At 42.2% G+C, this 72089-nt stretch overlaps 5 protein-coding genes and 1 long non-coding RNA gene across 11 annotated transcripts in view; 1 reads left to right on the top strand and 5 right to left on the bottom strand.

Moving 5' to 3' along the window:
* The window catches only part of LOC311036894 (alkaline phosphatase-like), a gene marked incomplete at its 3' end in the record, with an annotated part of 15217 nt that extends 9108 nt beyond the window's left edge, over positions 1–6109 (bottom strand). Inside the window, exons 1-3 of the mRNA XM_084045904.1 lie at positions 6002–6109; positions 4607–4723; positions 216–331 (exon numbers count right to left, since the gene is read on the bottom strand). Of these exons, the coding sequence (XP_083902030.1) occupies positions 216–331; positions 4607–4723; positions 6002–6071 (303 nt within the window). The 5' untranslated portion in view covers positions 6072–6109. The remainder of the gene's footprint in view (positions 1–215; positions 332–4606; positions 4724–6001) is intronic.
* Positions 6110–13524: 7415 nt separating this feature from the next.
* LOC311036893 (protein O-mannose kinase-like) lies at positions 13525–14427 on the bottom strand (the record flags this gene model as incomplete). The annotated part of the gene is made up of 1 exon (XM_084045903.1): positions 13525–14427. The coding sequence occupies one exon, from the start codon at positions 14425–14427 to the stop codon at positions 13525–13527; it is 903 nt and encodes a 300-aa protein (XP_083902029.1).
* Positions 14428–24281: 9854 nt separating this feature from the next.
* Positions 24282–25202, bottom strand: LOC311036892 (CMP-sialic acid transporter-like; the record flags this gene model as incomplete). Its single annotated transcript, XM_084045902.1, has 1 exon — positions 24282–25202. The coding sequence occupies one exon, from the start codon at positions 25200–25202 to the stop codon at positions 24282–24284; it is 921 nt and encodes a 306-aa protein (XP_083902028.1).
* A 1220-nt stretch (positions 25203–26422) lies between these two features.
* On the top strand, positions 26423–37989 carry LOC311036634. Its single transcript, XR_014599867.1, has 2 exons — positions 26423–27010; positions 37674–37989. It is a non-coding gene; the product is annotated as an uncharacterized lncRNA (long non-coding RNA).
* On the bottom strand, positions 26759–37361 carry LOC311036631 (galectin-3-like). Of its 6 annotated transcripts, none has more exons than XM_084045461.1 (8): positions 37307–37361; positions 33534–33568; positions 33043–33157; positions 31404–31499; positions 31156–31325; positions 30797–30885; positions 29948–30119; positions 26759–29148 (listed from the first exon to the last, which is right to left on the bottom strand). In XM_084045461.1, exons 1-8 carry the CDS (start codon positions 37344–37346, stop codon positions 28990–28992), a joined length of 876 nt encoding a protein of 291 aa, XP_083901587.1. In that variant the 5' UTR covers positions 37347–37361; the 3' UTR covers positions 26759–28989. The 6 variants fall into 6 exon arrangements, with proteins under 6 accessions (XP_083901587.1, XP_083901586.1, XP_083901588.1 ...); XM_084045460.1 differs by having other exon boundaries at positions 31156–31403; positions 31470–31499; XM_084045462.1 differs by having other exon boundaries at positions 31156–31358; positions 31470–31499.
* On the bottom strand, positions 37460–45171 carry LOC311036633 (galectin-3-like). The gene is made up of 7 exons (XM_084045465.1): positions 45116–45171; positions 44486–44508; positions 43733–43847; positions 42521–42810; positions 42272–42360; positions 41743–41914; positions 37460–38231 (listed from the first exon to the last, which is right to left on the bottom strand). The coding sequence occupies exons 2-7, from the start codon at positions 44489–44491 to the stop codon at positions 38073–38075; spliced, it is 831 nt and encodes a 276-aa protein (XP_083901591.1). The 5' UTR covers positions 44492–44508; positions 45116–45171; the 3' UTR covers positions 37460–38072.
* Positions 45172–72089: the final 26918 nt, after the last annotated feature.

Below are 72089 nucleotides of genomic sequence, written 5' to 3'. Positions count from 1 at the left end.
CTGTGTGTTATGCATATGGGAGATTGGTCATACATGTGTGTACATTTGTTCAATTGTGTTTGTGCATGATGAGCAGATCTTTGTTCATTCATAGTGTGTGTGTGTGTGTGTGTGTGTGTGTGTGTGTGTGTGTGTGTGTGTGTGTGTGTGTGTGTGTGTGTGTGTGTGTGTGTGTGTGTGTGTGTGTGTGTGTGTGTGTGTGTGTGTGTGTCTACCTTCGCTAAGCCCACATGTGGGAAGGTGTCCATGGTCATAACGGTTTCCTCTCCGGGCTGATTCTCCAGTTGTCCCTTGAGGATACGAGCTGCTGTGTGGGTGGTAAGACCCATACCTGACGCACGCACGCACGCACGCACGCACGCACACACACACGCACACGCACACGCACACGCACACACACACACACTTTATTCCAATATTCTCTAAGGTGTATTCATAACTTTCATAGTCACAACTTTCATTTAATAAACATTTTCAATGTTAGGTTGTGCTTTCAGCAGCTGTCACAGGTTCCCCTATAGGGGAGACCAATTTCAACCTTTTGAAATGTGTTACTAGACACCTTTACAAATTGGTGAATTAATATTTTAAATCTTAAAGGAGGACTCATGATAATGTGGTATCATTTGTGTCTACTCTCTCTGTGTCTCAGAGGAGGGCTGTGGACAAACCTACCAGTGACATCATCGATGGGGAATCCAAGCTAATAGAAACAGATTTGTACCCAGCTGTTATTGTGTGTGTTATGCATATGGTTTATGCATAACATAAAGGAAATCTGGCAGAAAAAGACTTGCTCACTGCATACAAATTTAGGAAAACCTTAGACAGACTTAAGAAAATATACTTTATTTTATATAATGCTCATAGTGTGCTCGGTGCTCATAGTGATTTAAAAAAAAAAAACGTTTCAGTCCTAGGACCTTTGTCAGTACTACTGTATAAGGGTGGCCCACAGACAAATACACTGCTTTTATAGGGTACTAGATCAGCTCAGCTCAGGTGCTGAGGATCACTACTCTACTCAGGGTCATTGGTTACGGTGGGGCATGGACAGATCATTGCAGACAACAAAACCAGGGTTATACAGTGTTGCATTTGTGTTACATTTGAATCATGAAGTTCACCATACGAACAGTTTGCACATAGAGCCATGTCAGCATTCTCTTAATAAATATTTTTGAAAAACATTTGAAAGAAATGTTACAAAATAGTACAAAAACTCTGACTCTAAATTAAACAACCAGAACCAGGTTGTGCAGACCAAAAAGAAACATTCATGTGCCTGCATCACCACTTACAATCCATTGCGCAATGATGTACGTAGTATGATAGAGAAACACTGAAGGTGCCAAACTGTTCACTGACCCTCCTCTCTTCTCCCACTATAGATCTCGAAGCATCAGGGACTATATGGTGAAAGCAGACTGCTACATACTCCCCAGCAACACATGGGGCGGCTTGATGGAGTCACCGGCTTCCAACCTTGTCTACACTGTGTAGCATGTAAATATTCCAAGAAAATTAACATATTTAAAAGTGCAGTCACTAACAAACAATACACCATCAGACAATTTGTCAACGGTAGTTCTGCATGATTTCCTGTAAATGTAATCTCCAGTATGTAGGCAAAACATCCAGACCAGTCCGCACACGCATTATAGAACACATGAGTGCCATCAGACGCAAGGATATTAAATCTCCAATTGCCAGACACTTTATGGAAGCCGGTCACTCCGTAGCAGATCTGTCATTCATAGTGATAGAACAAGTTAAGAAATCTAGAAGAGGTGGTGATTTAGACACCAAACTCCTACAAACTGAATCCAGATGGATTTTTCACTTACAGTCTGTTAACCCGGATGGCATGAATGAAGACCTTTCCTTCCAGTGATACCTATAGGAACCCTGTATTTCTTTTTTTGTACTAATTTGAAAAACATGTTTTTCAAAAATGTTTATTAAGTGAATGCTGACATGGCTCTATGTGCAAACTGTTTGTATGTTGAACTTCATGATTCAAATGTAACACAAATGCAACACTGTATAACCTATTATGGAAATATTAATATCCAGTCATGGTGAAGTATTGGTCATTTATTTAGGAAGATTCCAGAGCAATGGCCTGACCAACAGCCCCACGGGGCAGCAGCCTCCTGAACACCAATCTAAGACAGTTCTTATAGTCCACACTGTACCAGAGATGCTATGAATAATGGTCATATAAAGGTATGGACTAAAGGGCGACACACACAGGTACACAAATACAGATTTGCTGACAGAGTGAGAGTAGCATGGGGGGGGGTCAGCTCAGCTGACTTAGATTGACAGCTGTAGTTGTAGCACATTCATGTAAAAGCTTGCTGTTTAGACATTCATTTTTTTGGAATTGAATGGAAGGCCAACAAATACACAATACATATACTTGGCAACCTATACATTTCTGCCACCATAAACCCTGGTTTTGTTGTCTGCAATGATCCAATGATCTGTCCACGCCCCACCGTAACCAATAACCATGGTAATGACCCCGAGTAGTGATCCTCAGCACCTGAGCTGATCTGGTACCCTATAAAAGCAGTGTATTTATCTGTATGCCAACCTTATAGCACTGACAAAGGTCCTAGGACTGAAACGTTTGCTTTTTAGCGGTGCCAACCGCTCTAAGCTTGACTTTGTCCGTATGTCTGTCCGTCCGTCCGTCCGTCCGTCCGTCCGTGTGTCCGGATGAGCACGGCAAAGAAGCAAACAGCTATAACTTCAGTTTGCTGCATGCCACCAAGTCCAAATTTGGTATGTGGACTTAGACCACCAATAGGGACGAGCATGAATTGATGACGTTATCAAAGACGTTATCAAAGAGGGGTCCAGGGACCCCCAGCGCCCGTATGAGCACGGGATGAGCACGGGATTTTAAACAGCTATAACTCCAGTTTGCAGCATGCCACCAAGTCCACATTTGGTATGTGGACTTAGAGCACCAATAGGCACGAGCATGAATTGATGAAGTTATCAAAGAGGGGTCCAGGGACCCCCAGCGCCCGTATGAGCACGGGATGAGCACGGGATTTTAAACAGCTATAACTCCAGTTTGCAGAATGCCACCAAGTCCACATTTGGTATGTGGACTTAGACCACCAATAGGGACCAGCATGAATTGCTGAAGCCCCGCCCCCTCTGTCTTCCCATTGGCTGGCCTTCAAACAGCCATAACTGAAGTTCGCAGCATGCTATGGAGTACAAATTTTGTACATGGACTAAAGGCAGCAATAGGGACTAACTGTCATTACTTAAGCCCCGCCCCCTCTGTCTGCCCATTGGCTGGGCTTTAAACAGCCATCATTCCAGTTTGCAGCATGCTACCAAGTACAAATTTGGTACGTGGACTCAGACCACCAATAGGGACGAACTGAAATGAGTTAAGGGCCGCCCCAAAGGCACCGCTTCCTTCACACAGGGTGTGATTTTTTAAATCACTACGAGCACCGAGCACACTATGGACATGCCCCTATAATTCTACAAAGCTCTGTCGTGGACGGTGGACGGTGTTGAGGCCAAAATTTGTTCTGCCCGTTTCTCCTCAGTGGCTGGAGCAATTGATTGGAATTTCCACACAGCCATTGACTATTTACCAAATGCACGGAACAGCGAAGCCTGTTTTTCGATTTCACCAAATCTCAGCTGTTTATTAGCGTTTTTGTGTCAAAGAATGTCGCCATGGTTACAGCTGCCCAGTGGGATGGCCCTGCGAGCTATGGGACGAATTGCCTCCCGGGTTGCCAGATCATGTGCGCATCTCCCCCCACGGGTATGGACTAGTTATATAAAATAAAGTATATTTTCTTAAGTCTGTCTATGGAGTTTATGCAGTGAGCAAGTCTTTTTCTGCCAGTTGTCCTTTATGTTTTTGAGACCACCGCACCTGCAGTCAACCTTAACCAAAGGACAAAGAAGGGCGCAACAGTTTTCCCTGTTCTTATGCATAACATAAACATAATAACATAGCATAATGGTTTCTGAAGTGTCCACAGACTCTAGAATGCGTAGAAAAACATTGTACCATTTGAGCATTAGTGAGGACCAATTATATGAAGGGTCTGTTTATTTCAGGGTGCTGATGGAAAATGGGTCAGACATTAACCTTGCGTCACCAGTCTTTCCACCTCGGAGGAAAGCCTGGTATTCGTTATTAAAGACCTGTGTGATCCGCTCTAGGTCGCGCCAACTGAAAAAAGAAAATAATTCTCTTTCCGGATTTTGCCCATCCGGTTTTGCGGAGCCGCTTTGTTTTGGTTCCCCAATCCCTATTTAAATGGAACAGAATTTCCCCGTGGGATAATAAAGGTACACAGACGCTAAATAGTCTCCGGAAGTACACTCACATTTCTATTTAAAAAATAAGCTAAACTACGCCGCATCAAGGATTTTATTAGGTAGGCCCGCGGACAGACCTATTTTGGGGTGAAGTCTTTCCGGATCTAAATGAAGGAACCATCTAGTCAACAAATCAAGGTCCTTCATTATCATCATCATCATCCTCCTCCTCCTTCTCCTCCTCCTCATTATAATTAACATCATTGTCATTTCCGTTTGTCAAATGACTCACCATCTCCCAGGAAGAACAGGATGTTCTTGGCCACGTTGGTGTTCAGCTTCCTGTCGAGGGCTGTCTGCAGGGTCTTCCGGGCCTGGGACCTCCAGAACTCTGGGTTCTCCTCCTCAACTGTGGGAGCAGTTGAAGGTGAAAGGTCAGGATTATAGGATCATCCAGTCCAGAACCCCAAAATTGATGTATATATTAAATAATACAAATTTTGTCCACAGACACTCATCTGAAAATATGTGGGCCAGGGACCCACATAAGAGAAGATTTGTGTTTTTATTTTTTTAAATGACTCAAAATATTTCTAAATTTTTCTTTTTGAAAATATCTCATCTACAAGCTCACAACGCATTGCACCACGACGTGTTGTGAACTTGTAGATCAGCTATTTTTGAATAGCTAAAGTATATAGTATACTGAAAATACAGTATACATGGTTAAAGTGATTTTTATGCTAGATCACGCTTATCCAAGTTAACAAACATTTCCATCATGTTTTTATCATCTTAGGAGTATACCCAGGATCTGATCAATCTTGAGATATAAACACAACAAAACCATCTTATAAGCTTTTTATTTCTTCATGTCGTGAGTATTGCGATGGTGTTTTAAATGGCAAGACCACTTTAGTAGAGGTTTGAGTTGTGTATTTACCTTTACCTTTACGACATAAACGAACACAAAGAAAGTTGATTCAGACAATATAGAACATCACCACCACCAAACCCAGTAGCCTACCCGGATATAGTCCGGGTTTTCTTCTTCATAAAAATAGCATTATCAACAGGAAGTTAACATTTTATTAAAAAACAAAACAAACAAATGCTCTATATTGTCTGAATCAACTTTGTTTGCGTTTCGTTAGTGCTAAAAGAGTGACATTGAGAGCTGTTTTACCATATGTAAGTCAACGAGGAGCATATTTTGAATGATCAATTTAATCAATGGAGCATTTGTTTTGATTTATTTTCCAGCTTTGGCGTTACATCATGGCAAGGTATATACAACCCCAACCCAAACTCTACTACTCCTTAATACACAGATTGCCTATCTGCTTTAGGATTGATTATTAAGGCACTTTATGGCCTGGCTGCTAATTACATTTTTGAATTATTAACCCCTAGGAACCTGCTGGTTGTTCCTGAGTCGAGGCTGAAGACAAAGACCCTTTGCTGTCAGGGCTGCTCAACACTGGAACGACCTGCCTGAATCTTATAAGCAGGGGTCCGTGTATGTATGGACATATTGCTGATAAGCCACTAGATGCTGCCAAAGGCTGTTTTGCCTGAACATTAACATTCGTAAGGTAGTTCTTGCCGCTCAACTTAAGCACCCACATCTCCTTCCAGTGGAAAACAAAAGTTGTCAGATCAAAGTTACACCGTGTTATGTTCTCACCTTTGGCATTGGCGGACCCTAAAGCCACCAGTAGACACAAGCACAAGATCACCACTCTTCCAGGATCCATGGTTGAACCTTGGTGAGAGAAGCACTCCTCCTCTCTTAGCCTGGTTGTCAGCTTGAAGATGCGTGCCGTGGGGCAGTGAGTCCACTCAGAGAGTGGGCGGGGTCTATGGTTTGAAAGCAGGCTAACTCCTCTCTCCTTTCCTCTGACTAAATACTGGACGGAAATAAGGGTCTTGTTCTCACGTTTACACCACCTGGCCATGAAAATAAATCCGTATTATATTGTCAAACATCATAGCAACAATATGAACTATAGTCTTAACAGAGTGACAATGACATATCACATGAGTCATTGTGAAACAATTATGATTCATGGTCACACACTATTTCAGTAATATAAATAAATTGATGATATCTTATGTATTTATTTCATTTTATCTGAATGCACGGTCATTAAAATGAGTCAATATACAAACATATGTGTTGAATTAACTGTGGAAAAAGTCATTGGTTTTCCATGAAAAAAAAATGCCATGGTAGCTAAGGTAGGATTGCTTAAATTTTCTTTCGTGAAACCGATTCATGGTTAATCCTGGATAAATTAAGCCAGGATAGCTGTTAAAACCAGGCTTAACCCCTAATTCTGCTTTCGTGAAACAGGCCCCTGGTATGCTAGGATGGAATGGGTTAGACCAGAGTTTGAGGCATTGAGTATTTGTATCACACTTTTTTTTCTCTCAAAAATTATTATAATTATTCTTTGTTAGCATGATTATATTTGGGTTAATGTGGTTGTAATATTTTTACAAATGTTTTCTATGTTTATATTTTGGGTATTTTGCTGCTAGTTGCTAGTTGCTAGTTTGCTAGTTTGCTGCTCGGTCCCTATGGGACCTCGTTTTGGAGGGTGTCACAGCCCCTGTAGCCAGTGCTTGTGTTCAGTGTGTTGTCTTGACTGTTGTGTACCCTGTCCTTTGTGTTATATGTATGTGGACCTCAGGAAGAATAGCTCTTGCCAGGATCCTAAATAAATCCTAAATACATTATCATAGTTGCACAATATGACACTTTAGAGAAAATGATATCCCACTTCTCTTAACAAATGTTTTACTCCTTTCCTCTCTGTTCTCATTTTCCTACATGTTTCCTCAGTTGGAGGGCCTAGCATGCAAGATGTGTGCAAGTGTAGAAAATGAGGATTTATTATAAGGACCTGAGATGCACTGAGAAATAGACGGTGCATCGTGAAGAGACACATTTTTTTATATTACTTGTACAGACTTTCTGTACTCATGTTATCAAGATGGATCGGTTCGATTTACCATATTCCATCCTGATTGAACACTTCTTGCGTTTGGGTTGTCACCACACAAGTATGTAACACATCTCACTGACTGTATATTAAGAAGACCAGAGAGTATGTTGGCACTGACAAATGAATACAGTGGTTCCCAAACCTTTTTTCCTTCTTACTACTGTATAAAGCTGAGACACCCCACATGCGCACACACGCACGCACGCACGCACGCACGCACGCACACACACACACACACACACACACACACACACACACACACACACACACACACACACACACACACACACACACACAAACAAACCACTTAAACCCTACATCTTTCTTGATGAATAGCAAAGATAACCGATCTACAACCTTGTAGATCACTATATCTGACATCTTTGAGCCTTTTTGAAACATTTTGTCTATTTTTGTCTGTTTTTGAGCAAAAATGAAAGTTATGGTTTTGTGCAAAATGTAAAAATAATTTGGACTACCTCCAAACTGACATGGCCTCATTCCTTGTGTTGTGTGTGTGTGTGTGTGTGTGTGTGTGTGTGTGTGTGTGTGTGTGTGTGTGTGTGTGTCTGTGTGTGTGTGTGTGTGTGTGTGTGTGTGTGTGTGTGTGTGTGTGTGTGTGTGTGTGTGTGTGTGTGTGTGCACATGTGTCCCAAATCAACACTATCACTCTGCAAATGTGTGTGGGGAAATTTGGTATTTGGCAGAGAGAGAGAGAGAGAGAGAGAGAGAGAGTGAGAGTGAGAGAGTGAGAGAGAGAAAACATTGCTGTGTGAGCATCTGTGTTTTGTTGGCTTCAATGGCTTGGGTTTCACACAAACAAACAGGAGAAGGCCGGGCGCACACCAGTATTGCTGAGGTGCTGCTGACCTTCTTCTTGGTGCAGAAGTGAAGAGAAGGCTACAATCATAGCCACGATGCAGGATAATCTATTGAAAACCAACGTTTCGACCTGGAATTGTCTTCTTCAGGGATTGTGGTCTGGGTTTCACACCAGATGCGTACCGTACCCAAGTACCCATAAAGTGTACTCAAGTCCACCTTTCCCAAGTGGACCAGGTAGTACGGGTACGGATGTTGATCTGGGTACGGTACACGTGTTCACACTAATCAACACTTCTGGCAAGTACACTCGGGTCCCTGTGTGCATCGATTAGCACAATTCACACACCTAGCTCTGAGTCCAATTAAGTTTGCTGCTTAAATCAGCTATTCTCCATCCCACAGACAGAAAAACAAAACCTGAATCTGAACTCAATATGAGAGGAATGTCCCAGGGAAGCAGTCATGGCGGCAGAGAATGGCTATCAAAAAGCTACTTAAAGTTGAATTTGTTCTCTGTTCCTGGATCTAGTTATTAAAAATGTCTTCTGAAGGTGTTGACATTTGATATTTAGTTAATCAACTATCATCAGTCATACTCCTGTCTGAACAAGAGTTCTTTCATGATTCAAGGTCTCTTAGAACATAGAGAAACAGTGTATTGTTTAAGGCATGTGAAACACAGTTTTGGTTTGTTTTTCTTTGTTTTAATGTGAGAATTTTCATCCAGAAAGACTTAAGAGATTGCTGGCAGTAAGTATTGGCAACATTGCAGCATTACACGTTCCTCTGTGACCTTCCCGAATAGGAGCGTCCCCTATGGGACATCCAGGACAGTGTGTGTGTGTGTGTGTGTGTGTGTGTGTGTGTGTGTGTGTGTGTGTGTGTGTGTGTGTGTGTATGTGTGTGTGTGTGTGTGTGTGTGTGTGTGTGTGTGTGTGTGTGTGTGTGTGTGTGTGTGTGTGTGTGTGTGTGTGTGTGTGTGTGTATGTGTTACTTGTGAGGGTCAAATGTCCCCACACGTATAGTAGTAGTAATAGAATTTGAGAAATAGAAAAAATAATTAGACAATTAGAAAATAGACAGAGAAATTGTTGTTTTATGGTTAAAAAAAGATTTGGGGAGAGGTATGCATCACCCTTTAGGCTTACAATTAGGAAAAGATTCAGGCTGGGTTTGGGTTTAAGGGTTAATTTAAATAATACAAGAAGAGCACACTCTGCTCCTTTGAACAACCACTCTCTCATTGTGCATCAGATTGGATAAACAAACAAACCACCACATGTTCTCTTCAGGAGACAACTGTCATCTATATTCTTTTGTTAATCCTCGTAGGCTACTTGAAACGAGACTGGTAGACCTTCCCGGATTTCACATTTAATTTGATTTCAGCTGCTGAAATCAAATGCACTTTGGCTTGAAACTGCACTCGCTTCCACGGGGCGCTGTCCAGGGTGCTGAACACCAGCATGTGAGCTGTGTGCAACACAATGTCAGAGGGGAATATATAGATATAGATAGATAGATAGATAGATAGATAGATAGATAGATAGATAGATAGATAGATAGATAGATAGACTTAAAGACAGACAGACAGGGTTGAAAACAATCTCCCCCTTGCCCTTTGCGCGGAAAAATGTATATGTTCCAAAATATTTACTCTGTAATACAACCTCGAGTTGAAAAACAGTTTTGTTCTCTTTGCTTTGTATTTTCCCATTTATGCAGAAGGTTTTGCTGAATCATCCACTCAACAATCAATCAATGTCCTGAAACTGTGGCAGTCTTTCTTGAAGCCCAGCCGGTGCATTGTGATGTGTTTTGAGCTTGTAGTTCTGCTATTTTCAACATTTCAACAACACAAATCTTGTATAGGGGGGTCCCTGGTGCAAAATGTTGTCAGATGAGATTCCGCAGTCAAATACAGATTATTAATTTGGGGGTCCTTGACATGAAAAGGTTTGAGAACTACTGTGATTAACGGTACTGTACGAGCCAATGGCGAGTCAATGACGGCTGGGATATACAGTAGCACTAGTATGGGGGAAACAACCAGAGGGGACTGGACTGTGTTGTATAATACAGGCGCCCATTCAGCGCCCATTAGTTGCTGTTGCGTGTTTGGACAAAAATCCTCTCCCTCCACCCACTACCTTTGAAAAAAACATTCAGTTGCCCCGTATTGATATTTAATGTATTCAATTCTTATTCTAAACTTGGTCAGAGGTCTTAGTAAAAAGGAACATCTCAGGTGCAGTATAGTGACTGGGCAACATTTATTTTATTCATATCTTTCCCAAAACTGGGTATTTTTTCTTATGTTTAGCTAACTCAGCATGGCAGTATGTATCAAGTTGGTTCTCCAACACTTCAGTGGCACTAAAAACAAAGCTTCAGACCTCCCAAAACAACCTGATTCGACTACTACTCGGCCTAAACCCCATGACCCGACTAAATTCAGCACTCTTTGCTAGTTTGGGATGGCTCAGGGTAGATGACAGGATTAAGCAAAGATCAATAGGATTAATAGATACTCAAGGAGACAGTGCCCTCATATCTACTTAGTGACACTTAGTGAAGCGTTAGTGACACCCAGATGGCAGACAGCCACCGTAGGCGAAAAGAATTTAAACGGGGTGTGAGTGATAATTATTATTACTTATTTGCAGTGGTGGAAAGTAACGAAGTATATTTAATTAAGTGCTGTACTTAAGTACAATTTTGAGGTCTTTGTACTTTACTTGAGTATTTACAATTTCCAATACTTTTGCTTCTACTCCACTACATCTCAGAGGCAAATATTATACTTTTACTACAATTATTTGAAAACTTTCGTTACTAGTTACTTTTCAGATATGAATTATGATATTATGAAACATTCATTAACCCCGCGATGCGACGCATTGTAGATCGTCTACTTTCAAATATTTTAGTACTTTTACTTTTGGTACTTTAAGTAGATTTTGATGCCAATACTTTTGTGCTTTTACTCAAGTACATTTTGAATTCTGGACTTTTACTTGTAACAGAGTATTTCTATATTGCAGTATTGGTACTTTCACTTAAGTAAAGAATTTGAGTACTTTTTCCACCACTGCATGAGATACACATTTTCCCCCCTTTAATCCCCGAGGTGCAGTATTATATATATAGCATATAGTATATAGTATATAGCAGTATTGGTACTTCTACTTAAGAATTGAATTTGAGTACTTTTCCACCATTGCTTCATGGTGACATAATAATGGAGGACAAAGTCGCTTTCAAAAATGAATTGATTTTATTTTCCTTTTTTTTATGCAGAGATTTCAAACTCTTTTTGTCTTTTTTTTCATAAGTGCATGAATCAAAAGTCACTGAAGGACAAAAAATGAACAAACAGAACGAAACAAAACACAACAAAACACAACAGGCTACATGGGTTCGGGGAGACAGGGATTGAATCTCTGCAGGCTCTTTCAAATGAGAGTGTTAGATTGACCGAGCGGTCATGACCTGAAGTGAGGAGGCAGAGGCAGGAAATATATTTAATGCCACTTGGTGGGCCTTTATTCCAAAAAAAGGTTACAGTGTCCATAGTATACATCCTAACAATAAAAGCATGTGCTCTGGGCACATGTTGCTCTGACAAGCCTTCATTACAGACTGGCATAGAAAGCAGCCTTTTATACCCCCCACCCTCAGGTGCTACCAACTACAGGGTTGCTCTATCATAATAATTTCCCATAAAACCCCCCCGCATACCAAACCCAGCAATATACCTACTATGAAAACCACAATATGACATCACTTAATTGATCTAAATGAACTACCATCCCCAAACCCCACAATAACCCACAAACATAACTATATAACATTTTCCCCACCCCTGGCACAATTCTATCTGATGGAACCCTCCCGGAACTATAAAAAAAAATAAAAAAAATAAAATAAAAGCAGCTGTAGTTTCCCCCGGGACCCTTTTAATCCTGCACCCTGGGAGTAGGAGACAGGAAAGGACAGGTAAGTTGAGAGAAACATAGCAATAACATTAATATTCTTAGAGCCCATAGCCATAGCCCTAACTCTGCTGTTTGTCTTTCACAGGTGACCCCTCCCCCGATGTCTGGAACACACATACACGCAAACAGACAACAAAGACCACACTCTACAATCCATTACTTGTCTCCTACTTATTTGTCATGTGCAATATATACCATGTGTAACTGTGTGTCTCCTGACATATACATGAACATATCACAAAGTCCTGTAACGTAACGGAGATTAAGAGGACCTCCGTTACAGAGAGCAACCAGCCCCCATGACAGTCAGGGCAGAATGAGCTTTTGTAGGTGAGCTTCAGATAACAGCCAACCCTGGCTGGGGCGGAGACAAAGGGACGACGAATGAGAGCAGGAGAACAGGGCCAGAGGCTGGACCTGTCAATCTGGACAGCTGGAAGTCAATCACTCACTCACTCATACCAGCACCACACCCAGACTCAAGTCAGGTGCAGTGGGTGCACCATTCACCTGGGTTCCCACAGTATAAAAAAAGTCATTTATCCTTTTTTAAAAGTGAGTCATGTTGTGATGACCACACACCGCCCACTTCACACTGGGTGTGATTTTTAGCGGTGCCAACCGCTCTATACGTGGCTTTGTCCGTATGTCCGTCCGTCAGTATGAGCCTGACGGCAAAGAAGAAACACACACACACACACACACACACGGCCTTGGACATTGCCTATGCCATCTCTCCTCTCTTTGGCCACACGTGCCACTCCAGGGACCCCCCCCGTTTCAGCACGGGATGTCCGTTTCAGCACGGGATGAGCACAGGATTTTAAACAGCTATAACTCCAGTTTGCAGCATGCCACCAAGTCCACATTTGGTATGTGGACTTAGACCACCAATAGGCACGAGCATGCATTGATGAAGTTTTCAAAGAGGGGTCCAGGGACCCCCAGCGCCCGTATGAGCACGGGATGAGCACGGGATTTTAAACAGCTATAACTCCAGTTTGCTGCATGCCACCAAGTCCACATTTGATATGTGGACTTAGACCACCAATAGGGACCAGCATGAATTGCTGAAGCCCCGCCCCCTCTGTCTTCCCATTGGCTGGCCTTCAAACAGCCATAACTCAAGTTCGCAGCATGCTATGGAGTACAAATTTTGTACATGGACTACCGCCCCAAAGGCACCGCTTCCTTCACACAGGGTGTGATTTTTTCTCTCCATTGGAGTATGAAAAGGTGTTTTTTCAAATCACTTCACGGGCCGCCATGGACCCTTCCGAGGGCCGCCAAATGCCCGCGGGCCGCCACTTTGACACCCGTGGTTTAAGATATAAGGCGAGGGAGCAGAGAAGAACGCGTCTACTCCTCACTCTGCATTACTGGAAGTCCCTCTCTAGCAACATGTTGTAGACCAGCTTGTAGACCTGCAGCACCTCCTGAGCGGTGGGCCGCAGCGCGGGGTCTGTCCTCTTACACTTCGCGTGGACCTGTGACAGGTGGAAGAGGGCCACGTCGCCCCCGGCCACGCTCCCCATCAGGTGGCGTGTCACCTCCGGGATCTTCCAGATATCCGACTTCTCGTCGTAGCCGGGCATGAGCTCGTTGGAAAAGGCCAGGCCCTCGTCGCCGAATGGCCAGAGCTGCTCCGGCGCCACAAAGTCCCCGGTCACCTCCCAGCCGCCGCATTTGGCCAGCAGGCCCCCGGCAGCGTCCACCTCCGGCAGAAAGTCCAGGTCATTGACCACCAGACGGAAGTTGCTGCTCACCAGGAACTGGCTGAGGAGGTGGTCCAGACTTTCGACGTCACACATAACGCGGCAGCCCACTGGGCTGTCGTGGAGGTAGCTGAGGACATACACGTAGTCCACGGCCAACCTCAGGCGTATCTGCCAGGTGTCGTGACGCCGGTGTCTCTCCTGTGCCAGCACAGTGTCCAGGTTTTTCAGGGAGCCCAGTGGGTGGAACTCAGTGAGTACTATGTTCTCCTCTGGGCAAGCACCCACCAGCTGCACCACGTGGGGGTCTTGCAGGGCTTGCAGCATGGATACATCGTGGGCGACCACTGCCCGCTGCCACTCCAAGTCTGGAGAGATCGGTTTGGACAACACCACCTCCTGACCTCTCCACTCTGAGAGGAACACCTGCTTCCTGTTTCCCTGGCCGATCAGTTTCAACGTGCGCACTTCTGCACGGATTTCCGGACATTGCAGCCAGGGCGAGCACATTTCCATGCCATTTAATTTGAAGTGACCGTGAGGACAGACAGGAGGAGGAGACATCTCTGATGCATGGCTCAACATCACTTGGGCGAACAGCACACAGAGCCACGGAAACACAGACATTTTGTGCATGACCTTGTAAAATACTTTATTTTTCAGGAGCACAAAGGTGACTCAAAGCTCAGCCTATCCGTGAAGCCAATGGGATAGATAATATAAAATGCAGCAGTATTCACTCCACTTTTCAACTATCTCTAAAGACAAGTGGTGTTTGCTTGGCTATATAAAGGGTATACATCTCACTGATGTCACAATAAGTTGGCTATCTCCATGTATAGAGATAGTGGCTGGATGCTCCTGACATCTTACTGATGTCACGATAAGTTAGCCACTCCGTCGGCCAGACATCACCATTTAGATCAACCAACACACCTCTTTTCCGATTATAAAAAAGACCTGCCATTTCGAATATTAATAATATATTATTATTATTATTATTTGGTCCCTGAGTCCCGATGAGACGTCATACGCCAAACATTATTGATCCTGCCAAGAGGTCGAAGGACATCATACATGATGCTGTGGCAATGTCCTTCTTGGCAGGATCAATTTAATGATGCCACCTGAACAGGCAGGTTAGAATACCACAATATAAACATACACTGTTACTTACAACTAAGATGCCCGTGTTCAAAATGTTACTTGAATAAAAGTACAAAAGTATTGGCATCAAAATTAACTTAAAGTACCCAAATTAAAAGTACTAAAATAGTTGAAAATAGCAGATACACACACACACACACACACACACACACACACACACACACACACACACACACACACACACACACACACACACACACACACACACACACACACACACACACACACACACACACACTCATCATGGGTGGGTATGTGGGTGTGTCTTAGGTTGACAGACAGGAACACAGAGGGAGGGGTGCGTTCGGATCGGTTCCGATATAACTAAGGCACCGAGACCACTGGTCCAATACGTGAGTCAACCCTATCCTCCAAAGAGGAAGTAGTGGTGCCCCTTTGAGATGGTTTGTTTTGATCTGTCTGAGCAGCAGGTGCTCAAGATAAACCCCTTCATTGCTGTGTCCCACAACCCGGGAATTTTCTTAAGCTGTCATACCAAGTGTAGCCAGTCAGAGTTGAGCCCCAGGGGCCACCGTAGGTCAGCTGCACTGGCACTTCCTCATTGCCAATCAGTGCGAGTATTTCTCTCATGTTGTGTGTTTTATTATTTTCCTGCCTGGGTGAGTAACACCATCCATGTATGTTTTGATCTTTGCACTGAAAATGCTATTTTAGTATTTTAATCATTATGTTGTTACTACCCTGGTTGGGGTCATGTGTCTCGAGTCCTGAAGTAACGAGTCCATGTGCCGAGAGAATAATGTGAAAGAACACAGACAATCCAAGGTATACAAACAAATTGTTATGTTTATTTAATTTATTTGAATTATTTGTATGGTGTACTAAATGTTGTTTCCATTCCCTGTAGTTTTCACCACTGCTGTTTTGTTTAGCCTGAGTTTTATTATTTGCTACCATCTGGAGTCAACCGGAGCCGGGTGGTATAGCCGACCGGCTACAGGGGGTCACATAGGTGCACGTTAGTCCACGACCATATCAAGGTTTGATGTTGTGTGAATGAGCGCACCTCTTTACACGGTGTCGCTCTGTCCTTTTCTTACATGTAGTGTGATTTAGTTGCTGTGTGTTTAATAAATGGGGGGGGGGGGGGTCTGTGGACAAACGCATAGTAATGTGGGGGTCCATGAACATGTTTGAGCACTCAAACGACGTTTTCCTATCGCCGGCTGTGTTGTTGACGGACAACGGATGCACGCTTAAACAGTAAATGTACTTAGTTACTTTACACCTCCTCTGTGTTGTAGGTACAAAAGATTGACGGCCGCTGGTATTTATGTGACCAGGCCACTGAGGCCCGGAAACAGGATACCAGACTACGCCACCCTGGGAGTTTCACCCAGAGAATACTGTATAATGCACAATATACATTGAATACCAATCCACAGGTTGATAATAATAAGGAGGAGCAGAGACGTGTATTACCAGTTTAAAAGTAATATTTGTTTTATTCATAATTGAAGGCAGAATAGGCAACTATCAATACTTCAAACTAGACGGTCAAGGTCAGGAGGTTTAGGCAATATATTTATTTAGCAATTTCAACTAATTAAAATGTAGTACAATATATCAAAGGTATCAAAAAAGGTTAAAAGGAGCAAGAGCCTAAGATACCAGTAGCAGGGAGGTATATGTGTCCTTAGCACACAGGGGGAGGCGGGGAGTGAGGGAGTGAGGAGAGAGCACCGCCACCAAAAGCGCACACAATTGGCACACACGCACTTCACTCACTGCAAGACACAGGAGAAAAATGTTAAAACACACGCAACGCTAGGTTATTCAAAGTACTGAGCATACAAGCAGGATATCATGCACTAAAGATAAAACCAAACTCCAATACTACAGCCTATCACCAGTGACCACCCACCTGTCGGGACCACAACTATGACCACCCGTATATTACTGGTATGGCCGGAGCCAAATATACCTCAGTTTACCTTCAATATTACTTAGTAATAGAGGGAACAGAGAACAGAGAAACAGTTAGTTTGCACAACACAACAAAAATAAACCTAAATCAAATAACTAAATCAAATAATAAGGACAAAAACAGCAGAGGCAAACAAAGCTTCTCCTAACAAAACAAAAAGGACATAATTAATAACCTGATCAATGACCTAAAACAAACCACAATGTGCGCAGCGCGACTACCTTACCTCTATAACTAGTTAGAGCAGCACAGAGTAGTTAGCTTACATGGGTAGATCATTAATGCATGAAATCTGTTATTTTGTGGGTTCCAGGTAGTGTGGGAGCGGCCAGTTTCAGGAGAGCTTTGTTTTGTTTTGTCATGTTTGTTTTGTCCTGTTTCGTATAGTATGCATGGATGTACTTTTTGTACTGTTTTGTCTATTGTACTGTTTGTATTTTTGTCATAAGGACCCTCTCGAAAACAAGATGATTCATCTCAAGGGGTTGATCCTTCTAATAAAGGTACTATATATGATGTCATTGTATTATGACCCTACTATAACACTACTAACACTATCAATACTCAATACCAGCAACACTCTTAGCGATCCCACACTGTTTCTTCAGGAACAGTACTTACTAGTTATTATTGTCTCCCCGCCAGGCCGAAGGCATGGTGAGAGAGTATGTTTGCCAGACCCAAGGGGTCCCAAGGGGTCTGGCTTACATGAGGCTCTGTACCTGTTTTCTTCATACATGGGCATGCCCCCTTTGTCCTTAGGTCCCAGCCAGAAAAGTCTGTCCCCCTTTCGTCCATACATGGGCATGTTTTGTACCCGTTTTCTCCATACATGGGCAAAAAACAGGTTTTGTCCCCTTTGTCCTTAGGTCCCAGCCTGAAAAGTCTGTACCCCTTTCGTCCATACATGGGCATAGACACAGGCTGACACGTCATGTGAAGTCCGGCTTAGCCTGCGTCTGGCAGAACCAGGTCTCCTGGTCTTGTTTACCCTCCGTCCGTCCGTGTGTCCGTGTGTGTGTGTGTGTGTGTGTGTGTGTGTGTGTGTGTGTGTGTGTGTGTGTGTGTGTGTGTGTGTGTGTGTGTGTGTGTGTGTGTTGTGTGTGTGTGTGTGTGTGTGTGTGTGTGTGTGTGTGTGTGTGTGTCCTGTCCGTGTGTTAGCAGCTAATCTCCGGCACCGTTGGCCCGGTCGCTGCGAAACTGTGCACACACACTCCCTGGATGCCAATTCAGAACCTCTGCCTCAATTTTTTCACATGGGCCTATTATAGCGCCACCTGGAGGCCGATTTGTGCAAAACCCATTTCTTTACATTACTCCAACAGATTTTGTCCAAACGTCATGCAAATCGGTACACAGTATCTCTATAGTCATGTGATCAACACAGATCTGTCCGATTTCCCATATTCCATCCTCATTGGCTAAGGTTTGCTTCCAAAATTTGCAGGATTGGTCCGTTTTGAACAAAATGCCTCAAATCATGAACGCAGCTTGCGATTTCCGTGAAATTTCACAAACACATTCCCACTAGGCCAAGGAAGAAATGCCACCCTTTTTCACATTGGCCTGTTATAGCACCACAAGCAGGTCTAATTTAGCAAAACACATTTTTGGAACAAAATGCCTCAAATCATGAATGCAGTGTCCGATTGCCGTGAACGACCTAAGAATAAATGGCACCCTTTTCACATTGGCCTATTATAGCGCCACCAGGAGGCCACAATAACGTAGGTACCTGACCTGGCGGAGACCTGTGCTCCGAGGAGCACTTTTTCTAGTTATTATTATTGTTATCTTCACTAATTATTATTATATTATTATTATTATTATTATTGTTGTCTCCGCCAGGCCGAAGGCATGGTGGAGAGTATGTTTTTGTTTGATTTTCGTTGGTTCCACCAAGCTAACATTGGTCAAGCTTCACGTGACAATATGTTGAAAGGGTGTGCTTTGATTGGCTAGCGAGACGCATGACGAAATACATACCGGAACAGTCAGGAACAGCACTTTCCAGTACAAACTGAGATTACAGCTGAGATCACAGCTGAGATCACACAATGCAGCTAACTCTCATTACGCAAACTGAAGAAGCAGGAAATGATCGTCTGAAACCTCATGAAGAAGCAAAGGCGCAATGCCGACAGCAGAAAGCCAATGCTAAGAAACAGAGACAAAGACCACTTGAATCCCGTCTTCAAGAATCCCTCTTGAAGACGAGCCACAAATGCTGACAACCACAAATGCTGACAACATGACACAGCCAAGATTGCTACATTCTCTGGAAGAAAAAGTACAAGAGTCTGTAAAGAACATCGAAAGGAAAAGAAGGCACTGGTCACAGTATTCAATAGATGAAAGACAACATCAACGAGCAGATTACACCAATAAGAAGAGATGCTACAGATCACCTAAAGAACAAGAAGACGTTCAAGCTGATGAAGCTGGTGCCGCATTCTTAAAGAAGATGTCAGAAAGTGGACCCAATTATGTCTGTTTCTCCTGTGAACGAATGGTCTACAGAGAAACAGTGATAAAGTTAAAACCTGCAAAGTACACAGCAACAATAGATACTGTAAGTCTCCTGGACAAAGACCCAACTGCAATCAAGCAAAACAAGACTTGAATATGTCACACATGTCATCGCTCCATTAAAATGGGGAAACTCCCTCCACAGGCTTGGGCTAACAACTTATTACTGGATGCCATACCCCGAGAACTGCAGGATTTGCACCCGTTAGAGGAAAGGTTGGTAAGTCAACGTATTGCCTTCATGAAACTTGTTGGCTTGACAAGAGGCAGACTAAAGGCAATCCACGGTAATGCAGTCAATGTGCCATCTGACGTACACACTATCATCAAAGTTCCAATCTTGGAATAAATTCCAATATTTGCTGGCGGAGACTTGTGCTCTGAGGAGCACATTTTCTAGTTATTATTATTGTCTCCGCCAGGAGACTTTGTTTTCACTTTCCGTCAGCCAAGCTAACATTGGTCAAGCCTCACGTGACACGTGACAATACGGTGAAATAGTGTGATCTGATTGGCTAGTGACGTATAACGGCCTATAAATACATGCGTCACTTTTAAAGAGTCTTAGCCTCTTTCAAAGTGAGGTAAGACGGGAATAATCACGAAATGGCTGAGAAATGGCGGAGCAATACATTATGTAGACACACTGGTGTCATCACAATATGTAATATAAATAGCTTAGACAGGATTAATCAAGAACAGTACATTCCAGTACAAACTGAGATCACAGTTAATGCCACACTGCTGCATTCTTAAAAAGGATGTCACAATAGATAGGACACTTACACAGACAGGACGGATAGGACACTTACACAGACAGGACGGATAGGACACTTACACAGACAGGAGGGATAGGACACTTACACAGATAGGACGGATAGGACATTTACACAGACAGGACGGATAGAACACTTACACAGACAGGACAGATAGGACACTTACACAGACAGGACGGATAGGACTTACATAGACAGGACGGATAGGACACTTATACAGACAGGACGGATAGGACACTTATACAGACAGGACGGATAGGACACTTATACAGACATTGTGTCATGTTACTATGACACAGTAACATGTTCTATTTTTTGTAAGAATTAGAACATAAGAATTAGAACATTCCCAACATTCCCAACACAAGTCTGCTGGCGGAGACTTGTGCTCCGAGGAGCACTTTTTCTAGTTACGGGGCCAGGCTTCCAGCATGGACCCGTTTTGTTATTGGCATTATTCCATTTCTTCTTCTTCTTCTTCTTCTTCTTCTGCCGTTTTTGCCAGTTCTGGCTGAACCGTGCATACGCTTTTTATGAAACTCGGCCATATGATAGATGGTCATGAAAAACGATCAAAAAATAAATCTCACAATCTTTCGTCAAAAGGTGGCGCTATAGCACTCAGTTGAAAATGCCAATTTTGAACAGGTACAACTCATGCCCTGTTTGACCTACAGCCATGAAACTTCAATACACATATGCGTCTACTCATGATGAACAACTTTCACACTCTGACTTTTGACCTCTGACCTTTAGATCTCCCACCATTTTGAATGATATGAAAAACAGTTAAAACCTATCTCCTCCTGGGATTTTTGAGTAATTTGCACGAAACTTTTTACACATGAACTTTGGACCTATGCCGACAAACGTATGCAAAAGATTTTCCATAAGTGAAAAAATGAAGCTTTAATGAGCCAATGAATATTGCAGTTTTATGACAATTATTCATCTGCCCCTAACACATACATGCAGACTTACCATTCTTTGAAACTTTGCAGAAATGTAAAGGGCCATTCCAAATATCACTGAAACCAATCTTACTCCAATTGGTCAAACGGGGGCGCTATAGCAATTTTTTGAAAATGCAAACTTTTAACAGGCAAAAGTCATGCCTCGTTTGGCCGATTGCCATTAGACCTGCTTACACATGTGCCTTGACTAATGAGGAACACATCTATCACGTTGACCAGTAAGCACCGCCCTTAGATTGTCCGCAATCTTGAGCAGTTTGAAAAAAACTTAAACCCAGGATTTTTCAGCTATTTGCGTGAAACTGTATCATCAGCGTGATCTATTTTTTCAGAGGTTTGTCTGTTGGTCCAATAGCGTCCCGCTTAAGTGTATGTCTCACAACCTCAAGGTCACAGGTTCAAGCCTCACTTGGTGCAGACTTCATCTAAGTTGCATTTCACACAACATGACTATCAATGAATACATCTGCAATTGTTAAAGATAACATGAAATACTTAATTGAGTGTTTTTTACATACTTCATTGTGAAAATAGCTGATCTACAATCTCACAACTTTTCAGATAGCAATGAGAGTATGTTTTTTCAATGTATAACATTGTATAACATTGTAATGAAAATAGCCGATGTACAATCTGACAACTTTTAATGGTTTGTGAGCTTGTAGATCGGCTACTTTCACTAGTTTTGGTTCTGAGGAGATGTACAATTTCTTCATTGGTAAATGGTTTGTGAACGAGTGATCTTAGTGTTAGTGAAACAGGGGCTTAGGTCATGATAGAAGGCAAGAGTTTGTAATCCTCATCAGACAATATCAGCCTGGACAAAGCTATAGCACTATAGGTAGTGTTGCAGCTACCCAAGAGTGCCTCATGACCGCAAGGTTGCCGGTTCAAGCCTCACTTGATGCAGACTCATTTAAGTTGAATTGCAAAAAACATGACTCAATCTATTCCGTTTCCATGGCTCTCTCTCTCTCTCTCTTCAATCTATTCCGTTTCCATGTCTTTCTCTTCAATCTATTCCGTTTCCATGTCTCTCTCTGTCTCTACAGTCTATTCCGTTTCTATCTTCAATCTATTCCGTTTCCTTGTCTCTCTCTCTGTCTCTTCAATCTATTCCGTTTCTATCTATCTATCTATCTACAATCTATTCCGTTTCCTTGTCTCTCTCTCTGTCTCTTCAATCTATTCCGTTTATATCTATCTATCTCTCTCTCTCTCTCTCTCTCTCTCTCTCTCTCTCTCTCTCTCTCTCTCTCTCTCTCTCTCTCTCTCTCTCTCTCTCTCTCTCTCTCTCTCTCTCTCTCTCTCTCTCTCTCTCTCTCTCTCTCTCTCTCTCTCTCTCTCTCTCTCTCTCTCTCTCTCTCTCTCTCTCTCTCTCTCTCTCTCTCTCTCTCTCTCTCCCCCCCCCCCAGGTACGATTCCAGGCCAGCGGGTAGCAAATGTGTCGATGAAATGAAATTTGTCCCTGAGCAAGACTCTTAACTCCTAATTGCTCACAGGCCCTCACTGGAAACAAGACCGCAAGGACTTTCATGAACTGACCTGTTAAAGGAATTATCATTTCTCTTTCTCTCTCCTGGCCCCGTATTATCGCTGCTTGCAGCTATATTTATTATTATTATTACCCCCTTTTTTGGGTCATTTCAACGGAGAAACATCATTTAGTGACGTCATAATGCATAATGCCATTCTAGTCATAATGCATAATGCCATTCTAGTGACGTCATAATACTGATGTCATTGTATTATGACCAGTGGTGAGCTGTGGATTTTTGAACTAAGGGTGCTGTATTTTATGACGTCACGTGCGCCCGCGCAGGCATGTGCACATAGCCACTCAGCTCAGTGCTAGTTGAAATACTGTATTCAACATGTGATTGTCTCCGCCAGGAGACTATGTTTTCACTTTCCGTCCCCGTCCCCCCCTCGGCCAAGCTAACATTGGTCAAGCCTCACGTGACACGTGACAATACGTTGAAAGAGTGTGCTCGGATTGGCTAGTGAGACGCATGACGTATAGCGGCCTTTAAATAGATGTGTCACTCTGAAAGAGTCTTGGTCTCTTTCAAAGTGAGGTAAGACAGGAATAATCACGAAATGGCTGAGAAATGGCGGAGCAATACATTATGTAGACACACTGGTGTCATCACAATACGTAATATAAATAGCTTAGACAGGATTAATCAAGAACAGTACATTCCAGTACAAACTGATATCACAGTTGATGACAGTTGATAGCACGGTTCTGCTGGCGGAGACCTGTGCTCCGAGGAGCACATTTTCTAGTTATTAATGTATTCATTGTCTCCGCCGGGCCGAAGGCATGGCGGAGAGTATGTTTTCGTTGGATTTTCGATGTGCCCCCCCCCCCCTAGCCAAGCTAACATTGGTCAAGCTTCACGTGACACGTGACAATATGTTGAAAAGATGTGCTTTGATTGGCTAGCGAGACGCATGACGAAATACATACCTATAAATAGGTGAATCACTTCGGAGCACTTCGGAGCGCTGCGGTGCGCGTTCCGAAGTGACATCAGTGCCATCAGCCAAGCTAACATTTAGTCAGGAGATATTAGCAGAAAAAGTTCCAATCTTGGAATGAATTCCTTACCAAAAATCAAAGTACAAGGAGCACATACCAAGAAGAGAGGAGTGCGTACCGAGAGGAGAGGAGCGTACAGCGAGAAGAGAGGAAAACGAGAAGAGAAACGATCCACAGATCGTATAAAACAATTAAAAGAACGCTTTTTGAAACGCTTCCGTCTTCAGGTGAAAACGAATGGAATTCTGGGTAATGCAGTAATAAAAAAACGGCCTGACGGTAATGACCAGCAGAGGCTGCTAAAAATCGTTTTTTTGAAATTTGCACTGTACAACTTTAATGAACTGGAGGCGTGTCCACATAAAAACATAATTTTAACAATTTCAGTACACTTTTTTGAAAAAAATCTTCCTCCTAGTATAACCATAATACCTGATGATTATGTTTTAGGGGGGGGGGGGGATCACGGCACCCCGTCTTTAAACATCGGTGATTCTCTGTTGTTCCTGTTCTTTCAACATGGACGTGTCCTTCTTTGTAAGGCCGTACAGGCAGGTGGACACACACACCAGCAAAGCTCCAAAAATAAAGGTGGACGTTATCTCTAGGCCAAACAAATAGGCTGAAGCTGCGGTCGTGAGAAGGATGGCAGCCACGCTAGTGAAGTTCTTAACGTTGTTGTCCGTATATTTCACCACCACCGACAAATACAGACCCTTTGAACCAGACAGGAAAATTACAAACCACACCCATGGTGTGTAACCAAAGAAGAAGCCTTTTGAAAGGACCTTTTCGCCATCTTTCATGAAAACACCGGCAAGAGTGATCACAATGGCAGACAGGTACATCTGGATGTTCCTCACCCACAGGGACGTATCAGAGCTCTTCATGACCTTCTCAAAGTACACGCCTGAGACTCCGGAACACAGGCTGGCGATGGCAACGGCTACAAACCCATAAAAAGGGTTTTGGTCAGTGTGAACTGTAGTGTCTTGTGCGGGATTCCACTGGGTGAGGGCCACGCCCACACAAAGCATGAAGATGGAGAACCACTGTGTGCGACTGAGTGGGCGGCTCAGCATGAAAACTGTACAGAGGGCTGAAACCAGGATCCTAAGCTGGTACGTGACTTGGAAAACACCCACGCTCAGATTGCTCAGGGCCACTATGGTCATGTTATTTAGAACTGCATACAATACGGAAGGAATCGTCAGCTTCAGTAACTGTTTGGGACTTCTAAACACATGTTGCACAACGGAGTCCTTCAGCCTGCTTGTGCTTCGCGTCTCTATGGCCAGCATCCCAATACTCAACATTAACTTTACGGCTTCGGCCATGAACACGGCAGTGGTGGAGAGGTACATATCTGACGAGGTTGTTCTTGTGTAGCGCAAGGCCATTGCGTGCACTGCCACAAGTAACACTGATACTGATAGAAGGATGAATTTGAACCAGGGAGTTTCAAATTCATTCATTGTCATTCACACAGAGATATCCACCCTGAAGTACTCACCGATGTGTGTGCCAAGTTTGAAGTCAGTCATATATATATATATATATATATATATATATATATATATATGTGCTTGACCATATATGGGCAACTATGGTTCTGCACAATTAAAATCTCCATATATGCCTATACACTGTACACAGAAGAAGGCAACATGCCCTGGGTAGGTTTTAACCGTGCAGAAGGATAAAATGACTTGAAAAGGGAAGGTAACTACAGTACATTTACTCAAGTACAGTACTTGAGTAAATGTACTGTATTTACTTTACACCACTGCTGCTGTATCGCAGAGTCCTGCACGGGTCCAATTTTGACAACCCGCACCCGCCAATAATCAGATCCGTAGACCGACCCATCACCCGTGATTATATCAAATACAAACCAGACTGGCCCGTCCCTGTGAACTTATAAAAGTATATTTTTCACCCGTTTAACGCAGTCGCCTGTCAGATATCCGTGGGTACCGGGCCCGTTGCAGGACTCTGATCAGTGGCACTGCATAAGCTCAATTATTATCAAACATAACCAGTGGATTTGTTACAGCCTTTTAGGCTACTTGCCAAAAATATAAACCATTATACAGACATATAGGCTTCAAGTATTTGGTCGGCAGGACACCTTTACATTAACCTGACTTCGCCAGATGGGGCGGTATTTGAGTTTCACATGTTCACAATCCAGCCTCCATCTGGGCTCGCTCTAGACTACAGCTACTCCGCACGCGGCGTGTGCGAACCAATCAGCGGCTCCTAGGGACGGGATCTTGGCGAGACGGATGTGACGCCATCGAGAAGCGCTTACTCTGTTGTAGTTCTTTCACGATTCATCATGGTTGAATAGTATACAAAATAACTACTGCTGGCGCCGCTACTATACGTCATGTAGACACGTCAATATGCTTGGTTGATAGACGGTGATAGACAGACGGTTTCAAGTAGCTTGAAAAAAAAGGGACCGTCCCTTCATCGATTGTCTTCCCAGACTACTTCCCAGATGGAAGTAGCCTGTGAAACAAATGTGACGCAAGCTTCCTCCATCTGGCGGAGTCAGGTTACCTTTACATAGCCTGTTCCACAAATATAAAAGGGTCTCAAATGTATTTTCAGAAAGAAATTAAAACCGTTTTCTTTATTCCATATACCTTACTAGATGACACAGAAGTTGTTATAGCGTATCTTTCAGCAATATGCTTACTATGGGATATCATTATCTATAGGACCACAATGGAAACAAGTCCCCAGGACTTTGTGTTATCCTTTTAGCCTAAATGACATGTACCACCGTGATGTTAAAAATGGGTCTAATAAAGCATTCAATCAATCAATCAATCAATAGCTGCTCTTACACACTGTCACTGTTTTACATAATACTGTAACTTGTGTGATGGGGAGTAAATGTAATTAAAAAAAACAGTTGATTAAAAAAAAGAGATCTTTGTGGTGGTGGAAGCAGTATATTTGTACTTAAGTAAAAGTATCAATACCACAATAGAAATACTTTTTTTACAAGTAAAAGTCCTGCATTCAAGATTTTACCTGGGTAAAAGTACAAAGGTATTGGCATCAAAATACACTTACAGTACCAAAGTAAAAGAACTAAACCTTTTCAAAATCTGTCAAACCTTTCAAAAATAGCTGATCTACAAGCTAACAAGTCGTAAAATGAGGAGAGATGTGTTGTGAGCTTGTAGATCAGGTATTTTCGAACAGATGAAATATATAATGGCTTAAGTGTGTAATGAATGTTTCGTAAATCGTAATACCAATCTAAATCTGCAAAGTAACTAAAGTTTTCAAAGAGTAAAAAGTACAATATTTGCCTCCGAGATGTAGCAGAGTAGAAGTATAAAGTATTGAAAAATGTAAATACTCAAGTAAAGTAAAAGTAGCAGACCTTAGAATTGTACTTAAGGACAGGCCCCGAGTAAATGTACTTAAAGGGAATACACCATGAATTTAAAAAATAATAATAATATTTAATATCATATTGTTTATGTCCCTCAAACGTTTTTCAAAAGGTTTGAGCCTAAATCAAGCCTCAGATATACTCATTCCAACTAACTTCTCTCTGGCTTATAAACAGGGGTGCACATAACTTTTTAGGTCTGGTACGCAGAAGAGCACCTGGACATGTGACTTGGTGCGCATGGCGCCCGTCCCGTTTTGTCAACGGGGGGGGGGGGGGGTTCAGCCCGGACAGTTTTGTCAACGGGGGGGGGTGGTTACGCACGGTGCCCACCGGACAGTTTTGTCAACGGGGGGGGGCGAGAAAAAAAGGACGCTCTGCTTCTAAATTCCGCCGATTTTCGCCGATTTTTTTTTCTCACGCTGTTAGATAAAGCCCCCAAGGTTGGTGCCCTGTGCTGCTGCGCTGATTTTATCCGCCAGATTGGGACGTTCACGGCATATTTTGCACCATTACGGTGCGTTCATCATCGGTGACGAGTGCCTCTAACAGACGCTGCTGGCTGCGTGCACGCAGCGAGGCAATGCGAGGCGACGAGAGTCATATCTCTACCCCTGTGCCTAATGGCTATACATGGGGCCGACGGGTGCTTTAGAGTGATTGTGTGAGTGGCTTCAGGAAGTAAATTCCTAGCCTCGATCTCCAGGCTTTTATTTTTTATTTTTGCTAAAAAATAAAAGTTTGGAAATTCCTGTCCCAGCTGTTGGTGCGCAAAAGCGCCTTGCGTCGCCTGATGTGGTGCGCATTTTTTATTTTGGGTGCGCATGCGCACCTGCGCACCAGTTATGTGCACCCCTGCTTATAAAGCGCTTTCACCTGCAATACCACATTGTCCTGTTTGGCACGGGGCGCTATTGAGCCAGTTTGTATGCATGTTATGTCCTGGTTCTGTGTGAAAAAAGTAAAAAAAAAAAAGAGAAAAAAGTTTAAAAAAATAAAAATAAAACTTCTTTTTTTTTGGGGTTAGAACTAAAAAACGGGAGGAATTGTTCCCAGACGTGACGTAGGCAGGGGGAACAAATCTGACGGACTGTTTTCAGACCAATTTACATAAAAAACACAGATAGCCTATGAAAGCCTGCATGCTCGAAGTCGGGTATTTGTTGGAACAGAAGAGAGGTGGGGGAGACCAAAAACACACAAAAATTAAGAAAAAGTTAAAGTTCATGGTGTAGCCCCTTTAATTAATTCCTATCACTTAAGTCCATACACATCAGGGGGAATTGGCATTAAAAACTAAAATGAGCCTCTCTGTGTGGAGTTTGCATGTTCTCCCCGTGTCTCCTAGGGTAAGTACCCTCACAAAAACATGCAGTAATCCTGGTCTCTATACTGCCTCCCCCTGGTCAGCCGGGGCGCCTGATGGAGGGGAAAGGAACAGGTTGGAATAAAGTGTTCCTTCCACACGCTACGTCTAACCAGGGAACCTCCCCCCTGTCGGGTGATAAGAGCGGCTTGCTAGCTCTCATGCATTGAAGGACGCACAAGCTCGGCTCTAGGCTCTCCCTAGGCTGGCAGAGGGAGTGTAGCACCCAGGATTACAAAGACAATTGGCACTGGGTGAGAAAAATGGGTTACAAAATCGTGGGATAAAAATGTATTAAAAAAGAACTAAAATGAGGAGAAAGTGAAATAAAAACTAAGATCTATTTCATGTCTATAGAGGATCTGTCAGTAGTCAGTACACAGCATGAGTAGGAGTGATGTCATCACGGCAGTCTGGTGTCGGTGACAGAGCTGAGTGTCAGGTCGTTGTACACACTGAGGCGGGTGATGGACTGCAGGTTGTGCATGCGGTGTTTGAACGCCAACAGATGAGAGCCATTCACGGCCACTTTAAACTCCTGGCTGGTGCACATGACCTTAATCTGATAGGACACAACACGAAGACATCACACACACACACACACACACACACACACACACACACACACACACACACACACACACACACACACACACACACACACACACACACACACACACACACACACACACACACACACACACACACACACACACACACACACACACACACACACACACACACAGGTTCAATTCCCATGAAGCTCACACTTGAACCCCACCACCATATCCCTATTCTGGGGGTCAGGGGATTGCCATAAATTGCCAATTTTTGGAAAACTATTTGGTGTAAAGTGAAAAAAGAGCAGGCCAAGAACAGTGCCAACTCAGGTCCTTTTTACTATAGTATGCAGTAAGTATAGAGGGGTCTAAGTAGTTAATAAAGCAATGGGGGCAGTTTTTCAGCGGAGGAGCACTTTGGATATCTTGTCCAGAGCGTTTCTTACTAAGCGCACAGAATGTTTATTGATGCCCACAACGCTCCAAAGTACCAACCGTGCGCTGGGGTGGCGCAGTGGTAAAGTACCTGCCCACCGCCACAGAAATTGTGGGTTTGAATCCACGTGGTGCATCCGGCTTTGTCGAGCGTCTGTTCTAATATACAAACACAATTGGCCCGTGTTCGGGGGAGGGAAGCCACATCCTGGACCCCCATTTGATACAATGTTTATCTCTGGGACCCCCCATCCACACAGTAAAATCCTCAGTGTTCATTTAACTTTGAGAGTGTGCAAATGGAACCAAATTGACCGGTACACAGTTCGACCCCACGTTAAGAACCAGTGCTGTAGAATGTCTCACCTCAAACGCCTGTCCAGCTGTGAAGGGAAAAGAGCTGACTTCTCTCTCCTCCGGCCCCCACTTCCCCGACAGGCAGCTGTTTCTAACGACCGCCTTTCTGCCGCCCTCTTTGAAACGAGGGTTCAAGTGGAACGCGATGTCTCCGTTCACAGTCAGGAAGTCCAGCGTGATCCTGATCCACACACACACACACACACACACACACACACACACACACACACACACACACACACACACACACACACACACACACACACACACACACACACACACACACACACACACACACACACACACACACACACACACACAGGGTCTTCAACAGGGGGTCCTCAGAGTTACTACAGAGGGGCCACCAAATCTTTGTTTGATATGAACTTTTTCTTTTGTTTTAGTTTTTTACATTAACCACTTGGGAGGAACATTCGCCGAAAATAGCAGATCAATAAGTTCACATTGACATGAAGCCAACATATTGATTAGAACAAATCATGCGTAAACAAACAAACAAAAAATATGAATCCATACAACACTGATGACAGTGCTGTCATCAGTCTATGAAGCTATCTATGAAATCTATGAAAAAGTTTTATCTGGCAACACAGTTTTATACAATATGTAGTGGAGGTCCCTGCTACATCTCTCTCTCAGCTAAGGGGTCCTTGGCCTGAAAAAGACCCCTGACAATATATCTGACGTCAGATATATTGTACACACTGAGAAGAACAGCAAAACAAAAGGGAGCAGTACACACACACACACACACACACACACACACACACACACACACACACACACACACACACACACACACACACACACACACACACACACTCCATTCTGTCATACCTGTCAGGGTTGTGTTTGATGTTTCCAGAGATAGTGATCAGCAGTTTGTCGTACACTCCGTGCGTCAGGGCGTGTTCATAAGGAATTGCCTGCATGTCAGAGACACAAACAAACCAAGGTTACTATAGGTTAAAACACTAAGATTTGAATGATAACATCACATGAATATAACTGTATTTTTTCTTTAAAACCTTGAAAATGTGTATTTTTATTGTGATACAGATAAATAAGAACTTAAAGGTATACTATATTAGTTCCATTGATCCAAGCCGGAACAATCGATTGAATTAAATGTGATCACTTAACACAACAAAACAGTAAACAGTAAAAACGGCACGCACACACTAAACAGCTCCTACCAAGCTTTTCTGAGGGGCAGTGGGGATCACTGGACTTGGGGCTTGTCCAGGAGCAGGACTGGGCCATCCTCCGGGGGCACTGGGCTGGCCGGGCTGACCGGGCCAGGTGGGGTTCGGACCGGGGGGTCCAGGCCACTGAGGCTGGCCTCCAGGTTGACCTCCAGGCTGGCCTCCAGGCCACTGGGGCTGGCCCCCAGGCTGGCCTCCAGGCTGGCCTCCAGGCCACTGAGGCTGGCCTCCAGGTTGACCTCCAGGCCACTGGGGCTGGCCCCCAGGCTGGCCTCCAGGCCACTGAGGCTGGCCTCCAGGTTGACCTCCAGGCCATGTCGGGTTAGCAGGTTGACCTGGAAGGCAGATAACACTCCAGTCTATATAACAGTCTACCAATATCTTACTGGTATCATACTAGTACACATGCAAATCTTCAGAGTTCATTTAAAAAGGTGCTGTAAGGGATTCTTTTTTTTTTTCAGTAACAGGGGTCTGACCGGGTGCAATCGGGGAACCCATCGCCAAATGAATAGGAAAAACAGGGCCCTCTGCTGTTTTTGACTATCTCAGTTGGCTCTGGGAGGAAGTTGACGTAGCACCCGTGCGCAAGGAAACCGGGGTTTTGGTCTGCCTTCAGCGCATCACTTTCGGTGGTGCGACTATGTTTTCATTCCCACTAACAATATTTCTACACGGAACACTAACACCATTTCTCCCAGAGAACATGGATGGTTTTGGTTATAAGCCCACTTGTTTCTATGATGAAAGAGTAAGTTAAAATGTAAATATCTTTCCGTGGTTTTGTCTGCTCCGCGGACGCTATTGTTAAATTAGTTTTGGTCTGTTTCGAGTGGGGAAGGATCGACGGACACGTGAATCCCGGCCACTACATTTGATTGGGTAAAGCGCGGCCTGCTTCCTGATCTGAAGGCACGCCTACTTGTAGGCCAGTGCGTACGTGATATGACGAACCTCCCTGACAGATTCAAACGCAGAGCAGAGTCTATTCTTGAGAGATTAGACCGGGTGAGACCACTGTTATTGAACAAACACTCTAGACTAGAGCAATGATTACTATTACGAGTGTACTCATAAGGGTCCATTTACTTACATTTGTACAGTCACAGAGTTACAACTGGATAAAATAACACAGAATATTTATTTTTATAGTAACAGTGCTACAAGTATTATTATTTTTTACTGTTAACAGCTTACTAATAGTATAGTAGTAGTAGTAGTAGTGAAATAGTATAAGAGGTAATAGTCTTAAAGGAGACACACCATGAATTTCACTTTTTTTTGGGGGGGGGGTATTTTTTGGGCTCCCCAGTGTCTCTTGTACCCCATTTTTTTTTTTTTTTTTTAACATTCAGTCGTTCATTCTCATTTCAGAGATTTTGAGAATGGGCGTGTCTGAACAGGCCATCTCAGAATGGCAAGTTTGCTTACATCACGAAACTTTCTGCCCATGTATTTTGACAGGGGTGCTACTAAGCAATTCTGCTCAGTAGCACCCCTCTGCCCAACAGGACGTTTTGGTATTGCAGCTGAAAGTGCTTTATAAGCCTGAGAGAATTGACTTGGGATGAGTATATCTGAGTGTTGATTTAGGCTCAAACCTTTTGAAAATGGTTTGAGGGACATACGCCATATGATATTAAATATCAATTTTTTTTTTTAAATTCATGGTGTGTCTCCTTTAACATTACTACTAGTAATAGTTTATAACTAGGACTAGTTATAGCAGTAAGGTACCAATACTATTAGAAGTGTGTGTGTGTGTGTGTGTGTGTGTGTGTGTGTGTGTGTGTGTGTGTGTGTGTGTGTGTGTGTGTGTGTGTGTGTGTGTGTGTGTGTGTGTGTGTGTGTGTGTGTGTGTGTATATAATGGTGCTACCTGCTGGCCAGGCGGGGTTGTTTGAACCGGGCCACTGAGGCTGGGTGTTTCCTCCTGGCCAAACAGCACCCCCTGCTGCCTGGTTATTGCCACCACCACCTAGAGCATCAGCCAGCTGGTGAGACACAGACAGACAGACAGACAGACAGACAGACAGACAGACATTAGCAGTAGGTGGGACCATTGTCATGTTGATTTGATTTATTTAGCACAAAATGTAAAAACAATAATTAAAAAAAATACACAAAATATAAAAATAAAGTGCCAGGAGGCACCAAGAAGCCCAAAGGGCTTATACGAGGCCTCTACCTGTGTGTGTGTGTGTGTGTGTGTGTGTGTGTGTGTGTGTGTGTGTGTGTGTGTGTGTCCACAAATACAAATACTCAAGTACAGATACTCAAAAAGATGTAAAGTACTCAAGTAAATGTACTTGGTTGCTGTTCATCACTGACACTGTGAACACAGAAGCAGAGCGGACATGTTGAACTTACATTCATTGATCCATCCATATTTGACACGTTTCGATCTGAAAACAAGACAGAGATTAAACAGACTTAGAATAAAACGCTACTCGTTACATATTTTATATTCAAAACACTTGACAGCTGTGGTCAGAGCACATGTCTGCAATTTTCAACTGGACCTAGACTAATCCTAGCCTAGTCTTCTAGCTTGCCCAAAAAAAATGCCCCCCCCCCACTTTTTCTGTAAATATACTTTTACTGCCCCTAGTATAGATGATTTCTTGTATAGTATTCTGTGTCTTTATATGTCTTGATGAATTGAATACATAGGATCACAATGGAAACAAGCCCTAAGGGCACTTTGTGTTATCCTTTAGCATTATTGTATAACGGTACCTCTGTACTTTTTACAAACTGTTAATGAAGTATTCAATCAAAAAGGCTATGAAGATGTATAATGGAGGCCCACGATGGGCCAAGCAATCATCCCACTTAGCGGGCTAATTGCTCAGAAACAATCAGTTCAGTAGGGTATGCTTCTGTTCTGAGTGTTCTCTTGTACTTTTACTTTGTGAGTGTGTATAGTGTTGAATATTGTATATCGCATGTTGCACATCTTATCTACATACTTTTTTCTTTTCTTTTTGCCACCTTACTGATGGTGTTGCTTTGACTGTGATGTATGCTGTATCTACAGTAATTTCTCCCCTTGCCCTGTAATCTGTTTTTAACTGCTGTACTGTCTTTGGCGACTGAATTTCCCCAGCTAGAGTGTGTGTGTGTGTGTGTGTGTGTGTGTGTGTGTGTGTGTGTGTGTGTGTGTGAGTGCAGTTTTATAAATCTGATGTAATTTGGATCAATTTAATGCAGCGTTTGTCTTGTGTGTGCATGAAAACGTTTAGTATGAAATCCCCTCCCGGTTTTGCAAATGAGAAACAGTATGAATGTATACACAGTTTGAATAAACAACCATCTGAGACAGAGGCAAGTCCTGACAGGTCACACATGGGCAAGGCAAGGCAGTTTCATTTGTATCGCACACTCCTCATACGCAAACACAATCCTAAAGTGCTTTACATAAAATAGACAAAATGAATAAAAATGATATATATATATATATATATATATATATATATATATATATATATATATATATATATATATATATATATATATATATATATATATATATATATATCATGGCAACATGAAGGGGGTGAGGATTAATGAACTGAAGCCAACAAAAGCTCACTCTGACACAGATGTGCTCGCCCAGAAACTTTTATGGGAAGGCCTGAGAAAACTCTTATTCCAGCAGTCAAACCCAGTGATTCTCAAAGTGGGGTCTGAGGACCCCCAGGGGTCCTTGAGGGGTTGCCAGCGTGTCCCCAGCAAAATGAGGCACAGCGTAAACATTAAGCCCCATCTTATTTTTTGGCAAATGTTGACAAATCTTCCCTTGTCCCTGGCTGGCACAACATCTTTTCAGATGGGGGTCTGTGGCCAAATACATATAAATCTGGAGTCTTTGATGTGAAAATGTTGGGAGAACCACTGTTGCAACCTACTGGAAACGAAAGTGTGAATTCGTTTTTCTAGGTCTTGTTCAGACATGTATCCTCTAACTTCTGCTTTATTCTTAAAATGATAATAGGAGTTACATAATAATCCAGTCAACGAGACTAGCTGACTGTTGCAATGATCAGTTACAACCAAAACATTATAATACTTACATTCATAATCATAGCCCTGAAACATGACTGTCATATCATGACAGTCTTGGCGCTCCTTGTTCCTGTTTTTTGAAATTTTAACATTTACAACTAGTAAATCTATACAAACGTTCAAATTTCAAATATAAAATGCTTACCCCAAAGCCACGGATGTAACAAGTTAAAGCGCCCGGGTCTAAATACCTGTATCCGTTTTGTTAATTAAAAAGCATTTTAATCTGATCAAGTGGCCATTTTCTCTGCATTTTCTCCATATGCTTTCAACTACGCGCAACTATCGATTGGAAGGTGTATTGCACTAAGATACATTATTTAAAACAAATAAAAAATAAAAATGGCCACCAATCGGATTAAAAAGCTTTTTATTGAACAATATGGAAGATACGGGTACTTAGACCCAGGCGTTTTAACTTGTTACATCCGTGGCTTTGGGATAAGCACTTTATATTTGAAATCTGAACATTTATGTAGATGTACTGGTTGTAAATGGAACATTTTCAAAAACCAGGAACAAGTAGCGCCATGACGCTTGTTACAGATGAGCGTAATGTGAACCATTGCTATTACATTCACTGCTATCAAACATCATGACCATCTGAGCAGCCATCATTTTCAATTAATTTAATACACAGGACCCCAATGGAAACAAGCCATAGTGCTTTCTTGGGTTCAATCCTTTTAGCATCCTATTTGTATCCTATCCTGTATTTGTATTAAACTGTACTTTCTGTGCCCCCCCCCCCCCCAAACTGTTAAAGTATTCAATCAATCAAATCAGCTCAGTGAAGCTTAAGTTTCCCACCAGGATATTTATAACACACGCACACACACCGCCTTAACAAAACAGGAAAAACCTTCCACAAACATGTATTTAAGCAAGTCTCTATTCAACTCCTGCCTGGAATGTCACAGCTTACGAATGACTTCAACTCCATTCTACACCGTAAAATCGTCACTGTTCCTTTAATTTAACCATTTCTAGAGCTAAATCCACACTTCACGATCTTTGCTGCGTATTGTAGCCTGTTCTGTTGTGATCTAAAGGGATCTGGTGTACAATGGCTAGTATAGGAAATAGAATCTATAGGGAAGGAGAGTGATCTTACCTCAGAGCAACACACACCGATGTTCCCTGTGAGAGAGTGACTGAGTGTGAGAGAGGCGTGGTGTATACCCACACACCACACCTCTGTATGTGTGTGTGTGTGTGTGTGTGTGTGTGTGTGTATGTGTGTGTGTGTGTGTGTGTGTGTGTGTGTGTGTGTGTGTGTGTGTGTGTGTGTGTGTGTGTGTGTGTGTGTGTGTGTGTGTGTGTGTGTGTGTGTGTGTGTGTGTGTGTGTGTGTGTGTTCTCATGTTTCACCTGGAACGGAGGTATTGTTTGTTCCTGTTTCTGTTGAATTTAGTTTTTGTAAAGAACTTTGTAACTTTTCGTTTGAGAACTGTTTTTCTTTTTTACACATATAAAGTTTTGAAATAGTAAGGAAATAAAAGTTTTATAAGAGCCCCACCCAAGACCACTCCCAACAATGGGATACACTGTGTGACTGTGTGTGTGTGTGTGTGTGTGTGTGTGTGTGTGTGTGTGTGTGTGTGTGTGTGTGTGTGTGTGTGTGTGTGTGTGTGTGTGTGTGTGTGTGTGTGTTAATTCTAGGCCACTATTTTTTAACTGCCCAGGGACTCCAAATTAAAATGAGCTTTTTAGCTAGCACATTTACATTGATGTGGAAACAGAAATGTTGATCGATGTACATTGTCCCTGGTAAATACATAAATGAAACCCTTTGAGAAAATATATTATATATAGTATTGTATCATATATAAATTAATTCACAAGTAAAATGTAAAAATCGGATCTGGATCTAGGGATCCACGTGGGAACGGAGTGGCTCATGGGGGTTGTCCTTTTTCTTTTAATGTTCGTAAGGTCTTGTGGTTTATTTTGTATCTGTCAAGCCTGTATTGTTCTCAGTCCTCATGAGAGCCTTTGAATAAGGAACATTTTCAATAAACTGATGTATCAAAATGGAAATACAAGTAAAGTAAAGTACCTCAAAATTGTACTTACTGTAAGTACAGTACTTGAGTAAATGTACTTTACTTTCCATCACTGGTGACAGAGACTATACACATGATGGGGAGTTGGCATAACAACTAAAATGGGAAAAATAAAAATAAATAAAACGGTTGATTAAAAAAAAGAGATCTTTGTATACATCAGTGGTGAAAGAAGTATATTTTTACTTAAGTAAAAGTATCAATACCACAATAGAAATACTTTCTTACAAGTAAAAGTCTTTTTGGGTAAAAGTACAAATGTATCAACATCAAAATATACTTACAGTACCAAAGTAAAATAACTAAACATTTTCAAAATCTGTCAAACCTTTCGAAATAGCTGATCTACAAGCTAACATGTTGTAAAATGAGGAGAGATATTTTCGAACAGATGAAATATATAATAGGGCTTAAGTGTGTAATGAAATGTTTAGTAATACCAATCTAAATCGGCAAAGTAACTAAAGTTTTCATAGAGTCAAAAGTACAATATTTGCCTCTGAGATGTAGCAGAGTAGAAGTATAAAGTATAGAAAAATGTACATACTCAAGTAAAGTAAAAGTAGCCTACCTCAGAATCGTACTTAAGGACAGTCCCTGAGTAAATGTACTTAATTAATTCCGATCACTTGGGTCTATACACATCAGGGGGAATTGGCATAAAAACTAAAATGAGGAGAAATAAAAACAAAACACCAGATTAAAAAAAAGATCTATTTCCTGTCTATAGAGGATCTGTCAGTAGTCAGTACACAGCATGAGTAGGAGTGATGTCATCACGGTAGTCTGGTGTCGGTGACAGAGCTGAGTGTCAGGTCGTTGTACACACTGAGGCGGGTGATGGACTGCAGGTTGTGCATGCGGTGTTTGAACGCCAACAGATGAGAGCCATTCACGGCCACTTTAAACTCCTGGCTGGTGCACATGACCTTAATCTGATAGGACACAACACGAAGACATCACACACACACACACACACACACACACACACACACACACACAATTCCCATGAAGCTCACACTTGAACCCCACCACCATATCCCTATTCTGGGGGTCAGGGGATTGCCATAAATTGCCAATTTTTGGAAAACTATTTGGTGTAAAGTGAAAAAAGAGCAGGCCAAGAACAGTGCCAACTCAGGTACGTTTTACTATAGTATGCAGTAAGTATAGAGGGGTCTAAGTAGTTAATAAAGCAATGGGGGCAGTTTTTCAGCGGAGGAGCACTTTGGATATCTTGTCCAGAGCGTTTCTTACTAAGCGCACAGAATGTTTATTGATGCCCACAACGCTCCAAAGTACCAACCGTGCGCTGGGGTGGCGCAGTGGTAAAGTACCTGCCCACCGCCACAGAAATTGTGGGTTTGAATCCACGTGGTGCATCCGGCTTTGTCGAGCGTCGTTCTATACAAACACAATTGGCCCGTGTTCAGGGGAGGGAGGCTACATCCTGGTTAGTGCGCCAGTTTGATATGCATTATAGGCCATGGACCCGCATTTGATACAACTAGAAGCTCGGCCCTGCTACGCAGGGCCTCGCGTCTAGCCCGCCGCCACGCCCACGTAGCGCCCGCGGCCACTTGGCAGCGCATATAAGTGGCATAGCGTCATGAGGGCCAGTGGGGCCGTGGCTCGGTCAGTGAAGACCCTGTAGCGCGGATGATATGTGGCATAGAGGGGCAGATTTTAAATCTCCAGAGGAAACGTCCGTGGGCTACCATTGGTTCAGCGATGTGTGCGGGCGCCCTGCGGGCCCTCCTCCTCCACCAATGTGCAGTATTGAGAGCCCTGACGTCACAACATTTGGAGCGATGGGCACTGCACTCTGGTTGGTTAGGGTCCACCTAGGGCCCAGGTAGAAGCCAGTTAAAGCCTGCATGGGCAAACCCAGTTAGGACCCGCCTTGGTCCCACATAAACGTGGCTAGTTGGGGCCCACCTAAGGGCCAGGTAGAAGCGACTTATAGCCCGCATGGGCATAGCAGTTAAGACCCACCTCGGCCCCACATAGAATTGCCTAGGTGGGGCCCACCTAAGGGCCAGGTAGAGTCGGTGGGGACCCCCCACAGGCCAATGTTAAAATGGTAGCACTTGTTCCTCAACATAGTGTGAATGTGCGTGCAAAGTTGACCACAATCGGACGCTGCATTCATGATTTGCGGCATTTTGTGCAAACTTTAGATGTGAATCTTAGCCAATCGGGATGGAATATGAAAGATTAAACAGATCCGTCTTGATCACATGACTATAGAGATCATGTGTACCGATTTGCGTGAAATGTAGATATAATCGGAAGGAGTAATGTAAAGAAATATGTTGTACATAAGGCGGCCTCCTGGTGGAGCTATAAAAGGTAGATGTGAGAAATGTAGGGGAAAGGTTTTTCCTTGACCTCTAGAGAGTGCACATACAAAGTTTTACACAGATTGGTGCAGGTATAGGTAAAAACACAAATCGGACTGTTATAGCGCCACCATGAGGCTGATTAGAAAAATCTCAAGTGGAATTTCTTGCTCGGCATAGTGGGAATGTGGGTGCAAAGTTGCACGGAAAGTGCATGCTGTGTTCATAATTTGAGGCATTTTGGTCAAAACGGAGCAGTCCTGGAAACTGTGGAAGCCATTTTTAGTCAAGCAGGATGGAAAATGAAAAATCTGAAAGAGCGTGTTTTTTTTAATGACTATAGAGATACTGTGTATCGATGTGCGTGATGTTAGGACAAAATATGTAGCAGTACTGTGAGAAAATGTGTTTTGCAAAAAGCGGCCTCCTGGTGGCACTATAACAGGGCCATGTGAAAGAAATGGGGCAGAGGTTCTGAATTGGCATCCAGGGAGTGTGTGCACAGTTGCGCTGCGATCAAGCCAACGATGCGGGAGATTAGCTATCCACAGACCGTCGGACGGACAGGGGGTAAAACATACTCTCGCGCCATCCCTTTCGGCCTGGCGGAGACAATAAAAAAGCTAAAGTGAAGGAAAAGAGCATTACTGCAGCAAAAGTAGTCAACAAACTATACTATAAAACATTGGCCACATTGTCAAATAAATTAAGAAAGAGGCAAACATGTTGAAAATAGCCGATCTACAACCTTACAACGCCTCTCAACGTGAGGCGTTGTGAGCTTGTAGATCGGCTATTTTCACAATATTGACTTGTGGAACGGAGTCAAACAAAATTGGGGGGGTCCCCAGTTCAAATATGATTTTTTTGGGGGGGGGGGGGGGGGGGGGGGGTAGCCACTGCCCTAATCGGACCGAAATTATCTGAAATTACTACATGACCATAATGCAGCCTAAACGTGCGTTGCACGGGGCGGTCCTGCCATTACGTTAGTTACTGGAGTTTCTGTGGAGCTACACCAGAAGACACACACAACATACACCATCTACAATGGACTAACGGAGCAGCAATAATAACAGTTACCGCACGAACGTGCATTGTTGACAAAGTGATTGCACAGCCGCTGCAGGCATGACAGCCACGTTAGCGTTAGCTACATGCCAACTATCACAGCGTCCTGTCCGTCGTCACTGCGACTGACTCTGATGGCTACAGCCATAGATAAACACAACAGCAAGCTCTCTGAGATGACATTGTCTGGGAACTGCTCTTAGCGTGACACGACCAATGAGAGTGAGCGCTTTCGTTGTTGCTAAGATACGGTGCATGGCACACGGCGTCTCTGCCCCATAGCTTGTAGATCTCTCACACATGATTGGCGTAGGCTGCGTTGCCGTCGACGCTGATTGGCTGCATGTTGCTGTGACGTTGAAATGGGGTGCCAGGTCTGCTTTGTGTGTAAGCGATTTTGGGCTCATTTGGGCGCGCTTTTGGGCTGTTTTCCATAGAGCACGGCAGGGCTTGTTTCTGTCCCGTGACGGATGTGGCAAAGAAGGTGCAAAACGAACCATCCGGAAGTAAAGTGCGAGATGAAATATATAGCACTTTATGATTATTAGAGAAGGAGACAGATGTGAAGGTGGAAAATGGAATGTAGGAGGTTATATAGTTTTTCATGAGCGATTTTTGTAGCAAGTTGTGAGTGAATTGGGCCACTCCTGTGGGCGGGGGGCTGAATAGAACCATTGGGGTTTGGGAAGGAGACGCTCTCTGTTTGAGTGGTGAGATGTTTATCTATGGGACCCCCCATCTACACTGTAAAATCCTCAGTGTTTATTTAACTCTGAGGGCCCTATTTTGCGTGACCTGGAGGCGTGGCCAATGCTGTTTCGCTATTTTGAGTGGCCAAACAGCATTGGCCACACCTCCAGATCTTAAGTTAAGTCATGACCTGGCATTAAGTCAAGACCTGGTATTTAAGACGCGCAAAATAGGGCCCTAAGAGTGTGCAAATGGAACCAAATGGACTGGGAAACAGTCCTCTGGGAACCCCCTGGGGGTCCCTGGACCCCTCGTTGAGAATCAGTGCTGTAGAATGTCTCACCTCAAACGCCTGTCCAGCTGTGAACGGAAAAGAGCTGACTTCTCTCTCCTCCGGCCCCCACTTCCCCGACTGGCAGCTGTTTCTAACGACCGCCTTTTTGCCGCCCTCTTTGAAACGAGGGTTCAAGTGGAAGGCGATGTCTCCGTTCACAGTCAGGAAGTTCAGCTTGATGCTGATCACACACACACACACACACACACACACACACACACAGTTAGGGGACACACACCATGGGTCTTCAACAGGGGGTCCAGGACTGGGACCCCTAGGGGGTCCTCAGAGTTACTACAGAGGGGCCACCAAATCTTTGTGTGATATGAACTTTTTGTTTTGTTTTAGTTTTTTTTACATTAACCACTTGGGAGGGGGGAACATTGGCCGAAAATAGCAGATCAATAAGTTCGCATTGACATGAAGCCAACATATTGATTAGAAAAGATCATGTGTAATCAAACAAAAAACATTAATTCATACAACACTGATGACAGTGCTGTCAAACAAAGCTATGAAGCTATCTATGGCAACATACTTGTCAGGGTTGTGTTTGATGTTTCCAGAGATGGTGATCAGCAGTTTGTCGTACACTCCGTGCGTCAGGGCGTGTTCATAAGGAATTGCCTGCATGTCAGAGACACAAACAAACCAAGGTTATTATGGGTTAAAACACTAAGATTTGAATGATAACATCACATGAATATAACTGTATTTTTCCTTTAAAATTGTCTTTTCATTATACAGATAAATAAGACCACGTGCACACACGCTAAACAGCTCCTACCAAGCTTTTCTGAGGGGCAGTGGGGATGACTGGACTTGGGGCTTGTCCAGGAGCAGGACTGGGCCATCCTCCGGGGGCACTGGGCTGGCCGGGCTGACCGGGCCAGGTGGGGTTCGGACCGGGGGCTCCAGGCCACTGAGGCTGGTCTCCAGGTTGACCTCCAGGTTGACCTCCAGGCTGGCCTCCAGGCCACTGAGGCTGGCCTCCAGGTTGACCTCCAGGCTGGCCTCCAGGCCACTGAGGCTGGCCTCCAGGTTGACCTCCAGGCCATGTCGGGTTAGCAGGTTGACCTGGAAGGCAGATAACACTCCAGTCTATATAACAGTCTACCAATATCTTACTGGTATCATACTAGTACACATGCAAATCTTCAGAGTTCATTTAGGTGCTGTAAGTGATTTCCTTTTCCTCTTTATTTTTATTTTTATTTTGTTCAGTAACAGGTGTCTTCCTCGTCTCTCCAGCTCTTTAGTAAACAGAAAATACATTTGCAAGCCGGGGTACTAATTTGATCCAATTAGGAGAGAGGACTCATACAAAGTTACAGGATAAACAAGTGACAAGTGAAGTGACGATACAAAGAAATAAGCAGACACAATTGTAATTGGAACAATACAAAATTGAAGCTGATGAATGGGTACTCTCCTGGGTCTCTCCTGATTGAATGAAATTGGCAACCCACCGGAAAATGATCAGTATTTTCTGTTGACTAAAACGAAGTGCTATGTTATTGTTTTACTGTTACAACAGCTTACTAATAGAATAGTAGTAGTAGTAGTAGTGAAATATTATAAGAGGTAATAGTCTTAACATGAATTACTACTAGTATTAGTTGTAGTACAACTAGAAGTAGTGATAGCAGTAAGGTACCAATACTATTAGAAGTTAGTTGTATGTGTGTTTAAAGGGATAGTTCACCCCCAAAAAAAATGTGTTCCTATCGATTAGTCACCCCATGGAGCCTTGAATTCATGGATATTTTTGTTGTTGTTAAGCCATCATGATGAGCGGACCAGTAGGCAAAGGTTCCGGTAGGAGACACAAAGGAGACTCTTTGTGTCTCATACCGGAACCGCTGCTGGTCATCAAATTATTGGCTTGGAAATGTGACAAAAACACAAAAACATCTCCATGAATTCAAGTCTGCATGGGGTGACTAATTGACAGAAAAAAAGTCATTTTGAGGGTGAACTACCCCTTTAATGGTGCTACCTGCTGGCCAGGTGGGGTTGTTTGAACCGGGCCACTGAGGCTGGGTGTTTCCTCCTGGCCAAACAGCACCCCCTGCTGCCTGGTTATTGCCACCACCACCTAGAGCATCAGACAGCTGGTGAGACACATACAGACAGACAGACAGACAGACAGACAGACAGACAGACATTAGCAGTAGGTGGGACCATTGTCATGTTGATTTGATTTGATTTATTTAGCACATAATGTAAAAAAAAAATAGAAAAAATTAAAAAAAACAGTACACAAAATATAAAAAGAAAAGTGCCAGGAGGAGGCAAGAAGCCCTAAGCTTATACAAGGCCTCTACCAATGTAAAACAACAACAACAAGATTACTGGTAATAATTAGCCAACATAATTGAGATATCTGACTTTACAGGGTGTCAACTCCATAGTGCAAACAAGCAAACAGGGAATAGACAAAAATAAACCAAACAAAAAAAAGTTATCAGGGAATGTGTGATAATGAATGTGACATTATGTGACCTAAGAACATCCTTCAATTTGTTCTTCTATAAATTAAGTGAAGAAAGTTGTATACCAGTAGAGTACTGGTCCCAAAGTGTAGTATAAAATATATGTGTATGTAAAGTACAGATACTAAAAAACATGTACAGTAGGCTACTTAAGTAAATGTACTTGGTTTCTGTCCACCACTGCCACTGTGAACACAGTGACACTTACTGGATGAGAGGTGAGAGTGACAGAAGCAGAGCGGACATGTTGAACTTACATTCATATTTGACACGTTTCGATCTGAAAACAAGACAGAGATTAAACAGAGTTAGAATAAAACGCAACTCGTTGCACATGTTATATTCAAGACACTTGACAGCTGTGGTCAGAGTTGTTGTCAACCAGCACAAAGTTTGTGCCGTTATCGCCAGAGGGAGCTTCACAAATCTCATTCTCCCCAGATTCGGCGCAAACATGGGGATGAATTCATTCTACTATTATGCCACCAAAATGTGGAAACCGCCATAAAAAGAGCACCTGACACCTGTCTGCAATTTGCAACTGGACCTAGACAAGTCTTCTAGCTTGCCCCAAAAAAGTTATGTAAAAAGTATTGTGTGTCTTTATATGTCTTGATGAATTGAAAAAAAACTTCCACAAACATACAGTATTTAAGTCTCTATTCAACTCCTGGAATGTCACAGCTTACGAATGACTTCAACTCCATTCTACACCGTAAAAGCGTCACTGTTCCTTTGATTTAACAATTTCCAGAGCTAAATCCACACTTCAGGATCTTTGCTGCGTATTGTTGTAGCCTGTTCTGTTCTGTTGTGATCTAATGGGATCTGGTGTACAATGGCTAGTATAGGAGCTAGGATCTATTAGGGAAGGAGAGTGATCTTACCTCAGAGCAACACACACCGATGTTCCCTGTGAGAGAGTGACTGACTGTGAGAGAGGCGTGGTGTATTTATACACACCACACCTCTGTGTGTGTGTGTGTGTGTGTGTGTGTGTGTGTGTGTGTGTGTGTGTGTGTGTGTGTACCGCCCTACAGCATAATTTCAGGTCAGTTCTCATGTTTCACCTGGAACGAAGGTATTGTTTATTTTTGTTTTTGTTGAATTTAGTTTTGTAAAAAGAACTTTGTAACTGTTTTTCTTTTTTTAAATATGTATATGATATATTATATATATATGATATATGATATGTTATATATTATATGTTATATATATATATACACGGTGTGTGTATATATATATATATATAGTTTTGAAATACATACAAAGAAATAAAACCTGTCTGGTTTATAAGAGCCACACCCAAATAGCTGTCACCCAAGACCACACCCAGCAATGGGATACACTGCGTGTGTGTGTGTGTGTGTGTGTGTGTGTGTGTGTGTGTGTGTGTGTGTGTGTGTGTGTGTGTGTGTGTGTGTGTGTGTGTGTGTGTGTGTGTGTGTGTGTGTGTGTGTGTGTGCGCGCGCGTGCGTGCGTGCGCGCGTGCGTGCGTGCGCGCGTGCGTGTTCCTGAGCAAACAGCTCTGATCACTAGTTTCCATGACCATGACTAACGTGTGTGTGTGTGTGTGTGTGTGTGTGTGTGTGTGTGTGTGTGTGTGTGTGTGTGTGTGTGTGTGTGTGTGTGTGTGTGTGTGTGTTTAATAACATAGCTGAGGTAGAATTCCCATTCTAACACATTGATGTATGCCATTATACTGTACATCAATGTGTTAGAATGGGAATTCTACCTCAGTAGAAGTTAACCAGTGGATGGAAATTAACTAAGTACATTTACTCAAGTACCGTACTTAAGTACAATTCTGAGGTATGTTTTCTTTACTGGAGTATTCCAATACTTTTACTTCTACTCCACTACATCTCAGAGGCAAATATTGTACTTTTGTACAAAACATTAACCACTACAAGGAAGATTCTGCTATTTTCCTAAATTATTTTAATACATTTTGAAACTTGAAATGGGACATTCTGCATAATGAGTAGGCCTACTTTTACTTTTCGTATTTTTGATGGCAATAAATTTGTACTTTTACTCAAGTACATTTTGAATACCGGACTTTTACAACAAAGTGTCTACATTGCGGTATACTTTTACTTAAGTAATGGATTAAGATTGTTGCTATAATTGGTGTCACCCATGGTATAAAAGCATGTGGCTGTGATATATTGTATCATGTCTTGGCTACATACTGTACATGTTTAACCATTTAAATCTTATATATTGTATCATGTCTTGGCTACATACTGTACATGTTTAACCACTTAAACCTTATATACTTTACTTGGTTGACCGGAGTCCCCCAGAGGTCTATACCAGGTAGCCTGGTAAACCCTCCCTCCGGAAATCTCATTTCCATTTGATTTCAGGAAGGAGTCTGGCATGAACGCCCATTCTGCAATATTGGGGAGTTTCCAGCGAAATCAGGACCTAACCGCGCCTATCAGCGTCGTCGCTCATCGTTCTGTGATTGACAGCTTACGTTGGCCAATCAGGTGGCGAGTTCGAGTGAGCCCGAATGAAGCCGAGTGCAGCCTGAGAGCCGCCGAAAAAACACGAACGGCAGCCATTGTTGTTTCTGCGAGTGCCGTGACTTCTTAGTTTTGTTCTTAAAACGGTCTCAAACTTCTTTTTTGAGGCACGGAATTTACTATTAACATATCGTTTGGATAGAATTTAGTTGTTTAACTTCATATATGTGGTCAATTAATCATGACAGAGCCTATTTAAAAATATAAATTTAGAGAACCGGCAGGGGCGGGGAGTGACACGCATGTATCGCAATAAGGCAACCTATTTTCGGCATGGCCGTCCCAAAAGTCCCGTTGCGTCACATAGTCTGGAGCTCGTCAAAATGAACTGCTGATTGGCTGAAGGGGAAAACGATCATTGGTTGAAGGGGTTGTCAGTCAACGGTATTACTCCCGCCCAACTCCAGCCCACAGCCAATATTGCAGAATGAGCAATCATGCCAGACTCCTTCCTGAAATCAAATGGAAATGAGATTTCCGGAGGGAGGGTTTACCAGGCTATATACCAGGCCCCCTCCCAGAAATAGCCAAACACTGTCTTGTGCAAGGTGTGCGTGTGTGTGTGTGTGTGTGTGTGTGTGTGTGTGTGTGTGTGTGTGTGTGTGTGTGTGTGTGTGTGTGTGTGTGTGTGTGTGTGTGTGTGTGTGTGTGTGTGCGCGCGTGCGTGTGTCACTGCACTTGTGAGGACCAAACATCCGCACAAGTATAGTAGAATATGAGGAATAGACGTTGTGAGGACCATTTATCTGGTCTTCACAAGAAAAGTGGTTGTTTTTATGGTTGAAACAAAATCTGGGGAGATGGTTTAGAACTAGGAAAAGATTCAGGTTGAGTTTAGGGTTAGGATTTGACATTTAGAGGTTAGGATTAGGGGTTGGGGTTAGAGTTATCCCTGTTAAAAACGTCGTTGTGCGGCGATGTCACACACCGAAGAATAGTAAGTCATCATATTCATAGGCCTCCGTCGGTCAGGGTTGACCAGAGGGAGCAGAGCGAAGAGGATGCCAAAGAGTGTAGAGAAGCAAGGACGCAGCCTTGCTTGACGACACTATGTATGCCAAAGGGCTCGGAGGAGCTACCGTTGAACTGAACTGTCCCCTTCATGTTGTTGTGGAAGCATTTGATCCGGCTGTGCAGTTTTGGTGGGCATCCTATCTTTTGCGGAATCTGGAAAAGTCCTTCCCTGCTAACCAGATGGAAAGCCTTAGTTAGGTCAATGAAAGCGATAAACAGGGGCATCTGCTCTTCTCTGCACTTCTCCTGAAGTTGGAGAAGAGAGAGGAGAGGAGGAGGAGAAGATCATGTCTGCCGTTGACCTTCCAGCTCGGATCAACCACACTGTGACTCTGGATAGACTCGTTCGGCCAGCTTTTGTAGGCGAGACAAGATGACTCGGGCGTAGACTTTGCCAACAATTCTGAGGAGGGAGATGCCTCTGTAGTTGTTGCAGTCACTTTGCTCTTATATAGGGTGATGATCTTATCTAGTAAGTATAAGTAAGTGAGTCCATTTTATTTGTATAGCACTTTTCACAGAGAGAACTCACAAAGTGCTTTACATACAACATAGCCCATCCTACAAGCTCACAGTGAGCGTGTAGAGAGTGTGAGAGTGTGAGAGTGTGTGTGTGAGTGTGTGTGTGTGTGTGTGTGTGTGTGTGTGTGTGTGTGTGTGTGTGTGTGTGTGTGTGTGTGTGTGTGTGCACGTGTGTGTGTGGGATAATGAGGTAGAGGAATGCCTTCATGAAGTTTTGTGTCATTTGATGAAAGCAAACACCACGCCCACACTAAGCACCCTGGATTATCATGGTTGCTATGGAAACCAGGAAGCATTGAAACCAAAGTTCCAAACATTTCTGAGACTGAATACTAGTCTAAAATAAAAATAATAATATAGTAGCCTACAGAACCTTTAAAAAGGTGCTGTAAGGTGCTGTGCGTTCGGAAATACGCAACGGGAGCGCACTCACAAATTAGTTTGTATTGGCCAGTACGCTCAGTGCTATATATCCTAACGCACCCTCTATAGAAATGAATGATTACTAATAGAGTTTATGCCTGTTACTGAACAAACACTCTCTTTAAAAGGTAGGGTTTTTGATTGATTGATTGAATATTTTATCAGTCAAAAATGTAAAAAAAAAAAAAGAAGAAAAAAAAAGGCCTGGGGACTTTTCCATTGTGGTCCTATGTATTCAATTAATCAACATAGCATTCAAAAAATAATACAATAATAGATGTCATGTACAGTAAGTAATATGTTAAGAACAACTTGAACAATGTAAATAATAAGTAAAGAACAACTTGAACAAATGGACGCACAACAGGACAAAAGAAACATGGTTTGACTTTGACGTTGCACAATGTGCAACACTCTTGTATGATGAAGCGGGCATTTTTTTTTTAGACAGACAAAAGGAGAGAGGGAGGGATGTATGTATGTGTTTATGAGAGATGAGTGGGTGGGAGGCTTTTCCATCAATCTGTTTTGAAGTTGCGTTTAAGGTGAGCACCTGCAACTACAGCCTTCATCAAGCTACCTTGATAGAGGCTGCGGCTGAAACATCGGGTCTGTAGTGGTATTAAGACCCATCATACGTTGATATCAATAAAACCACTTAAACCCTCTATTCTTAGTAAAACGGACCTGAGTTCTAACTGTACTTGGCACACTCTTTTCTTTCACTCTACACCAAATCTCTTCGACAAAAAATAGCAAGTTCATAAGCTTGTAGATGCTGCAAATTTTTGGCGAATGCTCCCCGCAGAATAGGGAGGGATGCTGGGATTCAAGTGTTAAAAAAAAACAAAAAAAACAATACACATTTATTGCATGTGCACCTGATTTTATCAAGTCTGCTACTTAGTTGTTTTTCTGGGTCGGCATAGCTACTTACAGCCACCAAAAGACTGATGGCTGTGTGTGTAAAAACCTTCAAAAGGATTAGCAGACCCAGGGGCACCTGGCCCAGCCAGAGGACCTCCCCAGCCAAGTCCCCAAGACATCGGGCCCAGTTAGGTCCGAGCCTTAATTTTCAGGCCCGTTGATAACTCTATTTCTGATACACTTGGTAGTGCCCCGTACAGACGCTTGTTGGTAATGTGCTCGTCCTGGTTGATGTCACGATCTTGATAGTAGTGCATCTTCGCTACGATAACACAGGGTCCATTCCCTTTGCCTGGTACCCTCAGTGCGATCTGTCAACCAAAACGTCATGGTCAAAGTTCAGGATTTCCTTCAATAGTTTGGAAACTGCTGTTGGTGAGCTTGAACCCAGAATATCGAACTTGAATCAGTTCGATATTCTGATGTTTTGGCGTCTCTGTCTCCCCTCCATGTCGAGACATTTCCCCTGTAAACCTAGGACTTCTGTCTCAAGTTTGCTTATTTGGGTCTGCATCAATGTCACATCGTCTGAACACGTTGTTAAGCCCCGCTCCATGTCGGCCACGCCGTCTTATATCTCCGACAAATTGTTGCAGTATTATATGCCACTTCTGTCTTAAACAAGTGTAACTCAGAATTGACACTCCTTAGCCATCACAGATGTTATTTCAGACCTGATCAAATAGGCGATGTCTTTTTTCAGTGAGGAAAGGATTGCAGTTTTCAGGTCTGTTGCGTCAGCATTGCACTACCTGGTGGAGAGGAGTGGCCTTCTTCATGGGTGGTAGAGACACTCGATTTTGTGGCTTTAGGCTTCGGAGAGGCTTCCGTAAGGCCCGTAACTGAACTTTCATGGACAATTCTGTATACGAGTGGCACACACAGAAAAGTAGAGTCTGGAACACTGATTATCATTCCAAGTAAGCTCAGTATTATTATTATAATGAAACCATGCATGCCCACAATGTTCTGTTCCTCCCTGTGCATTGTTTGGCTCTCCGGTACTCCAATAGGTAAACTTCGCTATACATCCTTCCGACCACACCCAAAAACGTTCAATTGAGAGGTCATTCAATCCTAGCCAATAACGCTTAGTGAGGGTGAGGGTCGAAGGGTGAGGGTCATAGGCCTGGACCAGTCTTTGGACAAATCTGTTTTCTTCCCTACTGTAAATGGACAATAAATTGGCGCCTTGCTCCAAACAGTTCCGTTCTGCGTCGAACCAGGTCATACGATGCGCTACGAATTTATAACAACGGCCATTGAAACTGTTCCAGTACTGGGGACAGTGGCCCTGTTTGAGTATCAGCGATTCATTGTTTATCTTCGTCATATTCACTGGGACAACGTCAGTGCGGCCGGCCACACTGACGAATACCACTAAGGCAAGACCTACAATTACTCGAAGCCCAAAGCTCCTAAAAGCTCCTCCTCCTTGAAGATTGAAACAGGTCTGTTTCATCTCTCAGGATCTGGTCTGGTTTGGTCCTCCTGCACAGTGTAGTACGTTCACTTCTTCAAAGAACTTCAACCAGGTTGATCTATTATCTAGTATCTACAACTATATTCAAGCAAGCGGTCTTAATGAAGTCTTCATTAAGGCTCTTGCTCGTGGTGTTTAAATACTCCTCCCTGAAGGGTGCTATGACCTCACCGTGTTCTCACTTGACCTTATATGGTGTATTCTCTTCATGAAATAAGTTTCAGGTAGGGGTGTCACAATACGCCTAAACCATGTAATAACATAATAATATATTATTATATTAAAAAATATATAATAATATAATAGATTACATCATTAATACAATATTTATTATATTATAATATATCATATACATTATAATACATATTATTATAACTAGAAGTTCGGCCGGCTGTGCCGGCCTCACACCTAGCGCCCACGCCCACGTAGCGCCCACTTGGCAGCGCCGATCACTGGCGTAGCGTCATGAGGGCCATGGCCCGGTCAGTGAAGATTTGCCAGAAAAATTAATCCTGCTCCAACAACAATAGACACAGCCGCCGGCCGCCAGTCATGTTACTGCAGTAATACATTGGCTGGCCCATTCGCACCTTTTACAAAGCTAAAGCTGCCTACTCCTGCCTATCAATAAGGATAATTCCTTTTAACAGGTCGTTCATGAAAGTCCTTGCGGTCTTGTTTCCAATGAGCAATTAGGGGTTGAGAGTCTTGCTCAGGGACAAATTTCATTTCATCGACACATATGCTGACCTGGCCTGGAATTGAACCTGGGGCAACCAGGGCCTCTGGCTCCCTAGGTAGGTTCACTAACCATTCAGCTATGGCCGCCCCTCAAGTCAAGTCCGAGTGTGACCTGTAAAGTAGCCTATCGTAGTCTGTAGGAGACATAATCATGTCCTAAGAGGAGTCCAAAAGAGAATGGATCCTAGGATTCATGAATTAGATTACAGAGGTGAGTAAATAAGTAAATGTACTCAAGTACTGCACTTTTTGAGGCATTTGTACTGGATATCTATCTATCTATCTATCTATCTATCTATCTATCTATCTATCTATCTATCTATCATCCATCCATCCATCCATCCATCCATCCATCCATCCATCTATCTATCCATGGCGAAACGGCTTGGCAAAAATGGGCAATATAATATTTGTTGTGAATGAATGGGCGTAGGGGTGGGTGATATTGAAAAATATACTATCACGATATTTTTCAAGCTGTATCACGATAGACGATATTTATGACGATTCTTCTTTTCTGTTAGTTTGTAAGATTATTTTATTATGATTATTAATAAATTATATGATGATTAATTATATCATATGATTATTATATTTGATTAAGATATATGATCTTATAATAATCATGGGGCACGTATAATCATTATCTAATCATCATATAATAATATATTTTTGGGTTCAAACAAAAAGTATTTTGTTAAAAGGTCAAAGCACTATATTCTGATAGTAATCATTGCTATAGTGTGTTTGTTCAGTAACAGAGGTCTCCCCGTCTCTCCAGCTCTTTAATAAACAGATAATACATTTTCCGGTAGGTGCCAAAATCTCAGCCAATCAGGAGAAAGTACCCATTTTTAAGCTTCATTTTTATAGTGTTCCAGTTCCAATTTTGCCTGCTCCTTTCTTAGTGTCATCACTTCCAATTGCACTTGTTTAATCTATATCCTGATTGAGTTCTCTATCCTGATTGGATAAAATTGGAAATTAAACTGAAACGAAAATGCATTTTCTGTTTTATAAAGAGCTGGAGAGACATGGAGACTCCTTTTACTGCACAAACACTCTATAGCAATGAGTACTATCAGAATATAGAGCTATTTAACACTTATTTTAACCAATGAAAATCACTTACCCTACCTTTAAGTAATGTGTTCACAGAGAGACAGACAGGCTAGATAGATAGATATATAGTTAGATAGATAGATAGATAGACTATTTGTTTTATGCTGATGGATAGATAGATAGATAATGTACATTTGTTTGTACGTAAGTAAGTACTGTACAAATTTGAGGGGTTTTAACTTTACTGGATTATGTTCAATTTTCAGTACTTGTACTTCTACTCGACTACATCTCAGAGGCAAATATTGTCCTTTAGTAAACTGTAGATGTGTATTATTACAAAACCTGCATTAACCACTGTATCCCTATATACTTTGGCTATTTTAAAATATCCGGTGTACACGCTCACAACGCGTGGCTTTGTGAGTTGTTGTGAGCTTTGTAGATCAGCTGTTTTCTTAAGATTTTTAAACATGTAGAGCACTTGAACTCTGCAGCCGCACTGAGGCGCTCCAACACAAACACTCTGACATCAAGCTGCTTCACACAACAAACATCAGCACCACGCTGCTGTTTGTCCAAAAGACACAATATCTCCTCTCCCGTTCCTGCGGCTGACTGTGATGTCGGCAGCGAGCTCTGTGTCTCCAAGGCTGGTGATCATTTGGACGTGACATTGTGTCACAAAAACCCACAAAATACACCAAAATAACACTGTTCAACGGGCTAATTAGTTAGCATTGATGACATTGACCACACTAACGTTCATACAGGTTGTTGATAAGATGTTTAGCATAGCCGTTTGAGTCACGACAACAGCGTTAGCATTAGCCGCATGCTAACGCTACTCGTTCCTTAGCTTAGCTACACGCTAACGGCCCATTATAGGCAGCTCTTGGCTAATAATCCTTAAGCACAACAATCACGGAGCCCAGCCGTTGTGGCGTCTGACTGTAATGGCGACAGCGAGGTATGTGAGCCAGTACTTGATGCTGCTGTCTGGAAACTGCCCTCAGCATGACACGGTCTGCCTTTTGTATAAGCGATTTTGGGCTTATTTGGGCGTGCTTTTGGGGCTCGTTTGCATAGACCACGGCAGCGCTTGTTTCTCGCCCGTTTCACGGATGTGGCAACGAAGGTGCTCAGTTTTTGTCGCAGATGATGATGATTGGCTGTTAAAGGAGAATTTTGGACTAAAGTTTTATTACCTTTTCTATGATGTTATGATATTTTAGGATGAATGGTACAGTAGAAAAATTTCATAACTCCACCCCTGGCCCGCCACAGCTTAAAAGCCCTCTAAGCTGCCTCATTCACTAGAATGGGTTATCTCACTTACAGTTGAAGCGGATAGGCCTTAGGTTAGATCACATATTTTAATAGCTTTTTTTTTTTTTTTTTTTTTTTTATATCTGATGTTCATAGTGACAGAACACTATGCAATCAAAAACAGTGGACAGTGTTCTGTCACTATGAACGTCAGATCTCTCACAAAAAAAAAAAAAAAGCTATTAAAATATGTGATCTAACCTAAGGCCTATCCGCGCACCTTTTTAAGCTGTGGCGGGCCAGGGGTGGAGTTATGAAAATGTTCTACTGTACCATTCATCCTAAGATATCATAACATCATAGAAAAGGTAATAAAACTTTAGTCCAAAATTCTCCTTTAAAGGAACCATCCGGAAGTAAATTGCCAGCTGATTTGCATAAGTATTGGGGCATAATGCGTTTGACATTAATTGTACATCCTGCAAGTACAGTAACGGTATGGGAAGCAGGTATGCTGGGAGGCAGAATATTGAGGAATTTTAGTGAAAAGTTTGGAGTTAGCTGGGCCATGTGTCTTCTTGGAGACCCTCCACAAGCAATCATGTGGACTCCATGAGTGTGCTTGTCAATTATTGTGGCAGGATATATAAAATCATAATATAACATTTTATTATAATAATTAATTTAATATATCTCTGCTGTCCAGCAGCAACCAGCTACCTCCAAAACGCTCATTTTCCAGGAAATGAAACAACAAAACATACGTTTTTCAGGAAATGAAGAAAACCTTATATTTTTAAAACAAAGCAGTACAGCCTCATCAAAGTTAGTATAGTGACTGTATATATTGTCAGATACTTGCATGTGTCATTATATTTTCACCACTTTACCCAAATCCAGCTCAAGTGGAGTTAGGAGTTTTGTCCAAACACAAATCCAGCGCAAGTGGAGTAAGGAGTCCGAACAGCTGACAATAGCTCCAATATCTGCTGAGGGAGAGGTTTCAAATGGGGCTAAATTCCTAAAAGCTAACAATGGATCTCCAAGCTCACAATGCATCACAACGTGTGAATTAATGCCCTGATGCTTCATGACACTTATTATATAGGCCTACAATAATAAACAGGACTTTAAATATTACAATAACGTTTGCAAAGAGGGGTTCTCTTTTCTTGTCACATTGCTCTCCCTCATTAAATACTTCATAGATTTTAGAAATAGAATTACTTGTTTTCATAACATTAGCGTCAGTGCTAAGTTTGATAAAGATAAACAGGTACACTGCATAGTTTTAACAGACTACGGGGAGAAAAACCCTGCCGTTTAGTTTGTTTATGTGCTGCTCGTCCTCTGTCTGTGTTCGTTCACTGCACGGTGCGCTGTGCTGTGCAACAGCAGCAGGAGAGGAGAGGAGGGAGTTACGTGGTTTCGACGGACAGTTTGAGGATCCAAAGGAGTTGGGAGGTTTTGTCAGAGGTGCTTTTTAATACTTTTCATTGGTTCAACTTTTTTTTTTACACAGACGTAAAGGGTGTTCAATAGCGCTGAAAATGGAGTTACCTGGTTCCTGCTGGACAGCGACGATATAATCAATGTATATATAATATATAACATATGCATAATATATAACATATCCCTCCCTTAAAAGAGCCATAAGTCCCATTTCTACTCAAGGTTTTGTGACAATGACATTGGTTGAGGTACAACGTAATAACACCGTTGACTTTAGGTTTGCCAGTAACAGGGTGATCAAAAGATTTACACTTGTATGTGAAACTACATTGGGCATATTTGCCACATTTACTTACACACACACACACACACACACACACACACACACACACACACACACACACACACACACACACACACACACACACACACACACACACACACACACACACACACACACACACACACACACACACACACACTCCATATTTATATTATTTATATAAATTATAAACATTTCTACAATATATATGAACTCTTCTTTCTTTTCACTTGCTAGCATAATTTGCTTCTACGCATTTCACTCGTTTCCATTTCCTATCCACTCATCTGCACTACCATCATTTGCTCACATTTACATGCATTCCCAAACTATGTTATAACTACAAATGCCAACCACATCAATCACCTACATAGCAGAAATCACAAGCATCTCACAGACCAACAATCGACCACATGCCATAATATGGCCTGCCCTCACAAACCTGACCCACAGGTGCCTTTAGCTCAGCCTTAATTGATGGGCCATGAAAAGGGGAGGGGCCTACCCCTCTACCTGCAGAGCTGCTCTAAGCACCAGTAACTTGCCATTCCCCCACTTTCAATCAAGATCAGCTGCTGGAGGAGAACGTCCTTGAAAGATTTAAGAACAGAATGAATGAATCGTTTGAGAAATCCTCTCAATGAGAGATCATTGAGAGATCACCATAACAAGTGTGAAAAACGGATTTCAGTGCACGTAAGATTTTGGATAACTTTCCTTTCACATGTCAACTAATCCTAACTGTGCAGTATTATTTTTATTATTATTATTATTTTCCAAGAAGTCTACTTTTCATCATGACTTATCTGTCTTCCTATTTGACACTGTTTGTCCCACATTTGGTTTTCCAGGGATCTGGTCAGTGGTCACCCTAGGTGTTACTGTTAACAAAGTTGTATATGTTTTAGTATTGAGGTCATAATGACTAGGTGTTGCATTATATTCAGAGGTGTTTCCAAAAGTCCACCTCCCCTTCATGAAATTGATTGTCACAAGTTTTACTTTTACTGTTTTTAGATCATACTTGCACAGATGGTCTATGGGCAGTGTCCCTACATCCTAAAACAATCAGAATACCAATATTGGGTTTTATTGTGAATCGGATATAGCAAACGGTTGACTTTTCTGAGCTATATTCACTTGTAATTTTGGTCCTACTCTTTATTATGGGTAGAACAAAATGTGACATTGTTTTTTCACACCATTAAGATGTCCTCTTCATGAAATGGATGGTTAGAAGTTTTACTTTTAGGCTACTGCAAAAGTCATGAAATTCAGCCATGAAGTGACTCACCACTGCAAAACAAATGCCAAGTCGATCATTTCTCATTTTCTACCTGCTGGTTCATATGTGTACAGATGGTCTACAACATATAGTGTCTCTACATCCCAAAGCAATCAGGATGCCAATATTTGGTTCTATTGTGAATCAGCAGCGTTTTATATAAGGCCTTATTATAGGTGGAAATAGCAAAACGTGGACCTTTCTGAGGAATATTCTCATGTAATACTAATCCTACTTTTCTATCAGGGGTTGAACAAAACTTGACCTTGTTTTTCCATAACTTTGACTTGTCCTCTTCATGAAATGGATGGTCAGAAGTTTTACTTTGACCTCAAAAGTCATATAATGTATCCATGAAGTGATTCACCACTTTCCCTGAAAAGGGTAGTTCCAAGTTAATCTTGCTTCATTGTCCACCTACTGTTTGGATTTACATCATATTTGCACAGATTGTGTACAGGTACACATCCAAAACAACCAGAAAGATATGTCAAGATATGCTAAAAAGCAAAGCAAAGTTTGTTGTTTACCCAGGGTGTCGGACTAAGTACGAAACTTGTTTCCAGCCGGACCCTGCATGGAAGCCTTGCTCAAGGGCTATTCAGCGGTGATTCATGATTGATGTAATAAATTGGGGAATCGAACTAGGGACCTTCCGGTATCAAGGCCGCCCCTCTAACCACTAGGCCACCGCTGGCACTATTGTGAATGCTGTATTGTGAATCAGCAGGCTTTTATAGGCTCATAGGCCTTGTTAAATAGTATATTATAAAGTTGTTGCTTTTCCTGATATATGAATGCTGTAAAATGCCTACAAACAAAATGCTTAATACTGCTACACTGCTTAATAACAGGAAATATATTCTGATCCCATGTTTTTACCCACTTCATATTCATGTGGAATCTAAGGATGTGTCTCAGGTAGGCCTAATAACTCTATGCCTCAAAACAGCTGGAATGACAAAATATCGTTCTACTGTATAAGCCTTCTATGGTAGCCAGACTTAAAGGGTAAGATCACTTTGGTAGAGGTTTGGGTTGTGTATTTACCTTGCCATGATGTAACTCCAAAGGTGGACAAGAAATTAAAAAAAAATGGTCCAGTGATTAGAAATTGATCATTCAAAATATGATGGACCTTCTTTTGAATCAATGGACTTACATTGTACGCTGAAACAGCCCTCAAAGTCACTCTTATAGCACATAAACGAACACAAACAAAGCTGATTCAGACATTATAGAACATCACCAAACCCAGTACTTTTTGTTTTTTTTAATAAAAAAATTAACTTCCTGTTGATTTTACTATTTGAAGATCCGGATACGGATCCACAGGTCCAGTCCGGGTTTTCTACCAAATCAAAATGGCAAAATCAACATGAAGTTGACATTTTTATTTAAAAAAAACTGTACTGGGTTTGGTGATGCTCTATTTTGTCTGAATGAACTTTATTTGTGTTCGTTTATGTGTTATAAGAGTGACTTTGAGGGCTGTTTCAGCGTACAATGTAAGTCAATGAGGAGCATATTTTGAATTATCAATTTCTAATCACTGGAGCAATTTTTTCTTATTTCTTGTCCACCTTTGGAGTTACATCATGGCAAGGTAAATACACAACCCAAACCTCTACCAAAGTGGTCTTGCCCTTTAAAAAGCAATGCACGATAGTAGTGAAAATACAAGGTCTACGCTCGAAGCCAGTCGTGTGATGCATTGTGAGCTTATAGATTGGCTTTTTTGGTTTTGGACATACAACGTTTCCACCCAACAGCAATGATGATATGCTAGTGGTCCAGAGGTGGAGACAGACTGAGAGAAGTAGGCCTATACCGCAGTTCAGTGGTTCTCAACCTTTTCAGGCCGCGACCCCCCATAGTAATCATATTTGAACTGGGGACCCCCCCACCCTGACAAGCACTTGGAATTGTAGGGGTTGAGGCATTACACTTAGTTTGACTCGGTTCCACAGATATTGTGAATTTTTGCCTCTTTCTATTATTTGACAATTTGGCCAATGTTTGACCAGTTTTCATAGTATAGTACAGGGGTCTTCAACAGGGGGTCCGGGACCCCCTATGGGTCCGGGACCCATAGGGGGTCCTCAGAGCTACTACAGGGGGTCCACCAAATCTTTGTGTGATATGATTTCGTTTTTTTACCCCTTGAACCCTAGAATTATTTTTCTGAGGGGAACATTAACCAAAAATAGCCGATCTACAAGCTCTCAACGCCTCGCAGCGCGAGGCGTTGAGAGCTTGTAGATCGGCTATTTTTGGTGTAGAGGGAAAGAAAAAGCAGACTAAGTAAAAAAAGACTTCATCTGAAACACAATTTTATACAATATAGAGTAGGGGGTCCCTGCTTCATCTCTCTCTCAGCTAGGGGGTCCTTGGCCTGAAAACGTTGAAGACCCCTGGTATAGTAAATTATATAGTTTGTTGATTACTTTTAAATCAGTAATTGTCTATTTATATACTTTCTTTATTTTTATTTTTAGGTATTAAAAAGGACTTAAAAGTCCTTAAATTGTCACTTCACTGTCATCTGGGGACCCCTCCCCCCCAAAAAAAAAATCATGTGGGGACACCCCTGGGAGTCCCGACCCACAGGTTGAGAACCACTGCAGTAGATGAATGAACACATAGGTTGTTGTATGTGTGTGTCCTTAACAAAGTTAATCTGATGAATATTTGGTCCATATAGATAAACATTTTTATGAGTTACTGTTACAAAGAATCATTCATACATTCTACAACACTGAACACCTTGTCCACACACGTGCACACGCACGCACACATTGCACGTGCGCGCACACCCACACACACACACACACACACACACACGTGTGTCTGTCTGTCTGTCTCTCTCTCTCTCTCTCTCTCTCTCACAACTTTCCTACTGTCTGTCTCTTTTACACCGTCTCCCTCTCACCTGTCCTACTGTCTGTCTGTCTGTCTGTCTCTCCTACACTGTCTCCTTCTCAGCTGTCCTACTGTCTGTCTCCCTCTCAGCTGTCCTACTGTCTGTCTCTCCTACACTGTCTGTCTCTCATCTATGATCCTGTCTGCTCCCCCTGGCCTACACTGTCTCTCTCATTGTCTCTCTGGCATTTTTCTGTTTAAATTCAAATCTGTTATTCACCACTAGGAGGCAGTAGGAGAATGTATATTTAGTAGAACATGTGGTGACATTTTTCTAACACTAGATGGCAGTAACGTTTAATAAAAATACAGGGAGAAATGAGAGGGGAGGACGACAGGAGGAGAGGAGAGGAGAGGAGAGGAGAGGATGAGTCATGAGAGAGCTACAGGTCCAGAGGGCACCTAAACCTTGAAGGCACCTCAACGTTAAAGGGATAGTTCGCCCAAAAAAATACTTTTTTCCTATCGATTAGTCACCCCATGGAGACTTGTTTGATTTGATGACCAGCGGACCGGTAGGCAGCGGTTCCGGTAGGAGATACAAAGGAAACTCTTTGTGTCTCCTACCGGAACCGCTGCCGCTCATCAAATCATTGGCTTAGGAATGTGACAAAAACAAAAAAATATCCATGAATTCAAGTCTCTATGGGGTGACTAATCGATAGCAAAAAAAGTCATTTTGGGGGTGAACTATCCCTTTAAATTAGTTGTTTTATTCCCCCAAAATGTGAAAATATAATGTATGCTTTGGAAAATGGATGGACATAATGTAAAGTACACTTTGAACATGCATGGTACATCACACCTAAATTTACCCTTCAACTTCTTATTTATCCCCAAAATGACTGGCTATCACAGTATACATGTATTTGTCCCCTCATTTGTACAATAAAGTAAATGTAAAATCATATATATATATATATATATATATATATATATATATATATATATATATATATATATATATATATATATATATATATATATATATATATATATATATATATATATATATATATATATATATATATATATGTATATATGAATGGTGCCCAGTGTTACACCCCACCCCTCCTCGATAGGATGTTTGTTACGCACCCCCCCCCCCCCCCCACACACACACAGCTTTATAGACACAAATCTATGATACTGTATATATTATGTGTGTGTTGATGTTTTTTTGTCCTACTTTGTCATCAATACAATGGGCCCCTGTAAAACAATAGCTTACAGTAACAATACATTACGTGTGGTCGTGTAAAACTGTAGATTACTGCACAGATTAGGTTTGTGTCACTAAGCATACAGTTACCTACAAACCCTAATCCGGCCTGTAAACGCAGAGAGGGGTCGCAGGGTGGGGTCACAGACACCCTCCCCGGGGGCACAGACGGATAATGATGGACCTTCTCCAAAATGTTCCATGTTTGTTTCTACGTGTCAGACTTTTAAACCATAAAAAGATCAGCAGTCAGCGCCATGCAGCCTTAACTCTGAGTGTGACAAATGTAACCAAATGGACCCGTAAGCGTCCATTTGGTTACATTAGTACGCTCTCAGAGTTGAAATTGGGGAAATTGAACACTGAGGATTTTACTGAGTAGCATGTGGGTTACTGCACACAGCGGGGGGGGCAGGTTTAGGGCGGATTAAGGGGGGGGGGGGGGGGGGGTGAATGAATGGGTGGTCTGAGCTGTTTGTTTGAATGTGTACTGACTGACAGACACATTTTAATCACCGATATGAAATGTTCAGAAACACCTCTGTTGCCAGATAATGTACATTTTGCATGTGCTATGCTAATCTTCAGACTCCACGTCACCCCCTAGCACTCACCTCTTCAGACCCAAGCCTCTTTACTTCCTGAGCCACTGCCATAATGTAAATGGAACTGTAATAGATAAGTGTCAGTTTACTGTACTGTACATGACCATGAGGCACTTCCGTCTCTCTCTCTCTCTCTCTCTCTCTCTCTATATATATATATATATCTCCTACTGTGCATTCCTACAGTAGATAGCCATCGCAAACATTAAACACAAATAATTTCCCACATTATGTGGAACTACCTCCCCTTGTCTTACAAATATGCAGACAGAGAGACTTTTGTGTGTGCACGTGCGTGCGTGTGTTTGCGCGTGTGCGTGTGTGTACTGTATAGTCCAGTGAAATCTGCCCTGGAGATAAATTACTTCTCCTCTCTGTATTTTCATTCTTTATGACGTTCTCCAGCTGCTCAGAACTGCAGTGCTGATAAGCATCAACAGACTATGAGACTGCTAGATGTCTGTGTGTGTGCGTGCCTGCGTGCACTGTAAGTGTGTGTGTGTGTGTGTGTGTGTGTGTGTGTGTGTGTGTGTGTCCTCTCTCCCCATTTTTCTCTCTATCAGGCTTTTTGCCACATCCCCTTCCGCTCTCTCTCTCTCTCTGTCTCTCTCTCTCTCTCTCTCTCTCCTGCTGTGTTTTTATTGGAAGGTGTTCAGGGACCCGCCTCTCTCTCCCCTGCTCCCTGTGTCTCCTCATTCTGCTGCAAACACAGACAATCTGCCTCCCTACCATTACAAGTCATCATTTACACTTTTACAACTCAACCTCAGGAACACTATAGCGGCCCTATTCTGGGACAAACATCCGGCCAAAATAGACGATCTACAAGCTCACACAAGGTGTCGAAACGATGTGGTGTGGAGGGGGAAAAGGAACAGACCTAGTGTATAGCCCTGGGGTATGCCCCGGTATAGGGTTTAAGTGATTAAGTGCTACAAAGTAACTACCACGCCAGGTAAACATCAAACCTATAGCATCTGTCCAACCACTTAAGCCCTACAGTATATACTTTGTCATACAACAAATACCTAAAATAGCCGCTCTACAAGCTCCCAGTGAGCCATAGTCGGCTATTAGACGTCTGCCTAAAACCCCGGGTTGTAACTGGTCTAAAAGTGAAGTTTTTTTCAACGGCTAGGCTTAGCCTAGACGTTGATTAGCTGCTTTTCTTTATTTTTTAGATTTAGATTTTTTGGCTTTTATGTCTTTATTGAGGCTTTACAGTAGGCTGACAGGAAATGGGGAAAGAGATGGGGAGTGACATGCAGCAAAGGCAAGGCCGTCGGGATCGGGAGTCCAACCCGCGACACCCTGTCAGGCCGGATTACCAGCTTAGGTGCCCAGACAGTTACACCAACCCTCCGGGCCGATTAGCTGTTTTTTTAAGCGTCTATATATAGACCGTATATTATATGATATATAGACGGTCTACATATATAGACGCTTAAAAAACAGCTAATAGCCGTTGAAATGACGTTGTTTAATTTTTTTTTTTAACAATTTCCACTATAATGATTTGCCCTGAATATGGACACCAAGTTGAAATTGGCTAAATAGCATGTTATCTACAATTATCTACAATAACAATCGTAACCTTTGTGGACAAGCAAACAGAATGTGTCTGTATATTAAATAAAAATCACACCTGTGTGAAGGTAGCGGCGCCTTTGATATATTTTGTCATAGATATGTGTTTCTACTAGAGAAACAATATTAAAAGGCTTCCAGTGGCACTAAATAGTGCCATTGGAAGCGAATCACCAAATGCATTCCAAGGTAAGTGGCAAAAACTGATCTGTCATAGCTGATAGAGTGGGTACCTAAAAAATAAACTTTAGGTACCCACTCTATCAGCTTCTATCTTCGTAGCTTTTTGTAGCAGATATACAAACTTCGCGCTCTATACCTTTAGGTATAGAGCGGATATTAGCCCTCTATACCTGGCTTTTGCGTCAACGTTCTGATTGGTCAGGCTCACCAAGGTTCTGATTGGTCAGGTCCGTCAACGTTCTGATTGGTCAGGTCCGTCAACGTTCTGATTGGTCACTATTCATGACATCACTATGTTACTATTCATGACATCACTATGATGTCATGAATAGTGACCAATCAGAACGTTGACGGACCTGACCAATCAGAACGTTGACGGACCTGACCAATCAGAACCTTGGCGAGCCTGACCAATCAGAACGTTGACGGACCTGACCAATCAGAACCTTGGCGAGCCTGACCAATCAGAACGTTGACGGACCTGACCAATCAGAACCTTGGCGAGCCTGACCAATCAGAACGTTGACGGACCTGACCAATCAGAACCTTGGCGAGCCTGACCAATCAGAACCTTGGCGAGCCTGACCAATCAGAACGTTGACGCAAAAGCCAGGTATAGAGGGCTAATATCCGCTCTATACCTAAAGGTATAGAGCGGCTAGCGCCGCTAAAAATCACACCCAGTGTGAAGAGAGTGGTGCCTTTGAAAGTGTAACAGGTTGCATCCTTGTGTTGCAATCAGCAACAATATGTTGTCACGTGACACGTGAAGCTTGACCAATCAGCCGTGCTCAGACATATACGGACATGGACGGACGGACATACGGACACACGGACAAAGTCAAATGTAGGAGTGGTTGGCACCACTCAAAAACATAAATAAGAAGTAAGCAACATACATCGGCATAGTATAACTAGAATGTATTAAAGGAGTAGTTCACCCAAAGAATTACTTATTTTCTATCAATTACACACCCCATGAACCCCAGTTTTTGTCACATTCCTGAGCCAATAATTTGATGATAATAATAAAGATGCTAATGTATCCGGTAGGAGACACAAAGGAGACTCTTTGTGTCTCCTACCGGAGAGGCCGCCGGTTATCAAATTATTGGCTCAGGAATGTGATAAAAACAAAAAAATCTCGATGAATTCAATGCTTCATGGGGTATGTAATTGATAGAAAATAAGTACTTTTTGGGGTGAACTACTCCTTTAAGATTATAGCCCAGAAGTGATACAGTACAAGGAATGAGCATTGCTAGGGGGTGAGGTAGTCTGAGGAGGTGTTTTGACCTGGAGTGAGTCTGCAGTCCTAACTGCTGGGGCGAGGTCAAAGGTCAGAGGTCAATTCACAACTTAGAAGCCAGGAGGGACAAGAGTCTAGACACTGTGTTTCCCAAACACTGGCTCGGGACCCTTTCTTGGGTCGCGGGCCCATTTTGATGGGTTGCGAGCAATGGTGTAAAGTAACTACGTACATTTACTCAAGTACTGTACTGAATCTTTACTTTACTGGAGTATTTAAAATTTTCAGTACTTTTACTTCTTACTCCACTACATCTCAGAGGCAAATATTGTACTTTTACTACACAACAATTAATTATTTCTACAATTAATTACTGATAGGGTATTTTCAAATAGCTTAGGTATAAAATAGGGCTAAAGTGGTTAATGTATGTTTTATTATGTAATAATGTATACCTGCAAAGTAACGAGTAACTAAACTTTTCAAATAATTGTAGTGGAGTAAAAGTACAATATTTGCCTCTGAAATGTAGTGGAGTAGAAGTAAAAGTACTGAAAATTGGAAATACTTCAGTAAAGTAAAATTGTACTTAAGTACAGTACTTGAGAACATGTACTTAGTTACTTTACACCACTGGTTATAACCTAGACGTCTAATAGCCCGAAAAATGCTCAGTGGGTGTGCACCTCCAGGTGTCCTGACGCGTTCGGAAAGCCTGTCCGAACTGGAAGATTTCCCAACGACGGAAGGAGCATGCATTGGCCTTCAACGTCAACGGACCTTCATGTAGTCAGTGCTGCTGTGTCATTTTGCCATCATGGAACAGTCTGGGCCTGGCAGGCAGCATGGCCCAGCATGGCATTAGCCTGCTTCACTGACCAGGAAGTCCCTGACAACCTCACCTCCTGTTTGAAGTAAAGATAAGAAGCAACGATCACCGACTAAATATACAGTAACGTTCTAGGGCTGCAACTATCCATTATCTTCTTCTTAAGGGTTAATATTTTTTATAATCGATTAGGTCAAATATATTGTACTCCTAATTACATCATAAGCTTGGGAAACACTAAGAAACACTGTCTCCCCGGTACCCAAACTTAAGCAAATACATTATGAATTCTTCACACCTCTTTTAAAATGAGTGAAAAATAGCAGATCTACAAGTTCACCACATGTCGCAATGCAGTGTGATTAAAGAGCAAAAACTGAGCAGATCAAACATGCTGTGATTGATGACAGAGGTGTGTGTGTGTGTGTGTGTGTGTGTGTGTGTGTGTGTGTGTGTGTGTGAGAGAGTGCGTGCGTGCACGCACATACGTGTGAGTGTGTGTGTAGGTCAAAAGCATTGACCTCCATGGCTGATTATAGCGAGCTAGCACTGGAGACCAGCTGACAGCAGTGTGATGGTGACATATAGCTCTGCTCTCACTGAAGAAATGAATCAGCTTCAATCTGATTCACTGCACATGCATGTGTGTATATGCATAATGTAGTGTGTGTGTGTGTGTGTGTGTGTGTGTGTGTGTGTGTGTGTGTGTGTGTGTGTGTGTGTGTGTGTGTGTGTGTGTGTGTGTGTGTGTGCGCCGTGGGTGCGTGCGTGCGTCAGTACAATTTAGGCATTCAGCAGATACTCTTATCCAGATTGACTTGCAAAGTACAAGGTTGGAGCAAATGGAGGACACAAGTAACTAGGATACCGGGTAAACATAAAAACTAAAAAGAAAATAATAATAAAAATAACAAAAAGCATAAAGTACATCTGAATAGCATAACTAAATAAATAGACAACTAGACAAGCAGGCAACTATAGACACAAAGAAAGACAGCTCCCAGTGACCAACACTAGAAGGCTGTGGTTGTACTGGTCAGCTCCCAGTACAACAGTAGAAGACTGTGGTTGTACTGGTCAGCTCCCAGTACAACAGTAGAAGACTGTGGTTGTACTGGTCAGCTCCTAGAGACCAGTAGAAGACTGTGGTTGTACTGGTCAGCTCCTAGAGACCAGTAGAAGACTGTGGTTGTACTGGTCAGCTCCTAGAGACCAACAGTAGAAGACTGTGGTTGTACTGGTCAGCTCCCAGTGATCAACAGAAGTAGACTGTGGTTTGGTCAGCTCCCAATAACACCTGTGCTGAGGTGGAAAATTAATTTCCTAAACTAACTGAAGACTGTCTGTCTGATAAATAAGAGATGTTTTTCATGCAGGAGCAGAGCGTGACTTCAAAGGCGGTCAGCGAGGATGGCATGGTATGCATTCACATTACTATTACATTTCTGTTTTGCCACGGTCATTTGTGTTGGATGCCTTCTCTGTCGGATCTGTGCCTTCACAATTACATAACGTCACTGTCGTGTGGAAACCTTGTGTGTCCAAAACCGTTCCTTTTTTAAATAATTTTAAAAACAATTAAAAATAGTGATAGTAATCACAACACGTTGCACCACAACACGATATAGATATATTCAAATCCTATATCGTGCTGATCAGAGCAATGCTCACCGGGTTATGGCCATTTGAAGTGTTAAACACTGGTGTAGCGCCCCATATATGTGTTACAAAATGTCATGGCAGACCCCTGAACAGTTTGTGCCAAGTTTGGTGCGGATTGAAGCAACAGTGCACCTTGCATGTCCGGATGTTATGTTTGTGACACTATATATATATATATATATATATATATAGATATAGATATAGATATAGATATATAGAGAGAGAGAGAGAGAGAGAGAGAGAGCGAGATATATATATATATATATATATATATATATATATATAGAGAGAGAGAGAGATATAGATATAGATATAGAGAGAGAGAGAGAGAGAGAGAGAGAGAGAGCGAGATATATATATATATATATATATATATATATATATATATATATATATATATATATATATATATATATATAGAGAGAGAGAGATATATATATATATATATATAGAGAGAGAGAGATATATATAGATATAGCGCATGCGTTTGCGCATACGCGTGTCTGTGTGTGTGTCTGGAGGCTCTGACCATTTAATTAAAGCTGTAGTCGCCGTACTGAACCGAACCAATCACAGGCAGAGGAGGAAATGTAACTATAAAATCAGCCAATCACATCTTTACTGTCCCAGAGGGTCCAATCTAATATACAACCGTTTTAATTATTTTATGTAAATTTCCTTTTTATTGGGCAGAGAGGGAACCGATCTGTGCTGGATTCAAACCTGTGATATTTAGTACATAGAACCCACCCGAGTCCAGACACAATGAGATCATTGAAACCGACTCTCTCTCTCTCTGTCTGTCTCTTTCTTTCTCTCTCCCTTTCACTCACTCTATCTCTCCATCTTTCTTTATCTCCGTCTCTCCCTCGCACGCACACACACACACACGCGCACGCACGCACGCACACACACACTTTCACTCTCTCTGCAGTGAAAGTAGTATGAGTCATTTGTTGACTGAATCACTACAGAAGGACTACTGCTACTAGACAGACAGACACGCAGACAGGCAGACAGACACGCAGGCAGACAGACAGACAATTATAATACCATTAGTTAATCTAAAAATGAACAGACAGAAAGATGGCAAGTGTGTATTGTATTGTATTGTGTGCATGCGTACATGAGGCAGATTCATATCGGGATGTCTATTATATATTGTAATGCAAACCTGAGAGAGAGTGAAAGGGGGGGGACAGCAGTAATAAACATTGTTTCCTGTTGGCTATAAACATTGACCTGCAATGTTTTTTTTAATGTTTGCATTACTAAACTTGTGAAGACATTAACATTTTAGGACAGCAATTTTATGCATTTATCCTTTTTTTAATCTAATCAAATTAAAAATCAAATCAAATCCCAGTCCTAGGGGCTTGAGGCTGTCATGTCTGCCATTGGACAGTTCAAACATCTGATCATAATTTACAGTTTAATGTAACCAGCACTGTTAGTTAATCAAGCCAATTGATTCAATTGATTATAAAAATAAAAGAAGATATACATATAACACGCTTCTCAATTATTCAATTAATCAGCCCTAGACTGTGTCTTTGCTCTTTCTTTTGTCAGAGAAACATTTCATTTCAGATCATCACCATCATTGGTACATCTACATTTATAAAGCTCTGTTAAATAAATCACCAACACCTATTTCATCACTGTTACAACCAAATACTTCCACCCATCAAACACGTTCTCAGGAATACATCCCATTATTGGTCCCCAAGGCCAACACCGAGCTAGGTAAAACAACCTTCGGTTTTAGCGCTCCCTTAACCTGGAATGAATTACAATGCACTTTAAAAATGGATTCCATGATCTCACTGGGTCAATTATAAAACGTGCTTGCTAATCTCGCTAGTCGTTTTAAATTGTCACTGTTTTAATTAAGCTGTCTTTATTATTGTTTTTATACTCTGTTTTTTGCTTGTTTTCACATACATAACTTGTTTTAACCTGCTGTTCTTATTTCAATATTATTTACACTGTTGTATTGCATTGAAAATGAGGGCTCTGCCCTCAATGTCTTTCCGAGAAAATAAATAAAGGTTGAATGAATCATCAAATAAGCTGTAGGAGTTCATCAAAACATGAGCTTAGGCTGAATGAACGTATTAATACTGATCAGGGAGAGACATGGTGCAGCCCTCTGGTCTGAATAATCTGCTGACAGTCTTAATCTATTCTACGACATCATGGATGACTAGGCTCTCTCTCACACACACACACACACACACACACACACACACACACACACACACACACACACACACACACACACACACACACACACACACACACACACACACACACACACACACACACACAGTGGGTACAGGTCAACATGTTCTCTGTGTTCAACATGTGATTAACTGATTGATCTACTATATTTGAAACAACAGGGTTCAAGTTACAAATGAAAATAGAGACAAGCATGGAGGGAGAGATGTTTAGAGGTAGACAGAGAAAGATATGAAAAAATTAAATATTCAGAAAACGATTAGAAACATTCACAGCCAGGGTTTGATCAAATGTGAATTGTATGCAGCAGATGTAGGTTGTGTGCGTGTACGTGTGCGTGTGCGTGTGTGTGTGTGTGTGCATATATATATATAGTAATGTCATGATGATGACAAGGTAGAGCGGGCTAGTGTGAGGCAGTGCAGAACAACCACTTGAACCAAGTGTTTTACTGTACTTTCGTGCTGTTTACATATTTGACAAATAAAGTATTCATTCAACTAAAAACTAGACGGAGCACAGGGCTCCGCCAGGCCAGGTAGCTAATTGTGGGTCAGCAAAGTTTGGAATCCAGTCACAGGTGGAAATGGGCGGGGCTTATTTGGGGAGTTGCATACAATCCAAGGAATCCAAGCGAAAATAAAATTTGATTATATGACCTAAGGCTCAAGAGCTTTAGGCCAAAACGTGAATCTTCCTGTTATAGCGCCACCATGAGGCTTTAGAAAAATGAGGATTAGAAAAATGTAGGGTGGCATTTCTTCCTTGGCTTAGTAGGAATGTGCGTGCAAAGTTTCACAGCAATCGGATTCGAGGCATTTTGTACAAAACTGTTTGTAGATAGATGCCTCAACCACCTACACCTGTCTATGTGTTGAGGCCCTCTGGGAGTTGTATTTTTTGCCATGGCAGCCATCTTGTGCGTGGGAATGTAGCATTGTTCTACCACCTGTCCCCTCATGCTGCCACAATATACTGTATTCCACTTGAACCAGTGAAAATTGAAAATCTATAAAGCCCACAATGCTTTGTGGAAATTGTGGAAGCTTCATGTGGAATCAGACACAAAAACACGGCGTACAAGAAAATGTTTTGTTTCCAGAGAACGAACAACTGAAAATGAATACATCCACAGACCTCTTAAATATCCCAGACTGCGACGCCATGAAAATACATGTGCAGGCTATATATGAGAAGTGGAAACATTTGACAGCAATCGCTAACAAAATTATTTGAATCATTGGAACAAAACTAATCCAATTGATAAAAAAAAAGAAAGATCCAAATCACATTACAGAGATAATTCTAATATGACCCAAAACCACATAACCAAAGTAAGAAACACCATACACAAGCAAACTTTAATATAATATAAACTTGTTGATCACAAACTGGCTATTGAAACCGATCTTCATTGCAAACAATGGTTAGACGGAGAAAAACACATCTGTAACCAGTGTAAACATTGACCCACTTTCTTATGAAAAATGGAATGGTGAGTCTCCATGATGATGGGATGTGGATCTGAGACTACATGTGACCAAACTGTGACATCAGTCATCATGTCATACAGATAACTGATGTCATAGATGACTCATACAGTACGCTATAAGATATGTAGGTGTCTGAAAAAAGGCCAGAAAATTACCACTCTTTTTAAAATGGCCTTTTTAAAATGACCAAGCACATTTATAAATGACCACACCCTTTTTAAAATTACCAAGCCCGTTTATAATTGACCACGCCATTTTCAAAATGACGTGCCCTTTTTCAAATGACGTGCCCTTTTTCAAATGACGTGCCCCTTTTTAAAATGACCATGCCCTTTTTCAAATGACCATGCCCCTTTTTATCGGAAGCGCTACTTCTAGCTGTATCTTTTAAACCGGTCAAGGAACTCCAAATTGATAGATAGATATTATCAATCTGTGGTTTTCTGTGGTGTTGAAAATCAGAATGGGCATGTTTAGTGTAATAATTCAAATTGATATTTTATGAGAAATTGGCTCATAAAATAATCAACTTATTACAACTAACTACATACAGGAATTGCCATAGATTAATTAACTTAAACTTTGTGGACTTAGAGCAAAGTCAGAACATTATTAGAGAGAGAGAGAGCGAGAGAGAGCGAGCAAGAGAGAGCGAGAGAGGAGAGATGTGAAGGCAAAATGATAGAGTGGAAAGGGAAAGTCAGAGAGAAAAGGTTGTCCATGTTGACATGGCAACCACAATCACAAGGACATTTGTCCCAATTAAATCATGGCACACGCACGCCACACGCCCCACACACACACGCACACGCACGCACACGCAGACTGATG

The sequence above is a fragment of the Gymnoscopelus microlampas genome (assembly GCF_963454915.1).
Source record: "Gymnoscopelus microlampas genome assembly, chromosome: 20".
NCBI lineage: Eukaryota > Metazoa > Chordata > Actinopteri > Myctophiformes > Myctophidae > Gymnoscopelus > Gymnoscopelus microlampas.
This window is presented reverse-complemented; position numbering and strand designations above follow the sequence as displayed.

What these genes read in the sequence shown, in the direction of transcription:
- LOC311036631 (XM_084045458.1), bottom strand. Translation starts at nt 37,346, where the DNA reads ATGGAAAGTAAAGTACATTTACTCAAGTACTGTACTTACA. An exon ending in CTGCCCCTCAGAAAAGCTTG is followed by an intron (nt 30,886 to 31,155) that starts GTAGGAGCTGTT and finishes TCTGACATGCAG; the next exon opens with GCAATTCCTTATGAACACGC. An exon ending in CAGCTGGACAGGCGTTTGAG is followed by an intron (nt 29,149 to 29,947) that starts GTGAGACATTCT and finishes GTGTCCTATCAG; the next exon opens with ATTAAGGTCATGTGCACCAG.
- LOC311036633 (XM_084045465.1), bottom strand. An exon ending in ATCAAACACAACCCTGACAA is followed by an intron (nt 41,915 to 42,271) that starts GTATGTTGCCAT and finishes GTGTGTGATCAG; the next exon opens with CATCAAGCTGAACTTCCTGA. An exon ending in CAGCTGGACAGGCGTTTGAG is followed by an intron (nt 38,232 to 41,742) that starts GTGAGACATTCT and finishes GTGTCCTATCAG; the next exon opens with ATTAAGGTCATGTGCACCAG.